The following is a 72089-nucleotide window of genomic DNA, read 5'->3' on the forward strand; positions in this document are numbered from 1 at the left end:
CCATTGCCCAGGATACGCTTCAGTGAGGTACAAGGGGCATTTGAAAAGTCTGTGCAAAAATAAAAACTACTTACATGTTTGGGGTAAACCTTTTTTATTTTTCGACATAGTCTCCTTTTAGACTTATACACTTCGTCCAATGCTGTTCTAATTTATCGATCCCATCCAAATAATAGGAATTGTCCAAGTCTGCAAAATAGCTATTAGTTGCTGCAATCATCTCCTTGTTTGAATAAAATCTTTGTCCGGCCAGCCCTTTCTTCAAACTGGGGAACAAATATTAGTCCGAGGGAGCCAAGTCTGGAGAATAGGGGGGATGTGAAACGAGTTGGAATCCTATTTCCATTAATTTTGCGACCACAACTGATGAGGTGTGTGCGGGTGCATTGTCGTGATGGAAAAGGACTGTTTTGTGGTCCAATCGCCGGCGTTTTTCTTGCAGCTTGGTTTTCAAACGGTCCAGTAACGATGAATAATATGCACCTGTGATAGTTTTACCCTTTTTCAGATAGTCAATCAGGATTAGCCCTTGCGAATCGCAAAAGACAGTCGCTATAACCTTTCCGGCCGAAGGAATGGTCTTCGCATTTTTTGGTGCAGATTCTCTCTTGGTAACACATTGTTTAGATTGTTGATTGGTTTCAGGAGTATAGCAATGTATCAATGTTGCATCCACAGTGACGAAACGACACTGAAAGTCTTGCAGATTCTTCCTGAAAAGCTGCAACCCATCCTTGCAACAACAGTTCACACGGTTCCGTTTTTGGTCAAGTGTAAGCAATGGACGGAACCCATATTGCGGGTAGTTTTCTCATGTCCAAATGATTATGCAAGATATTATGTACCCGTTCATTCGAGATGCCTACAGCACTAGCAATCTGACTCAACTCTTCTGTCATTCATCACCATTTCATGGTTTTTGTCAATGATTGCTGGAGTCGTAACCTCCACAGGGCGTCCAGAACGTTCAGCATCACTTGTGCCCATATGGCCACTCCGAAATTTTGAAACCACTTATAAACTGTTCTAATCGAAGGTGCAGAGTCACCGTAATATTTATCAAGCTTCTCTTTAGTTTCCTGAGGCGTTTTGCCTTTCATAAAGTAATGTTTAATCACCACACGAAATTCTTTTTCGTCCATTTTTTGACAATCACTCGGACTTCCTTGATTCACAAGAATGCCAAACACAAAGAAATAGACCAATATGGTTGAAACTTGGTGTGCGTTCTTTTCAAAGGTGCTACGTCTCGTCTCGTCTCGCTAAAATCACGGACATCCTCTGTCCGGAGATGGGGGAGGCTAAGCAGCAGTGCTGCTATTTTCTTCCTTTATCTCGGACTTTGCGCGGACTTTTCAAACACCCCTTGTACTGTGTCACTGGCCGTATGGAATGAGCAGGAGCTCCGTCATGCTGGAAATACGTTCGACGTCGTGCTGGCAAAGACATATCCTTCAAGTATTTTGGTAACACGTTTTGAAGGAATTCAAGGTACCATATTCCATTACAACCGTTATCTAAAACAACTGAACCGGTGAGCTGGTCATCAGTAATACCGTACCACACGTTCACTGGGAATCGTTGTTGAAAATTTGTTCCCATAGTAGTGTGCTGATTTCCATCTGTCCACGGTTGAGAGTTGCTCGTGTTATTGATGCCTTTGCGGGTGATCTTCAAACATCCTTATGTCTGATACTATTAATAAAACGGCATTATTGAAGTTGTTTGTTCAGTATCACCAGTACTATCACCCGTCGAAGCATGCACACATCCTTCTAACTCATCCTGTGTTGCAGACAAGAAGCTGATAGCTCCAATGTTTTTTATCTGACTTTTGTCTCCTTTTTTATTAAGTAGATTAATTACAGTCCTGTTCCAGTTTTCGTAGAATAGGTTTCGTCTGGAGACTTTCTAATAATATTTATTGTAAGTTCATTTTTTATCGCTTTGCCTTCAATTTTAACCATTTGACGTTTATTAATATTGCCAGAGATGTACTGTACCAAATTACAAAACCGTTTGCCACCATTTCACGTCTTATCACTTAATTTCAGGAGAAACTATGGTCTAATAAGTCTACTTTTAATTTAATTCTGTAACAGCAGCTTTTGTTCTCTGCTGCGTTAAAAAATTCTGTTGTGAACTACAACGTAGGGCAGTTATTCAGGAGCAAATCTCAATTTTGTGTCCAGTTTGTTTTATGAGTTTGCTGAGTTCTGCACAATGGCCGTGGCGCTGCGAGCCGGGGCGTGTTATTACAGCAAAGGGAGCCAATATATTTCCCTGCCGACACCCGTCCGTATAACTGCCCTGCTGCAACCGAGTTTCCATTCATGGTAACGAGCGAAACGAACTGCTGCGCCGAAATATATATTTCAGGGACTTCTACTGACGGGTTAGAACCAACAGCTGCGTTAAGTCCAGATATGTGCAAATGTTTGCCTCAGCAACTATATACATAGTCCGCAAGCCACTGTTTTGTGCGTGACGGAAGTTACCCTGTTTTACTACAAGTCATTTCCTTTCCTGTTCCACTCGTAAATTGAACGAGGGGAAAGAGACTGTTTATACGTCTCCGCCCGAGCCGCAATCTCTCAAGATATCTTCCTTACGTGAAACGTACGTTGGCGGCAGTAAAATCGCTCTGCAGTCAGTCTCATATGCCGGTCCTCTAAATTTTCTCAATAGTGTTCCTCAAAAAGAACGTCGCCTTCCGTCCATTGATTGCCATTTGAGTTACCGAAGAATCTCCGTAGTACTGGCCTGTTGTCCGAACCTACCGGTGACAAATCTATCAGCCCGCCTCTGCATTGCTTCGATGTCTTCCTTTAATCCGACCTGATATGGACCCCAAACACTCGAACAGTTCTCAACAATGGGTCCACTATTGCCCTATATGCGGTCTTCTTTACAGATGAACCACACTTTTCTAAAATTCTCCCAGTAAACCAAATTCGATCATTCGCCTTCCCTACTACAGTCCTTACATGCTCATATCGCTTTGCAACGTTATTCCCAGATGAAGATGGTACTGTTACCGAAAAAGCAGATAATGAAATGATAATTAAATCGAAACCCTTATTTGCCGACAGGTGTTGTTGATATACATCAACGGGGACAGCTGAAAATGTGTGCCCCGACCGGGACTCGAACCCGGAATCTCCTGCTTACATGCAGACGGTCTATCTCTCTCTCTCTCTCTCTTTTTTCTCATTTTGTTCGCTTTCGTTCGTTGCATGTGCTCGGGGCGGACGTCGTAAGACATCCGTTTTAAGTTCGTTGTTGATAGATTATCTCAGTTTTTTTTATTACAGAGGGCTGCTAACCCTCTGACCGAACACGCTGAGCCACCGAGGGCACAGAGGATAGTGCGACTGCAGGGACCTATCCCCTGCACGCTTCCCATCGGGGCACACATTTTCAGCTGTCCCCATTGAAGTATATCAACAACACCTGTCGGCAGCTAAGAGTTTCGATTTAATTATCATTTCGTTCTAGAGAAGCTGCATGGTCATCAATGGTATCTGTTCTTTCGGGAGCAGATACCATCTTCATATAGTTAAAGGTTGCCCGGCCATTGACCTTCTTCTGTGCGAATGCGCACCCTTTGCCCGAACTCTTACGGGACTCGTCAGCTTAGTCTGGCGCGAGTAATGAGTGAATGGGCAAATATCTATTAGGAACACTACGAATGTAGGTTTTGGAGAGTTGGGAATGTGGGTCGCACGGGAAGCGTGCAAGGGATAAGTCCCTGCAGTCGCACTATCCTCTGTGCCCTCGGTGACTCAGATGGGGGCCGACGCGGTAGCTCAGCGTGTTCGGTCAGAGGGTTAGCTGCCCTCTGCAAGAAAAACAAGCTGAGATAATGGATCAACGACGAACTTAAACGGAACGCAAAAGAACAAAATGAGACTTTAAAAAAATGGATAGAGTGTCTGCCATGTAAGCAGGAGATTCCGGGTTCGAGTCCCGGTCGGGGCACACATTTTCAGCTATTCCCATTGATGTATATCAACAACACCTGTCGGCAGCTAGGGTTTTCGATTTAATTATCATTTTATTCCCAGATATTTAATCGACGTGACTCTGTCAAGCAGTACAGTAATAATGCTGTATTCGAACATTATGGGTTTGTTTTTCCTATTCGTCTGCATTAACTTAACTTACATTTTTCTACATGTAAAGCCAGCTGCAGTTTATCACACCAACTAGAAATTTTTTCTAAGTCAACTTGTATCCTTCTACAGTCACTCAACGACTGCACCATGAAGTTAGTTAGATAGTTATGATGTGGAACGTGTCAAGTGCATAAGAAATGCACAATTGAATCAAGATCTTTTTTTTTAAAAAGAAAAAGGTTAACATTTTTATTACATACCCCATCCCCATAAACAGCACAAAATGCATATATTATACCTATAGAAAACATCATAAGCAAACAGCCACAGACTGCTGCTTACCCTGTCAGCCAGATTATTTATGTATATACAGGGTGACAATTATTGAACTATATGAAAAAAAACGTAAATTAGTTACAAACTACGACGTACACACACTTGATTCAACATGTAAACGTCACTAATGATATTCGGACTTAGGTTATGACATGTCCGATGTGCCTGCCATCATTGGCGATGATGTGGTGCAAACGAATACAAACGAATAGGGAAATTCTGCGTGACCTGCTGGAGTGTCGGAAAAGTGATGCTGTCGATGACCTCCTGAATGACTGTTTTCAGCTGAGCAGTGGTTTTGGGGTTATTGCTGTACATCTTGTCTTTAATATAGAGTCACAAAAAGGAGTCGCATTTGTCCAGATCCGGAGAATATGGTGGCCAATTGATGCCCATGCCAGCGGTCTCCGGGTACTCCAGAGCCAGAATCTAGTCCCAAAAGTGCTCCTCCAGGACATCAAACAGTCTCCTGCTTTGATGGGGTAGAGCTCCATCTTGCATGAACCACACCTTGCCGAAATCTTGATCACATTGGATAATGGAGATAATATCATCTTCCAAACCCTTCGTGTACCGTTCGGTAGTCACCATGCCATCAAGGAACATCGCACCAATTGTTCCGTGACTGGACATTGCATACCACACAGTCACCCGTTGAGGGTTCTCACTTACTGACGAACCCATCCAAATGAAAGTAGGCTTCATCGCTAAACCAAGCCATATGGCGCATACTAATTCCCATCATGCCCCACGCCAACCGTATAGTTTGAATGTCCTAACGCCAACCTTTCAGAAATTATGAAGATTTTATTTCGTGTAGTTCAATAATTGTCACCCTATACAAAATAACTGCGGTCCTATTGTAAGTAGGCTGTTTATGTTTTCTTATTGGCAACGTTACGTAGCGCTCTGTATGAAAATCACTGGCTGTGCTGTGTGCAGTCTGTGGCTAGTTTGCATTGTTGTCTGCCATTGTAGTATTGGGCAGCTGGATGTTAACAGCGCGTAGCGTTGCGCAGTTGGAGGTGAGCCGCCAGCAGTGGTGGATGTGGGGAGAGAGATAGCGGAGTTTTGAAATTTGTAAGACTGGATGTCATGAACTGCTATGTATATTAAGATTTTTCAACACTATTAAGGTAAATACATTGTTCGTTCTCTATTAAAATCTTTCATTTGCTAACTATGCCTATCAGTAGTTAGTGCCTTCTGTAGCTGAATCTTTTATTTAGCTGGCAGTAGTGGCGCTCGCTGTATTGCAGTAGTTCGAGTAACGAAGATTTTTGTGAGGTAAGTGATTTGTGAGACAGGGTTGTAGCCTCTCCCCGAAGATATTCAATCTGTATATTGAGCAAGCAGTAAAAGAAACAAAAGAAAAATTCGGAGTAGGTATTAAAATCCATGGAGAAGAAATAAAAACTTTGAGGTTCGCCGATGACATTGTAATTCTGTCAGAGACAGCAAAGGACTTGGAAGAGCAGTTGAACGGAATGGACAGTGTCTTGAAAGGAGGACATAAGATGAACATCAACAAAAGCAAAACGAGGATAATGGAATGTAGTCAAATTAAATCGGGTGATGCTGAGGGGATTAGATTAGGAAATGAGACACTTAAAGTAGTAAAGGAGTTTTGCTATTTGGGGAGTAAAATAACCGATGATGGTCGAAGTAGAGAGGATATAAAATTTAGACTGGCAATGGCAAGGAAATCGTTTCTGAAGAAGAGAAATTTGTTAACATCGAGTATAGATTTACGTTGTTTGGAGGGAAGAGACCAAACAGCGAGGTCATCGGTCTCATCGGATAAGGGAAGGATGTGGAAGGAAGTCGGCCGTGCCCTTTCAAAGGTACAATCCCAGCATTTGCTTGGATCGATTTAGGAAAATCACAGAAAACCTAAATCAGGATGGCCGGACGCGGGATTGAACCGTCGTCCTCCCGAATGCGAGTCCAGTGTGCTAACCACTGCGCCACCTCGCTCGGTATAGATTTAAGTGTCAGGAAGTCGTTTCTGAAAGTATTTGTATGGAGTGTAGCCATCTATGGAAGTGAAACATGGACGATAACCAGTTTGGACAAGAAGAGAATAGAAGCTTTCGAAATGTGGTGCTACAGAAGAATGCTGAAGATAAGGTGTGTAGATCACGTAACTAATGAGGAGGTATTGAATAGGATTGGGGAGAAGACAAGTTTGTGGCACAACTTGACTAGAAGAAGAGATCGGTTGGTAGGACATGTTTTGAGGCATCAAGGGATCACAAATTTAGCATTGGAGGGCAGCGTGGAGGGTAAAAATCGTAGAGGGAGACCAAGAGATCAATACACTAAGCAGATTCAGAAGGATGTAGGTTGCAGTAGGTACTGGGAGATGAAGAAGCTGGCACAGGATAGAGTAGCATGGAGAGCTGCATCAAACCAGTCTCAGGACTAAAGACCACAACAACAAGAAGTGATTTGTGAAAGGTATAGGTTAATGTTAGTCAGGGCCATTCTTTTGTAGGGATTGTTGAAAGTCAGATTGCGTTGCGCTAAAAATATTGTGTCAGTTTAAGCACAGTCATGCATAATTTTTCAAAGGGGACGTTTCATATGGGACCGACAAGAAAGAAACTATGGAATCTACCGACATGACGACAGACGATATAATCATAACAACAGACCAGTATTTAACCAAAATTGGCGTGGTTCAAACAGAGCAGGGCACTCTCGACAAGGTGAATTTGTAGAAGTTAGATCTCCAAATCCCAATAACGACGCGCGCCAACAAAGAGACAGACAATAACTTGCACCGCAGGCAGCCACGTGCGCTGGCTGGCTCAGGGAAAAATTACATAGACGCTAACCTTGAGAAAAATTTTAGCATTATTTACCGATGTACCATATATCACATGATAATTCCACTGAAGCTGAAACTCTGCGTACTAGGAAGAATAAAGGTTTACACCACGTTTCACATGTAAAACGGTTTATTGAAAGATAATCTGCTTTTTAACTTTGTCTTTGCCATATAACTTTTCACTTTACATTACCAGTACGCTTTGTCAGACTTAGAATCTGTTAACATGCAACAATGTTTGTAGTTACATATCCAGTCAAGAACCAAGGGAACATTTGTAAACCGAAATTACGAATGCATTGTTATAGTGAACAGACGACACAGTGTTGTTATTTGTACATTCTTGCTTGTTAGTTGCACGATCACGTAACGACTATAAGGCTCTCATACATAGAACATATACCGGCACTGCTAATGAGATTTTCATGCAACATTTTGGTTTACTTGAAAATACATTCTGGATTTAAAGTACTTTCAGTGAGATATCAGATGACACAGTGGTTAGTTTATGTGACACCTACACGATTTTATCACAACGCTACTAATGAGTGACAATTTACAATGTTACTTTTGCAGTGTTTCTGTTTTATATCTGCACAGATTTCTGTTTTATTCTGGAAAGTAAAACATGTTTTAGTAGTAGCTTTTGTGGTATAGCTACAATGAGACAGCCTTTTCCGTAGTACAACAATACGTTACAGTACAGTACTTTCTTCATCACAACAATATGCATAATAACTACGATATCTATACACAAAGCATTTCACTTTTGTTTATCATGAGGTAAGTACATTGACTTCTGCAGAACTTAGCTTTCGGAGGACGATAACTACGAGACTTCCACAGAGATTATCTTACAACATGACGCACAGTTTAGCACTACAGTACACGTATTTGAGTGATTAATTTCGCACTTAAAACATTTATTTTTTTAAGATATTTGAAGTACAATGATAGAAGGGTTTTCTGTGATACATTGCATTCCATTGCTGTAATCTGTAACACCTGAGGGTATAATTACATTAATCCTCAGGAGGGTACATGCCTACTTTGTGTACCATGTGTTTGGCAAGCACAAGGACCCCTAGCTAATATGGTATTTGCTTATACAACTTTACACATCGGTACCATATTTCTCTAACACACAAATTACACAGCTATCTGATCATTTAACTGAGAGAGGCAAATATTTATTTTACTACATCAGTGACAAATGTTTATGTAATTACACAATTGGATAACTTCACACTTATGAAATTGTATTTTGTCTGTATTTTGTGAACTGTTTATATTTTTTTGGAACCATTGTGATACTATGAGAGATTTGAATGATGTATTTGGTATGGGATCACGATTTTTAAAGTATGTTTGAGGCAGATGACACTTTTGACATGAGAAGAGGTTTTTTTTTAGGTTTTGAAATTATTGGAGGAAGCTATGACGATTTTGAAAGTTGAGTGAGGTGTTATGGTGTTATTATTACGATGACTATGTGTATTATGCTGTTGCGGTATGTTTATGATCAATAAGCTGATGCTATATGAGTTATTTGAGTATGCTACGTATCTGTTATGATGAAATATTGAAGAAGTGTCGACGAATAAGGTAAGGAATAATGAGTAGTGGTTAGGGACTCTGGTTTGTGAAAAAGGTTGTTAGAAACCAAGAATCGTACTTTAAGAGTTATGAAATGTGTGTAAATGCGTGAATGTATCACAATCCCGGCGAAAATTTTTTGGACACTGTTATATTTATAGGATTTTGTTTCTACAGATTTGTAACGCATTTTCTTGACGTGTGAAATATTTTTATATGAGACTGTCACTGTAGCGAAAACTGCTGATAAATATTTCCGTAAGAAAGTTAAGTGACCACCTGCATGTAATGCGTCGTGGGCAGCTGCACGACAGTCGCCTGGAAAAAAGCCATCAGTGTGTGCCTTTCAGAGGCACAGGTGAAAAAAAAAAGAGGCCATTATCCTCGCTATTGACATTCCTTTGTAGAAAGCATCGCAAATACGACACCCTCAAACTTGAAAACATATGATTATACTGTGGAGCTCTTAATTTATGATATTTACTAAAATGCCTAATGAAACGATGAGAAACATTTCACAGCTATTGTCTTGCTAGTTGAGAGAAATGCCATATGGCTTGCTTTATGTATTTATTTACTCATTTTGTTTAATATCTAGTTTCTAGCTGCACTGCAGCATTGATTAACATAAAATTTAATAGAAGTACTAATATAAATATTTTATGCCTACAGACCCAGTAAATAATTTTATGATCTATTCAAAAAAAAACGAAGGAGCATAAAAAGACATTTCCCTTCACAGGAATTGCATACGGAATTTTCTTTTCAAGTACTTGGTAATTTCTTTTGTAAAATAAGTTGTGGTGCACCACTTTAATTACATAGATAGTAAGATGTGAATATACATTTCCCTTGTCTGCATTGATGTCTTTAGTGTAATATTTTTTCTGCTTGAGCTATGTCATGTTTAGATATAAGTTATTGCATTTGCTGCTGCTGTTTGCTGGGCATAGTGCTACAAAATTTCACTTTGTATTACTCTGTTAAGCTAGTTTTACTACTGATTTATTTTTCTTGTTGCTGCACATTGGCTCATATTAGTTGTAATGCTGCATTGCTTGGTAATTTAGATTTACTGTAGATTGCTTTGCAAATTTCCATTTTTTTTGTCATTGCTGTTTGTGTTAATTGTTTTGTGCTGCTGCATTGCCTCGTCCCCTAGTTTAGCATCTGAGCTCAGTAGATTTAAGTTAGCTTACGAGGGGGTAGACTATATAAGAGAATAAGTTATGATGAATTGGAAGAAATGCATTGAGAAGCTTTAGGAAAATGGTTTGGCCAAAAAAGTAGTGTACAGTGGAGAAAAACTATTTTTGAAAGAGGATGTGAACAGAATACAGAAAGCAAACTTGGATAGAATTTTTTTGGTGGAAACAAATGTTGAAATAAGAGGAAAGATATATGGAATTAAGTTTTGGGGTGGACTGCAGTACCAAATGTCACACTGAAAACAAACCCTGTCCTGTATTTTTGTGTTATTACACTATGTGAATTTGTGTTTTTCCTGTCTTAATGTGCTTAGCTAATAAGAGTTATGTTGTAGAATTTTTCTGATAATATGTTATTTTCTTTGTAAAGATGTTTAGACATTATTTATTCTGTTCTGTTTTAATGCTCATGTTCGAAGTTGATGTTTCAAAAGTTATTCTGATCTTTTATGTATTTACTTATGTCATAATTCCCGTAACACTGATGTATATGCTATTTCGATTATTCTGTAAACCCTGCATGACCACAAATGTTATCTGTATTGTTATGTTCTTTAATGACGTATTTTGTACCGTTGTTATTGTATTCTTATGTTATAAGATTGTAATTGACACCAGTTCATCAAATTAAGTAACTTGTAAGTTCCATTTCACTGCACAAGTTTCTGTTGGTCATAGTATATGGGCAATATGTGAGAAGTATGGACTGTTAGTGTTTGCATGTGTGTTAATAATTCAGCAGGGGACTGGATAACAGCATTGCTGGTTCTAAGGACAATTCCAAAAACTTTGTGAGTGCACAAGTGGTGGTTATGGACTTACTATATTATCCACAAGACTCTTCAATGGTGATTGTGCACCTGCACAGTCACAACAGATGGCTGCTGGCCATCTCTACAAGGACTATAGTGGGTCTGCATCTTTGATGACCCACCAATACCATTATTTCTACAAGGACTATAGTGGGTCCGCATCTTTGATGGCCCACCAATACCGTAATCTCTACCAGGACTACAGTGGGTCTATTCTGTGATGACCTACCTACCAATATTCTTCAAAACTTCGACTGACTCTGCGGTGGGTTTGCTCTGTTGTGGCCCATTACCTGTCTGCGTGTCAAGAGTCAGCACTGTCTTTCCGTTGGAAGGACAACACTACTTCTTCAAAACTGCAAGGAAATCCACTACGTCCATGTGCATTTTCTTCTACTGCTCAGTCTTTGAGAAAAACACTGCAATTTTACTGTGATGAACAATCTGGACTGTCTTTATGGACTGTGAGAAAATTTTAGCTTTTGACCAACATTGTATCAATAAGTGTGTTCATTTGATTTCTTTGTTATTGTAATTATGAAAAATTTTATCAAATCATTATTGGCCACTGCCCAAAACAATTTGTAAAATTTTTTGTGGGGAGCATGGGGGCTATGTAAGTAGGCTGTTTATGTTTTCTTATTGGCAACGTTACGTAGCGCTCTGTATGAAAATCACTGGCTGTGCTGTGTGCAGTCTGTGGCTAGTTTGCATTGTTGTCTGCCATTGTAGTGTTGGGCAGCTGGATGTTAACAGCGCGTAGCGTTGCGCAGTTGGAGGTGAGCCCCCAGGAGTGGTGGATGTGGGGAGAGAGATAGCGGAGTTTTGAAATTTGTAAGACTGGATGTCATGAACTGCTATGTATATTATGATTTTTCAACACTATTAAGGTAAATACATTGTTTGTTCTCTATTAAAATCTTTCATTTGCTGACTATGCCTATCAGTAGTTAGTGCCTTCTGTAGTTGAATCTTTTATTTAGCTGGCAGTAGTGGCGCTCGCTGTATTGCAGTAGTTCGAGTAACGAAGATTTTTGTGAGGTAAGTGATTTGTGAAAGGTATAGGTTAATGTTAGTCAGGGCCATTCTTTCGTAGGGATTATTGAAAGTCAGATTGCGTTGCGCTAAAAATATTGTGTGTCAGTTTAAGCACAGTCATGTGTAATTTTTCAAAAGGGACGTTTCACTGTCACACTTCGCTGGGGCACTCCGGACTTGTCTCAGTTAGCGGCTTATAGTCGAGAAGTAGTTACTACGGTCGAAAGAATCTTGGTAAAAAACGTAAATTTAGAAAATGTAAATATGTTTTTGGATAGGATCTGCTTTGAGCAAACAAAATTTTTTCTTCTTTTTACCAAGACATTTATCATCGAAATTACAGCACGTCGGTGGTTTCTTTTTGTTACTTTATTTCTATGAAATAACGGGATAATTTCCCTGTGTTGTCTACTGTTCAAAGCGGGCCCAGTCTAAAATTTATTTATGAGCAGAGATGGACATAAGAATGAGCTTCGACCTCAAAATGAATCTTAGTACGTTTTGTATCCCGCCTGGGAGGCGACACGTGGGTAGGAACGGGGAAAGGTAATACAAGTCGGTACCGCAAGAACGTGGTTTACTGGTGCAAAAACAAGGTGATAAACGATTACATAACTTTGTACGTAGGTGCGATGCTGAAGTGAAGTGTCCTGGCTGGCTACACCTTATCAAATGGGGTGAAGCAGTCGCGGAGCTCGTAGACCTCGACCGCATCGGCTAGAGGGTGCTGTCGTCGGTGTCTCTTGTAGTGTCAACCTAGCAGAGCGAACCTACGTTGTGGCATCGTAGCTATCGATACCACAGCACGAGTAATGTTGTGTTTGATATTTTGCTCAGACATACACATAATTATGAGCTTCGACCTCAAGATGTATCTTCGTACGAGTAATGTGTTTGATATTTTGCTATCTGGCTGACCACCACGGTAGGAGCCTCATAGATTAAGATATTGAAAGGATGCCCAGTGAAATGTTTGATACTATTCTTATTATTAAGGGAGATAAAAATTCCATTGTGGTGCGGGACTGAAATTCGGTAGTAGGAGAAGGAAGAGATGGAAAAATGGTAGAAGAACATGGACTGGGGGAAAGGAAGGGAAGCGAAAGAGCCCTGGTAGAGTTTCGCACACAGCACAGTTTTATCATTCCGGATACTTCGTTGAAGCATCGTGAAAGAAGGTTGTGTTTGTGTACGTGGATGAGAGCTCGAGGCACCAAAAGGTTTCAGACTGTACCTACTAGCTTCGCAGATCAGTTATGGGGAAAAAAATACAGGGAATCAAGGTTTATTTACGACTTGTAAAGAAACCAGAGTGCAGCTACACAAAGTGGAAGGACATGAAAGGAAGGCAGTAGTTAAGAATGGGGTGCGACAGGTTTGTATCGACTTCTCATGTTATTCAATATGTACATTGAGGAAGCAGTAAAAGAAACCAAAGTTCAAATGGTTCTGAGCACTATGGGACTTAACTTCTGAGGTCATCGGTCCCCTAGAAAACTACTTAAACCTAACTAATCTAAGGAGATCACACACATCCATGCCCGAGGCAGGATTCGAACCTGCGACCGCAGCGGTAGCGCGGTTCCAGACTGTAGCGCCTAGAACCGCTCGGCCACTCCGGCGGGCGAAACCAAAGTGAAATGCGGTTAAGGAATTAAAGAACAGGAGCAGACTTTATGGTTTGTCGAAGACATTGTAATTCTTTCAGAGACGGAAGAACAGCTGAAAGGAATTGATAGTGTCTTGAAGAGATGCCATGAGAGGAACATCAACAAAAGTGAAAGACACATATGAGAATGTAGTTCAAATAAATCAGGCGACGCTGAGCGAACTGAACTAAGGAAGTAGTATCGTGTTGCTGTTTGGGCGTCAAAATAACTGGTAACAGCCGAACCAGAGAGGATATAAGACACGTGTGCCATGCGCCTGCGTAATTCCCGCGGATTTGGAATCCCTCTGTGCGCAAGAGCGCATGGAGCGCCGGTAGAGGGCAGGTCGGTGGAGAAAAGGGCTGCGACGAACTGGAGGAGGGAGAGTCTGACACGGACGGTGAAGGGCGCAAGTGAGATGGTGTGTTGTGGCCAAGCGCCTGCCGTGGCCCGTTGGCAAGATTGGTGCCTCTGCTCACTGCGGGTTTGGCGGGGCCAAATGTTGGTCGAATCCGTGAACATGGCTCGTTAGAAGCTACTTCGGCAGGACGACAGTATTCGGCTTGTGCTTTGCTATTGAAGTTGCAAGCAGTTTGTGTCTATTGTGGCCGGCAGGGTTGGCCGAGCGGTTCTAGGCGCTACAGTCTGGAACCGCGCAACCGCTACGGTCAGAGTTTCGAATCCTGCCTCGGGCATGGATGTGTGTGATGTCCTTAGGTTAGTTAGGTTTAAGTAGTTCTAAGTTATAGGGGACTGATGACTTCAGAAGTCCTCTAGTGCTCAGAGCCATTTGAACCATTTTTGTCCATTGTGATGCCGCATTGGAGTCCGGTGTGACCTTTGCAAATACTGGACAAGGTGGCATTTGCTGGATGATTCCAATGGGTTTCCCACTACGAGTAATCTTCGTTACATCCTTCTCTCGGCGCTCTCTAAGCAAGCGTTTGTCAATGGGGGCTGGATTTTTCGAGAAATCACAGTGAGCATCCTATTACTCTGGATGTCACTTGATGTCACCTGGTGGCTGTTTTGATTCCGAATCCTGGTTGCCCGTTGTTGTATACATAAATGTGTTCTTTATTAAGGTTTTGTCTGGTACTACACTCATGCTCACACATTAAGGATAATGCTGATACATGGTGAAACAACGCTCTGATGGGCGGTTTGCGGGTTTAAATCACCTCAGGGTATGACCATGCGGTGCATTTGACCTGCGATCGTCGCACGGTGGCGCTGGCAGCAGTCCACATACGCAGAGGTGTGTTGGTGCATGTCAGAGTACGGTGCAGCGAGTAAGTGTGCAGACGTTTTCAGACGTGCTGATGGTAACTGTGTGTTGAAAATGGCTCAAAGAACGCATATTGATGACGTTATGAGGGGCAGAATACTAGGGCGACTGGAGGCTGGTCAAACACAGCAGGTCGTATTACGGGACCTCCATCTGCCACAAAGTGTGATCTCAAGGTTATGGCAACGATCCAGCAGACAGGAAACGTGTCCAGGCGCTACAGTACGGGACGTCCACAGTGTACAACACCACAAGAAGACCGATATCTCACCATCAGTGCCCACAGACGGCCACGGAGTACTGCAGGTGGCTTTGCTCGGGACCTTACCGCAGCCACTGGAACAGTTGTCTCCAGACACACAGTCTACAGACGACTGAACAGACATGGTTTATTCGCGCGGAGACCTGTAAGGTGCATTCCACTAACCCCTGGTCACAGGAGAGCCCGTAAAGTCTGGTGTCAAGAACACAGTACATGATCATTGGAACAGTGGTTTCAAGTTCACAGACATAGCCTGAACAGTGATTCTCGCGGGGTTTTATCTGGCGTGAACCAGGAACCAGATACCAACCCCTTAATGTCCTTGAAAGGGACCTGTATGGAAGTCGTGGTTTGATGGTGTGAGATGGGATTATGAGTGGTGCACTTACACCCCGGCATGTCTTTCACAGAGGAACTGTAACAGGCCAGGTGTATTGGGACGTCATTTTGCACCAGTATGTCCGCCTTTTCAGGGGTGCAGTGGGTCCCACCTTCCTACTGATGGACGAAAACACACGGCCCCACCGTGCTGCCATTGTGGAGGAGTATCTTGAAACAGAAGCTACCAGGCGAATGGAATGGCCTGCCTGTTCTTCAGACCTAAACCCCATCGAGCACGTTTGGGATGCTCTCGGTCAACGTATCGCTGCACATCTTCAAACCCCAAGGACACTTCGGGAGCTCTGATAGGCACTGGTGCAAGAATGGGAGGCTATACCCCAGTAGCTGCTCGACCACCTGATCCAGAGTATGCCAACCCATTGTGCGGCCTGTGTACGTGTGCACGGTGATCATATCACATATTTATGTCGGGGTGTATGCGCAGGAAACAGTGGCGTTTTGTAGCACATGTGTTTCGGGACGGTTTTCTCGACTTATCACCAATACCGTGGACTTACAGATCTGTGTCGTGTGTGTTCCCTATGTGGTTATGCTACTAGCGCCAGCTTTGTGTAGTGCCACCTTGTGTGGCACCACATTCTGCAATTATCCTTAATTTATGAGCATGAGTGTACTTGAGTCCAGCCGGCCGATGTGACTGAGCGGTTCTAGGCGCTTCCGTTCGAACCCGCGCTGCTGCTACGCTCGCAGGTTCGAATCCTGCCTCGGGCATGGATGTGTGTGCTGTCCTTAGGTTAGTTAGGTTTAAGTAGTTTTAAGTCTAGGGGGCTGATGACCTCAGATGTTAAGTCCCATAGTGCTTAGAGCCATTTTAACCATTTTTACTATTTGAGTCCAGTTCTGTCAATATGTGTGGGCTTGTGGCTGTCACTATTCAAAACTGATTTTACAATCTAAGGGTATAGAATGCAGATGTAATTCTTCTGATTTACGAATTGTTCTTTATAGTCAGTGAAAATTGTTGTAACTAGCTACCTTATTTCTGAGGCATGTCTATAGTTTTACCAGTTGGCTAGCATCACGAGCTTGAGCTGTTTACTAAATTGTTTGTATCTACGAAAAGAAACCTAAATAATAATTTCTGCGTTTGTAGTATGTTAGTTTTTATTAAATGATTAACGAGTTTTCTCTGTGTTACAGGATAGCTGATTGTAACTTTTGGTCAGCTGTGATCTTGCTGAAGATGCCCGAGTAACATGATTGAAATTTTTAATGAAGGTTTCTAGTACTGTGGTAGCGGCATCCGCCGTTCTATGTTAGTAGAGAAAGAGGAATTATTGCTACTGGTGTCCTACCATCGTCTCTATCATCATAAATGGCGTTTTGATAATTATTGGCAATAGCCGATCGTTGATATTTGTGACCTAATCATTTGATCATATGTTTGCTGTTTGTAATGCAAATGTATTTCTTTTACTTCATTTTATATTCTTTATTAAAATGAAGTGATTTTATACTGTTGTCCTTGTGAGGTGTTTGCCATCAGTTGGTTATTGAAACTTAATCTTTTCAGTTGATGTTATTCTTTGATGTTGGCTTTTAAAAATAATTTCATTAGTGTTTTTAGAAACGTTAGTAAATTCATGATGGCTCAGTACCTTTCCAATCAACACCAGCTCCATACCGCATTTCATAGCGGACTACAGCGAGAAAAGCGCTTCTGAAAAGCCGAAATATTTTAATATCTGATATAAATTTGTGATCGAAATTCTTTTCTGAAAGTTTTTCTCTGGAATGTAACCATGTGCGGTAGCGAACCGTGTACAATAGCGCAGGCGAGAAGACGATAGAAACTTCTGATATCTAGTGCGATAGAGAATTCTAAAAATTAGATGTAGATCTGACAACCGGTGAAGAGGTACTGAATCGCATTTGGGAGAGAAGAACCACAGTCATAACTTAGTAGAAAGATAAGACACAATGTGAGGCATCAAGGAATAATCAGTTTGCCAATGGATGGAAATGTGGAGGTCAAAGATGGAAATGAAGACCAGGGCTTCACTATAATTGGCAGCTGTTTCAAGTCTACAGTAAGCTGCTTACTGGCAGCAAATGACAAATGGCTGATAAGTGTGATGAATTGTGATATGTTTCAAAACATAACATTGTTTTCGTTCTTGTGTGAGGGTACTTTCCTTTATCTCGTAAAAAGAATAGCATTTCACAATACCGTGTACGATATTTTTAGAGCTACCAAACGCGAAATATATCTACTACTAGAGTGACTTCCACCGCTAAAGGTTTGAACACCCTATTTGCTCGATAAATGTTAAAGGTATTCAGCACTCTTCTTTTTCTGGGCTGAGAGATTAGCTCTGAAATATTAGTTGTTGTCCAGTAGACCGTAGAGAATGTTAAGAGAGAGGAACAAGACATAAAATTACATGAGATTTTTTCCTATCTGAAACTGTCTTTAGAAGTAATACTGCCTCTTCTGTCAGAATGAAGAAATCTGGCGCCGAACATTTCTTCTCGGTGGAGCATTGTTGATTATTTCAAGACCAACTTTTGTATAGATTATTGCAGAAGTCCTTGAGTGAAACTATTGCAAACTCGAAAATGAATTGATATGTTTGATAAAGAACATAACGAATAAGTATTTTACCATGGCGCAAATTTATTTATGAGAATAAGGTATAACACGTTAGGCAATAAGAAGTTTTTAGCCTCTCAAGAAATAAAATTGTTTGCAGTTCTGCATCATACTCTTTTACAGCATCTATAAGCTCTCCATTCATGCCAAAGCAACTTGTGAGGTTAGGAATGAGAGAAAGTAACAAACAGCCAAATCTGTAGAAGGGGTGAGAGCGAGGGGCCACTTCGACGTCTGGCTTTTGCACTTTTGATATCACAGTGACCGATATGTTAACATATACCTTTGCATATATTCATAGTCATTTTTACTTTCAGTGGATCTTGCTACAAAAATGCATCCGGGTTCGTACCTTTGTTGTATCTGCTGCAGCTTACGAAGTAAAGGGTCCAATAAAGTTATGCAACGGGAGTTAGCCACTGTTTTACTCTTTCTGTGTATTCACGGTAATGATCAGTAGCTAGTAAATACAGGGTGTCTCAGAAGTCTTAATGAATACGAACACGCAGAATTCAGAAAGACACATAGACGCGTATCTTTTTATGTTGAAGTGCAGGTAACGTATTCAAGTTTTTGTCCACGCACACACAATTAATTAATTCCGACGTGTGCTCCTTTCGTTGCCCGAAGGATATCCAGGCGATATTCCACTTTCATCCGCATGTTGGTCAGCATTTCGTGAGGAATGTATCTTATGACGCCAGTGATTCTGCACTGTTAGCGCTGCGACGTCATTCACTGATGTTTAGTAAACTGGTGCTTGACATAACCCCAATGTAAGAAATCCAGTGATGTCATGTCCTGTGATAGCGGAGGCTAGCTGATGGGACCACCACACCTGATCCACATTCCAGGAAACGTTGCTTCCAAATAGGCACAAACATCTAAAACCCAATGAGGTGGCGCATCACCTTGTTGAAAAATTAAGTCCGTAATGTCTTGAATCTGTGGCGCAACAAATAAATACACTACTGGCCATTAAAATTGCTACACCACGAAGATGACGTGCTATAGACGCGAAATTTAACCGACAGGAAAAAGATGCTGTGATATGCAAATGACTACCTTTTCAGAGCATTCACACAAGGTTGGCGCCGGTGGCGACACCTACAACGTGCTGACCTGAGGAAAATTTCCAACCGATTTCTCGTACACAAACAGCAATTGACCGGCGTTGCCTGGTGAAACGTTGTTGTGATGCCTCGTGTAAGGAGGAGAAATGGATACCACCACATTTCCGACTTTGATAAAGGTCAGATTGTAGCTTATCGCGATTGCGGTTTATCGTATCGCGACATTGCTGCTCGCGTAGATCGAGATCCAATGACTTTTAGCAGAGTACGGAATCGGTGGGTTCATGAGGGTAACACGGAACACCGTGCTGGATCCCAACGGCCTCGTATCACTCGCAGTCAAAATGACAGGCTTCTTAACGCCATGGCTGTAATAGATGGTGCAGCCACGTCTCGATCCTTGAGTGAACAGATGGGGACGTTTGCAAGACAATAACCACGAACAGTTCGACGACCTTTCCACCAGCACGGACTATCAGCTCGGAGAACATGGCTGCGGTTACCTTTGGCGCTGCATCACAGACAGGAGCGCCTGCGATGGTGTACTCAACGACGAACCTGGGTGCACGAATGGCAAAACGTCATTTTTTCGGATGAATCCAGGTTCTGTTTACAGCATCACGATGGTCGCATCCGTGTTTGGCAACATCGCGGTGAACGCGCATTGGAAGCGTGTATTCGTCATCGCCATACTGGCGTATCAGCCAGCGTGATGGTATGGGGTGCCTTTGGTTACACGTCTCGGTCACCTCTTGTTCGCACTAACGGCACTTTGAACAGTGGGCGTTACATTTAAGATGTGTTACGACCCATGGCTCTACCCTTCATTCGATCCCTGCGAAACCCTACATTTCAGCAGGATAATGCACGACCGCATGTTGCAGGTCCTGTACGGGCCTTTCTGGATACAGAAAATGTTCGACTGCTGCCCTGGCCAGCACATTCTCCAGATCTCTCACCAATTGAAAACGTCTGGTCAATGGTAGCCAAGCAACTGGCTCGTCACACTACGCCAGTCACTAATCTTGATGAACTGTGGTATCGTGTTGAAGCTCCATGGGCAGCTGTACCTGTACACGCCATCCAAGCTCTGTTTGACTCAATGCCCAGGCGTACGAAGGCCGTTATTACGGCCAGAGGTGGTTATTCTGGGTACTGATTTCTCAGGATCTATGCACCCAAATTGCGTGAAAATGTAATCACATGTCAGTTCTAGTACAATATATTTGTCCAGTGAATACCCGTTTATCATCTGCATTTCTTCGTGGTGTAGCAATTTTAATGGCCAGTAGCGTATAACATATCAATGTAGCTATTTGCTGTGATTGTCTCTGACTTTCTCAAATACAGCGTGGGGATTCTCGGACCCCAGCCCTGGCATTGCGTCTTTTGACAACACCGTTCGAATGAAATGTGGCCTCATCTCAGACAAAGACACGTTTCACATAGTCATCGTGATCTTCAGTCTCTGCCAGCGTGGCAACAGCAGAGTCGTAACGAGGACTGTAATCCTTTGGTTGTAGGGATTGAACGATCTGGAGTTCGCGCTCATTGAAAAGAAGTTGTTTTATGTAGGATGCGGTGCACTGATGTCTTTGGAATCTACAACTCACGTGAGGCGTTGCGGACTGACTTCTTAGGATCTCTCACTACGGCGTTTTCCAGCCAGAACTGTTTGCGCACTGGGTCCAGGTCTGCTTGTTCCAGAGAGATGACAGACGCTCTCTTTTTCCTTAAACTTCGCAAAGCACATCAAGATGCTTTTTTCTCTGAACTGTTTTGGTGACTGTGTCTCATGATACCAGAAGAAACATTGGGCTTTATCCTGGTCTCAGTACATGTTGTTTGCGGTTCCGCTGTTATTACGTCACTCGGCCCTGTAACAAACAAAGTAACAGTAAGTATGTGTGTACACAAAAACCTGAACATATAACATGCAATTCAAGATAAGAAATATATGCATACGTGCCATATTTTATGCCTTGTAAACGTTTGTAATCAGGGAATTACTTCTGGGTTCTTCTAATAAGGTTTGGAAAAGAATCCAAGAAATGACAGAGGAGATCGAAATACTGGAACAGATTACAGAATGAAAGTAACCGAAAATGTTGATAACAGGCAGACATGAAATGGTATAAATAATGTTGAATGGAGAAAAATTGGATTATGTGCAAAGATTTCAGTTGTAGGGAGCAGAATAGAAAACAATTGCAGTTGCAACACAGGCACTATATTCAGCACAGCAATTGCAAAATTGGCTCTACTGGAGGATATTAAATACCGTGGTATGGAAATGGTACTAAAAAAATTGTCAGTAAAGTGCTTTGTCTGCAGTGACCTAGTGTGCAGCTTAGAAACTGGGAGAGTGGAGAAGACCAACAGAAAAGGATGGGGCTTTCGAAATATTGACGTAGCAGTGAAGCGCAAACATAACGAAACGAAAAGATGCTGAGGATAGATGGTGAAGAAAGGGATTTAGCGGAAGTAATTGAACGTACAAAAAACATTGGACTGACTGCTGAGAAAGCACGAAGGATTTTGTAAAGGAAAAGAGAAAGTGAGAATGGGAGAGGGCTCATATCCTGCGCGCTATCCTCAGTAGATGCAAATATAATAAACTGAAGAAGGAAGCGCCTGCCAGGAAAAGTGGAAATAATTTGCACCCGGTCACAGTGCAGACATCAGATGACTATTAAAAGGTCATGAAGGTCCCCTTCCTAAAAAACAGTAGCCCTCACTTTTCCTGATTGCAAAATGATTTTTTTTCACTTTCACGTTTGCCAGACCACTGTTTTTACTGCAGTTTTGACTATGGGATAAGACTCAATCTTCGTTTACAACAGCAGAATGACGGCAGAAATAATTCATATTATGCTTGAAGTTTTCCAAACACTATTTTGAAATGTTTTAGTGTGTACGTCGGATGAAGTCAACAAAAGCAGAACCAGTCACACGCTCATCTTTCTCATATTTTAATAAACAATGAGCTAAGGCCCATGGCCACGAGCTATTTTTTGTGGTCTTCGATTCATCCTGTTATCTAAGTTTGGAAGCTGCTCATATTAATTTCATGTGCTACTTATCACACAGGACTTGTATGTTTCATTTGCAATCAGTAAAAAAACGAACTGATTACGTGTAAACAAAGCATATCATAATTTGTTTTTATTTTCAGGAAGTTGTTCTCCTTTCAACCTCAGCAAAACTAAATGTATTTACCCTCACAACACTGCTGAATATCGCCTTTCTAATGGTCATCAATAACTCCCGGAAGAAAGGTTACTGCAGAAACATGGCTTACCCACAGCCTGGAGGATTTTTTCCAGAAAGAATTCAGGCTGTGGCTAAGCCAGGTAATTTTACGGAGAATACAATCCCCCAGGCTGTGGCTAAGCCACGATTCCGCAGTATCTTTTCTTCCGGGAGTGTTAGTACCGCGGAGGCGGATTTCTGTGAAGATAGAAAGGTAGGAGACGGTGTGGTTGTAAATACTAGTCGCTGATTCCTTCACTAGTATCACATGAAATTCCATAAACGATATAAATAACTAATGTGAGATTGGTTTCTTTTGTTTTGATCTCTGGATACAGTAGTATCCCGAAATAAGCACTGACTCACAAGTGGAACATTATGTACTACCCATATTACACAAATACAAAAGAAATCACGGGGAAGAGAATGAAATATACCTTGCTTATTTTTTTCATTGGACATAATAATTCTTCAGTCAATTCGACAGCAATATTTGCAAAGACAATGCCGAACGACGGTCCTAAAAATATTCTTGTTTATGAACCATCACGTACTGCCTACATTAAGTATTATAAGAGTTCTACATAGTCAAGTTGCACCTATTTTCCAGAGCTCAAAATACATAAATTTACCAAATCACTAATGTGACCGGTTGTTGCCAAGTAAACTAATTGTCAACAATACTATAATCGTTTAGAAATGATTTACTTCGTTTAAAAATATTTACTGCCGAAATATTATGTTCAAATTATCAGCGACGGAATGTAGGCAGTAGAGCTACAGCTACTGTATTCTGAACTGCCAGAGGGCCATTTAAACATGCCTCTTCAATTTTGTCAATGGTCAGATTTCTCTCGAATTAATTTTAAAATAACAGACAACTCGTTTTAAAGGCCCACAAAAATCATATTCATTAATGATGGTTTATTAAGCCAGTGCGAGAACTAGGGTGGGGATTGGGGGAGGGGGAGGGGCTGTGAGACCGACCACAGCCTTGTTAACGCAACCACGGCATTCGCCTGGAGTGATTTACAAGAACGTCAAAAAATGTATGATGTACGCAGAGGAATTTAAATCATTTTTCTTCACAATATAATGTGGAGTTTTACTGGTACGAATATAACAAATACACACTGTTAGTATCGAATGCATCCTGCTGGAAAATTACCGAAAAACTTTGCGTGGGTCGTATGGTTATTACACCTAAAAATTAAATTGAACGTAAATGCTAGATTTGTTAATACACTTTTGTAAATAATTTAGCAGTAATCCCTTAATTTTTCCTCAGGAAATCTAGGGTGTTTGCCTTCGACATCTCCAATATATCGTGTATGGTATTTCTTCTCTTCCAAGAATATCATGTTCGACGCTTCTTATAAACGTGTCCCGCGATGCCACATGTTATTGTTCTTTAGCTTCTAATGATTTGTTCTGTAAGTATTCATTATATGCTTTCTTTTTATCATTTATGCTTTTTGCATCTCTTCGTTCCAAATTTTTAACTTCTTTCTCGATTGGTTCTATGTTTTTCACCTGGTACTTGACTTGCTATCTGTTTTCTGGGTTTTTTAATGTTAGATCATTCTTCCTTTATGGCTTTACTAGCTGGTATATCACTGAGTACTTATGTAAGTTGGTTCTGATATAGGTTTCTTAAGCTCACTTCTTGCAACATATGGACCTTAAATCTTTGCCTTCGTATTGTACAATAACGAAATGACTGATAATGTCAACAATAACATCACACTTTTCGCAGATGATGCTGTTAACTATAATGAAGCAATATTTGAAGAAAAGGCTGCACAAATGTCCATTCAGATCTTGATAAGCTTTCAAAGTGGGGCAATGACTGGTAAAGTGCCTTAAATGTTCATAAATGTAAAAATTTGCGCTTCACAAAAAGTGAAAACGTAGAGTCGACAGTATCAATGAACGACATATGAAATCTGTCACGTTGGGGTTACAGTATGTAGAGATGTGGGAGGGAATGATCACATAAGCTCAGTTGCAGGTGAAGCAAGTGTTAATACTTTGGCTCGTCTGTGGGATACTGTGATAATTCAAAGAGTCTTTAAAGAAGATTACTAAGAAACTACACGTGAGACACATCCTTGAATATTACCCAAGTGTGTGGGACAAATAAAAAATAGGACTAATAGAGGAAGGGCATTGAGTATAGTTTTTGTTGTTGTTGTTGCGGTCTTCAGTCCTGAGACTGGTTTGATGAAGCTCTCCATGCTACTCTATCCTGTGCCAGCTTCTTCATCTCCCAGTACCTACTGCAACCTACATCCTTCTGAATCTGCTTAGTATATTCATCTCTTGCTCTCCCTCTACGATTTTTACCCTCCACGCTGCCCTCCAATACTAAATTGGTGATCCCTTGATGACTCAGAACATGTCCTACCAACCGATTCCTTCTTCTTGTCAAGTTGTTCCACAAATTCCTCTTCTCCCCAATTCTATTCAATACCACCTCATTAGTTATGTGATCTACCCATCTAATCTTCAGCATTCTTCTGTAGCGCCACATTTCGAAAGCTTCTATTCTCTTCTTGTCCAAACTTTTTATCGTCCATGTTTCATTTCCATACATGGCTACTCTACATACAAATACTTTCAGGAACGACTTCTTGACACTTAAATCTATACTCGATGTTAACAAATTTCTCTTCTTCAGAAACGCTTTCCTTGCCATTGCCATTCTACATTTTATAGCATCTCTAGTTCGACCATCATCAGTTATTTTGCTCCCCAAATAGCAAAACTCCTTTACCACTTTAAGTGTCTCACTTCCTAGTTTAATTCCCTCAGCATCACCCGACTTAATTGACCACATTCCATTATCCTCGTTCTGCTTTTGTTGATGTTCATCTTATATCCTTTTTTCAAGACACTTTCCATTCCGTTCAACTGCTCTTCCAAGTCCTTTGCTGTCTCTGACAGAATTACAATGTCACCGGCGAACCTCAAAGTTTTTATTTCTTCTCCATGGATTTTAATACCTACTCCGAATTTTTCTTTTGTTTCCTTTACTGCTTCCTCAATGTAGAGATTGAATAACATCGGGGAGAGGCTACAACCCTGTCTCACTCCCTTCCCAGCCACTGCTTCCCTTTCATGTACTTCGACTCTTACAACTGCGATCTGGTTTCTGTACAAATTGTAAATAGCCTTTCGCTGCCGGTATTTTATCACTGTCACCTTCAGAATTTGAAAGAGAGTATTCCAGTCAGCATTGTCAAAAGCTTTCTCTAAGTCTACAAATGCTAGAAACGTATGGTTACAGGTCTGTTTGACCCGATGTCTAAAATTTGAGCAGGCAGACGCCCGAATATTCCGCGAAGGCCTTCTTACAAAGTTTCGATAACCAGTATCATGTGAGGTCATTTTTCCCACGCTCGAAATGTGAACTGGATGGGAAGAAACGTAAACGCAAATATAAACTCCGTCCACAGGGCCTGGAGAGCCAATCGACACCGGCCGAGCGCCGTGTCATCCTCCGCTTGTGGGGTCATTGAATGTGGTACAAAGAGGAGTGGTTCAAAAATGTGTGTGAAATCTTATGGGACTTAACTGCTAAGGTTGCGAGGTGTCAGGGCTAGCAGTGTATTCAACACTAAATTCTTCTAGAATCTACATATGTAAATGATGCTCTAAGCCCCCCCTATTCTAACTCCGACTTTTGCTGTTGCACAAGGATTAAAAAAAAAAAAAATACGCGAACTGACTCTAATCAACCCTGCCAGTGGAGTAGAAGAGAGTTTGGCACCTGTAATAATTTAATTTGATAAATAAGTTAAGTAAACGAAGGTTTCATTAACATAATGAGGAATGATAGGGTTGCTCTACCTATTAACAGAATGAAAGTTCTGTCCAAAATAACAATATGATTTATTAAGACTAAACACAAAATAATAAACAAAAACACATGAAACATTTACAATACATCAAATTGGCTCAAATTGGATACTCAAACAAACGCTGTGAATGTGAAGTTGTCCCTAAACTAGATTGTGAGGATTATGACGAAGTGGTATGTGGAGCCAATTCCTTGCAACTCAAATCTTTAGAGGAAACACATAGCCAACCCAACATTAATTGCAGCTACCCAAGACAGAACAAAGAAAAAGACGAACAGGCGTGCTCTGCTGACCTCTGGTTATCACCTAGGAAAATCCCTGTCTGCCGGTGCTGCGGACATACCTTACCAATCTGTCTCTTAACTGCAAGAACACGATTTGGCGTACCGGAGGCGATGGCTGGTTGCTTCAACGTCCTCAACCGAAAGGGGAGAGCCAACTACCTAGAGCACCCGTACAGGCCGAACACACAACATTCCCGCCCCCACGACAGTGGCCATGGTTAAACGTTCCAATCAGCAACTCGAAAACCGGCGGAAAATTCCACTCTATTGCCGGAGCACTACCATTCCACCAATGGAGATTCTTGGCGCCAATTTCTGCGCTGATTTTGCTACGTCACGGAGCTATGCCCTGAGCAAGCCAATCACAGTTACTATTTTGCAGAAAGCGCGGGAATTTTCCCGCCACAACTGCCTGGGTACACAAGTCATTCCCACGCCTCGCTGGTAGCCCGCCAGAAAGAGTTTTCGCAAAGTTTCTGCGAAGTAACGGAACCTCTAGCCCAGCCGCTACTTCAGACCCCTCCAGGCGTGTCTTTTGACAATGTCGGCGTCTGCAAAGCATTCACTCGACTTCCTCACACCCGTCGGCTTAACCCTTTCGAGATCAGAATAGCCCACCTGTCACCGGTGGTGGTGGTGGTGGTTTTTGGGGGAAGGAGACCAGACAGAGAGGTCATCGGTCTCATCGGATTAGGGAAGGACGGGGAAGGAAGTCGGTCGTGTCCTTTGAAAGGAACCATCCCGGCATTTGCCTGGAGCGATTTAGGGAAATCACACAAAACCTAAATCAGGATGGCCGGACACGGGATTGAACTGTCGTCCTCCCGAATGCGAGTCCAGTGTCTAACCACTGTGCCCTGTCACCGGACCACCCGGGTGACGAGAGACGCTGCGTGGGAAGTCCGCGTGTGAAGGAATAGCGACTTTTCACTGCATGCAATTAGAGAGGAAAATCGTAAGATAGAAATATGAGAGGGGGCTCATGCCACCTCTCAAGGTCATCAGTCCCTAAGCTTACACACCACTTAACCTAAATTATCCTAAGGACGAACACACAAACTCATGCCTGAGGGAGGACTCGAACCTCCGCCAGGACCAGCCGCACAGGCCATGACTGCAGCGCCTCAGACCGCTCAACTAATCCCGCGCGGCAAAGAGGAGTGGTGCCAGCACGTCTCCAAGTCATTGTCAGGTTTCGTAACCCGGAGTCAATGGTACTCGGTCAAGTAGCTCCTCAACTGGCGCCACGAGGCTGACTGCATCCTTCTCCCAAAGAAGTTCCATGGCGGTACCGGGAATCAAACCCGGGTCTTCTGCATGACGTCGCAGGTTCGAATCCTGCCTCGGGCATTGATGTGTGTAATGTCCTTAGGTTAGTTAGGTGTAAGTAGTTCTAAGTTCTAGGGGACTGATGACCTCAGCTGTTAAGTCCCATAGTGCTCAGAGCCATTTGAACCACTTTTTCTGCATGACAGCCACCTACGCTAACCACTCAGCTACGGAGACGGACATATTGTAAGAAATCTTGAAACACGGTACAATGATAAGTACCCTCTGATACGCATTTCATGATGATTTTTTAGGCTTCAGATGCAGTGACAGATAAAGAAAAACCTCAAGGAGTGGGCACTAAAGATATCTTGAGCTACCTTCACTTTTACATCTACATCTTCATCTACATTTGTACTCCGCAAGCCACCCAGCGGTGCGTGGCGGAGGGCACTTTACGTGCCACTGCATGACCTCCCTTTCCTGTTCCAGTCGCGTATGGTTCGCGGGAAGAACGACTGCCGGAAAGCCTCTGTCTCTCGAATCTCTCTAATTTTACATTCGTGATCTCCTCGGGAGGTATAAATAGGGGGAAGCAATATATTTGATACCTCATCCAGAAACACACCCTCTCGAAACCTGGACAGCAAGCTACACCGCGATGCAGAGCGCCTCTCTTGTAGAGTCTGCCACTTGAGGTTGCTAAACATCTCCGTAACATTATCACGCTTACCAAATAACCCTGTGACGAAACGCGCCGCTCTTCTTTGGATCTTCTCTATCTCCTCCGTCAACCCGACCTGGTACGGATCCCACACTGATGAGCAATACTCAAGTATAGGTCGAACGAGTGTTTTGTGAGCCACCTCATTTGTTGATGGACTACATTTTCTAAGGACTCTCCCAATGAATCTCAACCTGGTACCCGCCTTACCAACAATTAACTTTATATGATCATTCCACTGCAGATCGTTCCGTACGCACACTCCCAGATACTTTACAGAAGTGTTTCTTCCGCTGTTCATACAGTATAGGATCCTTCTTTCTATGTATTCGCAATACATTACATTTGTCTATGTTAAGGGTCAGCCGGCTGGAGTGGTCGAGCGGTTCTAGGCGCTACAGTCTGGAACCGCGAGACGGCTACGGTCGCAGGTTCGAATCCTGCCTCGGGTATGGATGTGTGTGATGTCCTTAGGTTAGTTAGGTTTGAGTAGTTGTTCTAACTTCTAGGGGACTGATGACGTCAGAAGTTGAGTCCCATAGTGCTCAGAGCCATTTGAACAATTTTTTTTTTTTTTTTTTTTTTGTTAAGGGTCAGTTGCCATTCCCTGCACCAAGTGCCTATCCGCTGCAGATCTTCCTGCATTGCGCCGCAATTTTCTAATCTGCAACTTCTCTGTATACTACAGCATCAGCCGCGAAAAGTCGCATGGAATGTCCGATCTTATCTACTAGGTCATTTACATATATTGTGAAAAGGAATGGTCCCATAACACTCCCCTGTGCCACGCCAGAGGTTACTTTAACGCCTGTAGACGTCTTTCCATTGAGAACGACATGCTGTGTTCTGTTTGCCAAAAACACTTCAATCCAGCCACACAGCTGGTCTGATATTCTGTAGGCTCTTCCTTTGTTTATCAGGCGACAGTGCGGAACTCTATCGAACGCCTTCCGGAAGTCAAGGAAAATGGCATCTACCTGGGAGCCTGTATCTAATATTTTCTGGGTCTCATGAACAAATAAAGCGAGTTGGGTCTCACACGATCGCAGTTTCCGGAATCCATATTGATTCCTATAGAGTAGATTCTGGGTTTCCAGAAATGACATGATACGCGAGCAATAAACATGTTCTAAAATTCTACAACAGGTCGATGTCAGAGATATAGGCTTATAGTTTTGCGCATCTGCTCGACGACCCTTCTTGAAAACTGGAACTACCTGTGCTCTTTTCCAATCATCTGGAACCTTCCGTTAATCTAGAGACTTGCGGTACACGGCTGTCAGAAGGGGGGCAAGTTCTTTCGCGTACTCTGTGTAGAATCGAATTGGTATCCCGTCAGGTGCAGTGGACTTTCCTCTGTCGAGTAATTTCAGTTGCTTTTCTATTCCTTGGATACTTATTTCGATGTCAACCATTTTTTCGTTCGTGCGAGGATTTACCGTAATAAAAAATAATCAAGTAACATGCAAAGTTTAAGAAAGTTTTATTTAAACTGATTATACAAGATAATTCCATCTTATGACATAAAAAAGTTACAATTGTCGTTCTCTACCTTAAATGATGAATTCTATTCGCCTATTCTTCTTGGTAAAATACGCAAGGGGGAAGGGAGGGCGGGGGGGGGGGGGGGCCGCGGGCCCCAGTATCTATCCGCCACTCTACAGATGTAAATATAGATGAAAATGAATTACCGTATTTTTACTACTAGTAATGTATTAGTAGTTTTTTTGCAGTTGGTAGTGCAAAACTGAGGTCAGTATAGAGAAGTACCAGTTTTCAGTTTTAGGATCTTTCCCATTTAAACCTCATCGCAAAGAGCAAAGACTTCCATATCAGAACCCCGAAAGAGAAAATATGAAAAAGCTCTACATACAACCAGCAATGGCTACACCTGTTCTAGCGATTCTCACACATCTCGAGAAGTTTACTCTTCCGAAATTCAGTGGCAATATTCCTTTATGTTCCATTGTTTTTGTGTCAACGTTGAGAAAAACGTTTCTGCGTTGCTCCGAATTTTGTGAAGAAACAATGCGTAGTGTCTATCAGATTCCGCTGCTATTCTAGGCGCATGAATGAGCTGCTCTGTAAGTGGTCAGAAAACTAGCGCGGCGCCGTACTGTGTGATACACAGCCAAGCTAGGAGAGCCCTGCGCCATCTACGCTGGTGGCACAACGCTCCAATATTTCACGCCACACGTAGTTCCGTCTTCAAAGCCGTGCCTGGGAACAAATGATCTGCAAGTAGTTTTGTTGCAAACTTGCAGACTGCGGTGAGGATTTACATGATAAGTTGCAGAGGAGATCGTCGTGGAAGGAGCTGCAGCCTTATACAATGGCCAAGTTTTCTGAAACATTTTTGCTAGTGCTTTCGCGATTGTATCGGCATGCACCGATGCTTCCGGGAAGAACGAGTCGAGAAAAATTTAGTTCACGTTGGACTGTGCGAAGTCTGAGAGAATGAAACCTTTGTCAGCGGTAGTATTGATTATTGCCCGCAGCTCGTGGTCGTGCGGTAGCGTTCTCTCTTCCCACTCATGGGTTCCCGGGTTCGATTCCCGGCGGGGTCAGGGATTTTCTCTGCCTCGTGATGGCTGGGTGTTGTGTGCTGTCGTTAGGTTAGTTAGGTTTCAGTAGTTCTAGGTTCTAGGTGACTGAGGGCCATAGATGTTAAGTCCCATAGTGCTCGGAGCCATTTTTTTGATTATCATTGCCTCGTCAACACGTGCTAAGTATTCTCGACCTTTCTGCCCCAGATGAACACAGGCTGTCCCAAATGTGTAAGGCTAATATTATACAATTCGCACAGGACCCTAAACAAAATACTGTGAGATAAGAAACTAATTTTCCAAACGAATAATTGCAGTGGAACCTCATTTATCAGATCGTGGGTATCTGCAGATGATTTTCTGTGGGGGTGGGGCAAAATTATGAAATTGGCGCTTTTGTCATAAATGAAGGATAGTTTCGAGAAGCGACCGTACTGCCTCTCTAAGATTAACTACCTAATACTACAAATGTCTAAACGACAGGTTAAGAGGAATCACGGAAAATCACTTCTAGAAGTGTATGCAAATTCTCTAATCAAACGAAGTGTGTACTTCCGGTTCCCAGGGGTGGCGGAATGGGGGGTGAGGGGATATCCTTACTTATGTTTTCTGTGATTTCCCTCAATTGCTTCAGGCAAATGCCGGGATTGTTATTTTGAAAGGGCACTGCCGACTTGCTGCCCCATCCTTCCCTAATACGATGGAACCGATAACCTCCCCCATATCAACCAACCAACCAGCTTCCCCCCAGCCCCGCCCGTCCCCACACACTGGGAACACGTTAGTATCTGACCCTCATTAACCCGCTAATTTTTTTCAGATGTAGTAACTGTATAGTACCCGAAACTCCTAAGTAATAACTTCAACAATCGACGACGAAAATTATGAAATTTGTATTCAATCTAGCGTCATAGCGTCATACACTGAATAGTACTGTTACTGTATTACCGAGTTTGTAGTGAGTGTAAAACGGCGTCGGAGAGAAAGAATGTGTGAAAGACGAGAGTTGTAATAAAAGGCAACGACTCTAAGTAGTGATAGTGAAGCACTGAAACCTTCAAGCAAAGTAAAAGATACACAGCGTGTCCCATTTACGTTGACTGCTTGTGGGAAATCCAAATACCAATGCTACCTCGTGGCGAGTTGCGGCATTGCGATCGTGTGACATTCGTCGCAAAGTGGCAGTGGAGCAGTGAGGCAACATCGTCTTTTTTTTTGAGTCCTCCACCTTTTGCGAGCGAGATTTCGTCGAATTCGACCCAAATGCCGAGAAGCAGGTTCTAGGTTGCTCCTCCATAACGACACCGCAACCCAAAAAGCGAAGATTATGGACAAGTTTTAGGCCAGCAAATGGATCACTGTCCTGGATCATCTACTGTATGGGCCGAATTTGGCCCCAGCCGACTTCTGATTGTTCCCCAAATTGCTGCTGGAAATGAAAGAACACCGATATAGCGCAGTTAAAGACGTCCGAGAAAACTGTACTGCAGTACTAAATGCAACTCCAAAAAAGGACTACATTAACTTTTTCAAAACACTTTTCAAACGATTTCAGCTGTTTTTCGGTTCGTGGGGGGGGGGGGGGGGGGGGGGAGGGGGGGGGACTATTTTGAATAAATACAGTGATCTTGTGAACATAATCCATGACTTTTATTTTTCATAGCCACAGACCTAACGGAATTTAACACAATGTGTGTAATTCTTACGCCCCAGAAAATAATTTGGAAACGTTATCTGACCAGTGAAGTTTAACAGAAATAGTGACACACGTAATTTCATAAGCCTACGCAACTAAGGAAACGGGGTTGCATAGCCAGTATTTGGATTATTACACAATGATTACTGATTCGCAAATACAGTGAATCACACCGAAGAAGCGTTAGCTTTCTGCTTATAGTGTCCAGCGGTGCAATCAGGATGACTCTTCAGTTTTGTAAGTACTGATCTTGAATATATAGAATCTGTAAACCATCGGAATGAACGTAAAAATCCTGAATAGCATCTTTATGTTATAAAAGTAATGTGCAACAGTCCAAAAAGCATCAGATGACCTGCCTTTCCGGGACCTGAAACCTAACAGCATGAAAAAAATAAATAAATAAAATAAAATAATATAAAATAAAAATATATCTTGTTACTAATGTCTTGTGATCGGAACTCAGTATTTGATATCCAGTACGTCAGAACATTCTTGGATCGAGAAGCGGGCCCGCGATGTTCAAGAGAAGACCATGACACGTGGCTCGATATTATACATTTACAACAAAGAATGGCATGGTTTGGATCTAAATAATTCCGGAAAAATTAGATCTGTAATCGTGTATATTCTTGCTAAAGGCAAAGAAATGATTTACAAGCCCACATGGGTGTTTGAAAAAACGTCTGCGCTCGGGATACGAATTCACGACAAGCAAGCCGGCCGGAGTGGCCGTGCGGTTCTAGGCGCTTCAGTCTGGAACCGCGTGACCGCTACGGTCGCAGGTTTGAATCCTGCCTCGGGCATGGTTGTTTGTGATGTCTTTAGGTTAGTTAGGTTTAAGTAGTTCTAAGTTCTAGGGGACTGATGACCACAGATATTACGTCCCATAGTGCTCAGAGCCATTTGAACCATTTTTGAACGACAAGCAATCATAAGATTACCTTACGCTCCTAGTTCACTATTTTGAACAAGCAGAAAGCGACGACGTTGAGTTTTCAGCACAACAAAGTGAAAAAATAATATAATGCGCTGTAACCAGCTTTCATTCAATCAAATATGAGTAACATATAAGTTTCCTTGTTACTATGCTCAAGCATACTGCCGTATTTCTACTCGCGAAATAATCACGATCAAACAATGCCGTATAACCGACGTCCGTTAATTACATGAGCTCAAAATGGGAAAAGGGGGGGGGGGGGTGAGGGATCCGGTAAAATCCCACCAAATCTCATTTAAAACGGGACAATGAAAATCTCACGTCAAGTTTTCAATTCAGAGAATATACATTATAAAACTAATTAATCCCGAGCGCAGACATTATTAAAGTTGCACCTTTATAGTGACTCTGAAATGAACTACATGATTTACAGATGTGCAAGCCAGGGATTCCACGATTTGAAACAAATGCAGTACATGTATCAGCTACCATTCGGCGAGTTCTCTGCTGCGCCGGTCGAAATCACTGTGTGTCAGTCAGCGGGTCAGTTGTGATGTTCTGCAACGCATGTAAAGCCCATGTTATTGTGGTCAACATGAATTTGTGTCAAAATTTCTACATTGCGCATGTCAAACGACATGCCGACAAGTTGAAACACACGTGCAAGCAAGTGTTAATCGTTTGTGGAAGAAACCTAGGCTGAAGTACACTGACAAGTATTTTCTTACTGGTGACGTAAATATACTGAAAAGCTACGTAATCACAAGGCTGAAAGGAAGGTACAAACAAGTTTGTCTTTCATCTGCAAAATATGTAAATCTTGAATGTGTATGTTATATCAGTAAAAGGTCCATTTTTTAGGGATCCTTCAAAACGCTTAATACCATTTTCGTGAAGCCTTTGTGTCCATGTACCTGCGTACTACTCAGGTTTGCTATGTTTAAAATAAAGTGTTTTTAATCATGTGTTTAAAATACTGCATACTCCACTTCATAAATAAAATACAGTTTTATTAAAATGTTTTAATCAATGTTTAAAACAAAATTTAAAAATCATTTTATGTATTTTTGCGTGACTTTGGAGTAAAGCTCACGTGTGGTGGGTGGGCGTCCCCCATCATGTCTCACAAAATCTGACCAAGAGGGGGGGGGGGGAGGGGGGGGGGAGGAGCTGCAGATTTTATAGAAAACGCCTCATGCAATTAATGGACATCCCCTAACCACTTTCACTAAACTCAGCCATGGCAAATAAGCGAAATGGCCTCATCCAATTCCTTATTCATTGTATCATTTCCACAACAGCACAGATCGCCCTGACAAAGGTAGTCTACTTTCCAAACACGCTCCACGAACTAGTGTCCAATAGCACTCTAGTATCCAACAGTACCTGGAACTGAACATAGAACTAGAACGGCGAATACTCTTTCAGACAGCGAGTTTAAATTTGTTACTTTGATACCAGGCCAGACTCGTGGTTTGCATCTCGCGCAAGTTCGCACTGGTCGAAAAGCAAACTGACACTCGAAGACGTAAAATCGCTACACCGAACATGCAGGGAGGTTTAAACTGACCCTCAAAGATGTGAAATCGCTATACCAAACATGCAGGGAGGTTGGGAGGTTGCAAACTGGCCCTCAAAGATGTGAAATCGCTACACCGAACATGCATGGAGGTTGCAAACTGACTCTCAAAGATGTGAAATCGCTACACCGAACATGCATGGAGGTTGCAAACTGACCCTCAAAGATGTGAAATCGCTACACTGAACATGCATGGAGGTTGCAAACTGACCCTCAAAGATGTGAAATCGCTACACTGAACATGCATGGAGGTTGCAAACTGACCCTCAATGATGTGAAATCGCTACACCGAACATGCATGGAGGTTGCAAACTGACCCTCAAAGATGTGAAGTCGCTACACCGAACATGCATGGAGGTTGCAAACTTACCCTCAAAGGTTTGAAATCGCTACATTGAACATGCATGGAGGTTGCAAACTTACCCTCAAAGATGTGAAATCACTACACCGAACATGCATGGAGGTTGCAAACTGACCGTAAATATGTGAAATCGTCACACCGAACATGTAGACAGGTTTCTCACAGTGCTGATATCGATTAATCGAAACTGAACTCCTGCATACGGGTAAATTACTGCAAAGATAAATTTCGCTACGTGTGAACAGCAAAATATAATGGAAAGAAATGATAATTCCACATGAACAAGCATCCCTCAGGTGGTAGGTCTCATAGATTAAAGGATGCAGTGCACATGATGGATAAAGAACAAAAATGTTGGAAAACATCGTTGCTGAATTTTGTGTTGCAGCTTCAGCGGTGTCAGACACGAAGAGTAATGTATGACAAGTCACAAGCGAGTCTAGTGACTGAAGAAACCGATTACAACGTCGACCCGTTGGAGCTCCTTCAAGCATCTACAAACATCCCAGAATGCTCAGACTTGGGTGTTAATGACGTAAATGACTAACTGTGAAGTGACAATTACTGTCGTATGTTCGTTTGCATACAGTGACGGCAGTGATGGTGGATTAGCTGACGAAGATGACTCTCAGTCTGTGGAAATTATGGCACATGCAGAGCCACCAACGCAGTTGGACAGTAAGTGGTTTTAATGGAACGGCAGGAGGAAGCAACTTCGGACGACTAAAGCAAATGAAATCCACGCACGACCGTGCTGCAAGTAAACGGCGTACGAATTTTCCTCAAAAGAAAGTTAGTGTTTATTTCACTGTGCAAAACTGTTTTTTTTAATATCTTCGTAGAATGCATAAGAAAATAATGTATAATGTGATTCTTGAGTTTCTCCTGGCGTATTTGATGATCAAAATAACCACGTGTGTACTGCCGGTCTACAGTGTCCAATGGGCACATACATGTCGCCATCATCACGTGAACTGACGGACTGAGCTCCTGTGAACGTGCCAGCACGGAGATCCGTACGCTATGGCTACTCAGAGGGAACTGGATTCGGTCGCGACGGCGGCCGATTTAAATACCCTCCGCCTGCGGCGCCCTCCCTCCGCTGACCGCGCCCCGCGCCACGGTCGCGCGGTGGAACAGATTGCGACGGCGTCTGAGACGACATCGGTGTGATGGCTCTGTACGCCGTGGTCGTCACAACTATACGTTTGCTCGATTTACTCTTGATCAACCCAATCGCTGGTTCCCACGCCTTGCTAAGATTATAGCCACAGTCACGGTTTATGATGTCGTCATTGGCGCGAATTTCGATGGCCTCTCTAACAACGCTGTCCCAGTATCTCGACGTCTGTACCAGAATCCTCGTGCGTTCATACCCCATAGCGTGATTTTCCGACAAACAATGTTCAGCGACCGCCGACTTGCTCGGATACATCAGTCGAGTGTGCCTCTGGTGTACACGTAATCGATCTTCAACTGTACGCATCGTCTGACCAATATACGACTTGCCACATTGCCACGGAATCTGGTACACGCCGGCCTTCCTCAGACCGAGGTCATCTTTGGCGCTCCCCACCAGTGCACGAGTTTTATTCGGAGGACAAAACACAGTTCCGACCCGATGTTTCTTCAAAATGCGGGCGATTTTCCCCGAGAGTGCGCCTGTATGTGGAATAAACGCAGTGCCTACCTCCTCCCTCGTGATTTCATCCATCTCCACAGGTTGTGCTGTAGTGGTTGGGCGGAGGTAACGTTGAATCTGCCACTCTGAGTACCCATTTTTTCGAAATACAGTTCTCAGATGTTCCAATTCCTGGGGTAGACTCTCTGCGTCAGAGATAGTGCGCGCCCTATGTACTAGAGTTTTATGTACCCTATTCCTCTGTGAAGGGTGGTGGCAGCTGTCTGCGTGCAAATACAGATCAGTGTGCGTTCTCTTCCGATACACCCCATGACCTAGGGTGCCGTCAGCCCTTCTCTTGACCAAGACGTCAAGGAAAGGTAATTTACCCTCCGTTTCAGTCTCCAAAGTGAAATTGATGTTGGGGTGTATGGAGTTTAGATGTGGAAGGAAGTCAAGTCATGGATAAACTCCTTGACTTCCTTACACATCTAAACTCCATACACCCCAACATCAATTTCACTATGAAGACTGAAACGGAGGGTAAATTACCTTTCCTTGACGTCTTGGTCAAGAGCAGGGCTGACGGCACCCTAGGTCATGGGGTGTATCGGAAGAGAACACACACTGATCTGTATTTGCACGCAGACAGCTGCCACCACCTTTCACAGAGGAATAGGGTACATAAAACTCTAGTACATAGGGCGCGCACTATCTCTGACGCAGAGAGTCTACCCCAGGAATTGGAACATCTGAGAACTGTATTTCGAAAAAATGGGTACTCAGAGTGGCAGATTCAACGTTACCTCCGCCCAACCACTACAGCACAACCTGTGGAGATGGATGAAATCACGAGGGAGGAGGTAGGCACTGCGTTTATTCCATATACAGGCGCACTCTCGGGGAAAATCGCCCGCATTTTGAAGAAACATCGGGTCGGAACTGTGTTTTGTCCTCCGAATAAAACTCGTGCACTGGTGGGGAGCGCCAAAGATGACCTCGGTCTGAGGAAGGCCGGCGTGTACCAGATTCCGTGGCAATGTGGCAAGTCGTATATTGGTCAGACGATGCGTACAGTCGAAGATCGATTACGTGTACACCAGAGGCACACTCGACTGATGTATCCGAGCAAGTCGGCGGTCGCTGAACATTGTTTGTCGGAAAATCACGCTATGGAGTATGAACGCACGAGGATTCTGGTACAGACGTCGAGATACTGGGACAGCGTTGTTAGAGAGGCCATCGAAATTCGCACGAATGGCGACCTCATAAACCGTGACTGTGGCTATAATCTTAGCAAGGTTTGGGAACCAACGGTTGGGTTAATCAAGAGTAAATCGAGCAAACGCATAGTTGTGACGACCACAGCGGACAGAGCCATCACACCGATGTCATCTCAGACGCCGCGCAATCTGTTCCACTGTGCGGGGCGCGGACGCGCGGAAGGAGCGCGCCGCGGACGGAGGGTATTTAAATCGGCCGTCGCCGCGACCGAATCCAGTTCCCTATGAGCAGCCATAGCGTACGGATCTCCGTGCCGGCACGTTCACAGGAGGTCAGTCCGTCAGTTCACGTGATGATGGCGACATGTATGAACGCCGAAATATAGTGCCCGTTGGACACTGTAGACCGGCAGTATACCCGTGGAAATTTTGATAATGTATAATTTTTGTGTGAAAATAAATTTGACGTGTATGTTTATGGCATTTAACTAATGTCATTCTAAGTTTTCTGAATTTTCGAATTATCCTGATTTCGAATTACTTACTACGATCTCACCTAATTCGGATAAACGAGATTCCACTATACAGTAATTTTTTTTCGACATTCAGAACTTACACATTGTAACAATAATTTAAGCACATGGGACCTGTCCACTGTGATGAATGTCTTCTCAAAACATGGGTTATAACTACAGTCTGAGTCATGGACGAATGCGGTCGAGTTTAGGCTCATTCTGTGCACCTGACGTCACGCATTCTCCGAGAGCTAATGAGCGTTCAGTAGTTTTCCGAGCGCTCTGCTGTGAAAGTCGTAACCAGTGCGACTGTTAAACGTGATCGTAGTGACTTAGTCTGGGAAGTTTTATTCTATCTGTTGCAAGTTGACATCGATGATGATGGTGTTCAACGACGAATTCTTCATAAACAAATGAGAGATATGATTTAGAGGATACATGCTTACTTCAAGTATGAAGCAGGAAACGGTGGACCTATCACAAATGCTGTCAGATCTCAGGAACGCAATGCAGAAGCGAGTGACACCAGCTTGAGAGCTGATCAACGGAATACCAGAGAAAGTAATTTACCTGTCCGTGCCTGTGGAAGCCCAGTTTTCAAATCTCCAGGAGAACATCCGTCCTGAGGAGCTTGCCACGAATTTACACGATTTTGACAAAGATGTTCTAGGACATGTTGAGATCAAAGTGTAGAATACTTGTCTACCGACAAAAGAAATTACGTTGCAGGTGCACAAAACTATAAATCTGAAAGACGGTGTTACCTCAATGCAAAGAACACTTAAGAACTGTGCCGCGTGTTTTAATTAGTGCAAGGCCTTATTTCTTGCCGTGCCCAGCCAGCTGCTTTGTCGTATTTGTGTCTCGTGGCGAGAACCCTGGCCAATGAGACGCGACATGGTTTTACGTCAAAAGCAGAACATAGGAGCCTCCATATTCTATGGCGTTAAACATCGTATTTGCTACGTTTTCTTCCTCACAGAGTACGTGGTATAATTACAAGCTGTTCTGAAACAACAGCAAAATGAGGATCTCTCGAAAACGCATCGGTTTAGCGTCGATTAGTTATAATATAATGACAGGAAACCACATACCTACATACCTGTAGGTAAAAACTTCATGTAGTTGATGGTTTTAGTGTTATAACTTATGTGCTACAAAAGTATACTGCGGAAAAATGACGATCCATCAAAAGCGCGTCGTTTTGGTACAGTTTGCAAATTAAATATAAAACAATGACATTTGTAGGTCACTCGTTACGCAGTGTATACTATTTACGGAATAATGATTCCTCGTGGAAGCTGTAACGTAGTTAATAGCGTTCTGAGCAGCTGTGTTCTTCAGTAAAAGGTAGCTGTTTCGCGTCCACCTCCTTAGAAATGCTTGTTTCCACCATTTATTAGCTAAAAGATTCTGGATCTTTCTAAATTCATTTAATAGAAGTGTTATCTAAAAGTTTGTGTTATTTATAATAAACACTTTTTTTGCTGCAATTCTTGTTGCAAAGGTCAAGGACTGGAATGTTTCCCCAGTGGCCAGAAATCTTAACGTGACTGCCAGTCTATGCTAGAAGGTAAACACAGGCATTTTGCTATTGTGAGACTAGGAGGGAAATATATATGCCTATCTCTTGGTTTTGTGGACTGCCTCATTTTTGTATCTTGCTGGTAAATACGTTCAGTTATGATGAGCAGTTTCGAAACAAATCTCTTCTCGAATGAAATTACGAAACGAATCTCCATCTTGAAACCTATCTAATAAAGTACGTTATTTCAGAGTGCAACAAAATTGATTCTGAAAATGCTTGTTGGTTACTGACAAATCTCAACTTTTTGGAGATTTTTTTTCCACATTCACAACATGTTTCAGGCCCACCCCTTCGTCTGGCGACTTGTAAGCAATTATAATTTGCGATTACATATTCTTCCCATTATAGAAGTGAAAGTACACACAATTGAAAGGTTCGCGAACGTACAAAAGTAATAAAAAATGTAAAGTTTCAAAATAGGCCTTACCTATAACCCACTCTATCCAAATCCTACACTACAAAACATAAGATTGAAATATGTACATACAAAAGATGGAAGAAAATTTTTAATGTGCCATTAGTGGTATCGCTGCCCACTGTTTCACAAAGTATTCTTGAAATACGAAAATCTGAGAAAGACCATTTTGACTTGAACGAAACATGGAAAAACCAGAATCATACGAGGAAAGCGTTGGGAAAATGAGTAATAGCTCAAGTGGCACAATAATTATGTTTCACGCTGGTTCTGTTTCCGGATTCATTTCAGGAATCAAATTAATATTCTGGGCAAAAAAGAGCAATTTGGGGAAAGTATCATACTGAAATGAACTCAAAGGCATTCAAATTATAGTTTAGGAAACAGTTTAACAATTTCTTGCCCGCAAACTCAGAGATCGTTATGGACAATGCTAATTATCACTTATTATTAGTTGTTGACAAGGCATCCTTAACAGTACAAAAACTGTTAGCTCTTGTGCCATTGAAATCATTTTTACGCATTCAATGTCCAGATTATATCATGCCAATCCTTCCTTTCGCTCCTTCCACTTTCCTTCAACTGTCTGATCTTAACAATGGCATTTGCTCACCAGGTATCCTACAATAGAAAATATACATGTACAATACTTGCATAAATATAAATTTACATATTTCAGATAACACAAAAAATATTACTTTAAGAAAAAAGAGAAAAAAAGAGTAAGGAAACTTCTCATGAAAAATTCCGCCTCAACTTCAGCCCCAGAGGACTTACGGTAATCCTCTTACACGTACGAGAGCAATTCGCTGACACTTCGATTCTGCAAGCTCCGAGCAACGTCAATAACTGTTTAAGCACTGAAGCAATTCAACGAATCAGCGACAATTTCATTGTCTTGCCTTTTGAATCAAATGCGAAATCTCTCACTGGTTATCCGCTCTCTCCCACTGTCAATGATCCTCTGGAAAGAGGTGCCTCTTCAAAAAAACTTCTCTCATTATTAGTTCCAACTTAATGATAACGGAAGAAGACGTGACGTTATCGAAAAGCCTCCGACTGTTAAGCTAGCTGCCTGTAAGTAGGAAAGCTAGCTGGGTTCGGGCCACAACAATCAGCAATGTGAAAATGTGGATGGGTCCCCCCTACGGATCGGTTTATGAGGATTATGAAAAACCAACCCACTAGATCGAGGTTGGCATGCAGAGCGAAAACGAAACCCATTGCCCTTGGGGCCCACGAAAACGTGGCCAAATTCGTCATCAACAGGACTTGTGCAGGATCATCTCGGACGTCAGTTCAGTACCAGTGTCAATATCTGTAAGATAGAGGACCATTCAGAACAATTATGAGCCAAGTTGTCACAGAGGAGGGTACAAGCATTGCATTGTATCTCACCTAACTAGTGCATGCATTTAAGCCCAATGGGGCGAAACATCTTATTGACAAGAGACCTGCAAAGTGCTAACTGCTGGTTTTGTTTTTCGTTGAACTTGATCTTGTGATCACTAAATTAAAGCCATGGCGTTTCAACTAACGCAGTTTGGTTTCACTTTTTCTTATCCTTCTAGAATCTTAACTTTGTCAATGAGAGTAGACTGTGAAAGTCTTACAGGTATGTATCGTATCGCCAATGTTATTTACCCGTACATTGTCAATCAGTAAACGAAACCGAAAAACATTTGGAAAGGGACCTGAAGTTCGGAGAGAAGAAAGAAAAACTTTTATGTTTGCCAGTGACATTGTGTTTCTCTCAGAGATGGCAAAGAACTTGAAAGATTAATAGAACGGAAGGAATATTATCTTGAAAAGAAGTTATTTGACGGACGTCAACAAAAGTAAAACAAGGATAAAGGAATGTAGTCGAACTGAATCAGCTGATGCCGACAGAATTAGATTAGGAAATGAGGTACTAAAAGCAGTCGTGCTTTGCTGTTTATTCCGCAAAATAACTGACGATGGCAGATGTAAAGAAGATATGATATGGTAAACAGGCAATAGCAAGAAAATTTTTTCTGGAGAACACTCGTATGTTAACTTGTATTACAGAGGTAATTGTTAGAAAGTATTCTTTAAAACAATTTGTCTGGGGTGTTCCCTTGTTTGGGCCTGACAGCTGGTCAGTAAACAGTTCACAGAATAGGAGGATGGTCTGATAAGTGTGGTAAAAAAAACGAAGAAAAATCTTTGTTTCGTAAAAACAACTCACCTTACTCCTAGATATAGTCTCCATGGAGGCAGTGGCGGATACACATGGGGGGGCGCGCGTGCCCCCGCCGTCATTAGCGGGGCCACCCGTATTGCCATCTGGCACATGGATGGCTAACATATACCTACGAGAAAAGTTGTGGTCATTCTAGTCATCTCGATACGTTATTCTGTCTAGCATTTGTTCGAGAAAAGTCGCAAATATTCTACTGTTTTCTTGTATAGAGAACCTTCGATACGCAGCTTTATAAATACGGACTATTCGCCGAAATGGAAGCTAGTTTACATTCAGAAGCAGACGTGTTAAGACTGAAGAATGAATAAGTAAAAATTCCTAGTTGTAGTAAGTGCAAGTGTGAGGGTGCATGAGTGAGAGTGACCAGTTGCTTGTGAAGTATCAATAATAGCAATTCGTAGTAATTTCTCACTAAAATATTGTTACGAGACTCGCAACAATATTTTTATTAATAACGTAACAATACTATTGATGCTTATATCACCGGTAATAGTGACTTTCGCGAAGATTCCTAAAAGCGCATTGTTACTATGTAGGCACTCTTGTATATGTGTATAATCAGTTTAAATAAAGCTTACTTAAACTTTTTCTCTCCCTGGAGGCACCACCTTATCGTAGCACTGTCCGTGCGGGTGGGAGAGTTTGCGTGTTCCTGTGATGCTGAGAGCTGTACCGGTGGTAGCGTAGCTACTGGCAGGTTCAACCTAGCAGGTCAGGTCTCAGCAGAGGAGCCAGACGAAGTGTGCCTCACAACGACCTACCGTCCTTTCCTCCCTTTCCCTTCCAGTCCCTTCCCTTTCCTTCTTCCCTTCTGTCAGTCTCTTTATCGGTGTAGGAGGCGGGTAATATCGATAGGTAAACACTCACGGCTTCTGTACCGACGAAGCAAGGCACCTGTGATGTGCCTTAAGGGCGTATCTCAGGATACTTCCAGTGGCATATGGCCATTCACTGCATCCCCTGCCTCTTGCCAGTCGTATCGGCCCTACGATCCACTGCCAACCAGAGGCAGAGGACGAGAGAGTGGATCTGCATCTGCGCAACTGCTTGTCCACTTTAAATACCTTCACGCGCAGATGACTCCGGCAAAGTTTCAATGGACTATGACCTTTGAAAGTCCTGCGGCGATGGAGTACTGATGGTGAGGCAAGGGTTTGGTGTACCTGAACCTTAGTTGGTGCTCTGCACGTCAGGCGGTCAGACGGTGATGGTCGTTCTGGTACTCGTGAGAGACGGGAGGACTGGTTCGGCAGCTCGTCAGACGACAAAGCAGCCCTATTTAGGATCGCTCTGATTTCGCTAATACAGGGAGGGGCCTAGAAAAGGTGGCCTAAACATAGCCCGTCTCAACCCAGCACAAGTGACAAACTGCGGTCACTTGTTCACTAACATATGCGGTCAAAAAAATAATAAAATAAACAGTTACCTTAAATATCTAATGATTGGAGTCTGGAACGTCCGTACTTTACAGGATAACGACCATAATCAGTGCCCAGAGAGAAAGACAGGACTTATTGCAAGGGAATTGGCTAGATATAACATCGACATTACCGCCATAAGTGAAACACATCTTAGTGACTCTGGACAGTTATGTGAACCGCTCGGAGGTTATACCTACTACTGGAGTGGAAAATCATCCACTGAAAGGGCGGAAAGTGGGGTAGGCTTTGCCATACGCAATAAATTGGCATGTTCACTAACAGAACTCCCAAAAGGTATCAGTGACAGATTAATAACACTCAGACTCCACCTGGCATCTAAGAAATATCTTCATTTGATCAATGTATACGCACCTACATTGCCATCTCCGAATGAAGAGAAGAACAAGTTCTACCAAGACCTCCGACATGTCCTTAGGGATATTCCTTCTGCAGATAAACTTCTGTTACTTGGTGATTTTAATGCTCGTGTTGGGAATGATTTCAGTGCTTGGAATGGAGTCCTCGGTCGCCATGGGATTGGAAAATGCAACTCGAATGGTTTGGATCTTCTAACTCTATGTGCCGAGTTTGAACTCTGTCTGACAAATACATATTTTCGTCTGCCTGAAAAATATAAAACGACATGGATGCATCCGCGATCGAAACACTGGCACCTTCTGGATTATGTGATAGTACGGAAAAAAGATCTTGGTGACGTACTGGTCACACGTGCAATGAGAGGCGCTCAGGGATGGACAGACCATCGACTCGTGAGGTCCAAATTAAAGATAACTTTGAAGGCACCACGCCGAGCTTCACACAAAATACCAACAAAATTGTCCTGCAAAATCTTGGCCAATGATCAGACTATGAGAGCAAAATTGGATGAAAAATTTTGTGTCGATGGCCTTTTGATATCTGAATCTGCCCCTGTAGATGAACAGTGGAGTGCATACGCTAGCAGACTGCGTGGCTGTGCTTCAGAAGTCTTGGGAAAGCCTCAGAAGAAGCACCAGGACTGGTTTGACGACTCAGATCCAGAGATCAGAAACCTAATTAATGATTTCAGAACCTCTCCTCGCACCCCTGATGATAACAAGCGTAGAGCAGCGCATTACAATCTGAAAGTGAAGGTACGTGCTCTCAAAGACAGTTGGTGGGCAAATAAAGCAAATGAAATACAGTTATATGCCGACACACACCAAACGGGCAGATTCTTTGAGTCCCTGAAAACTATCTTTGGTCCAAGAGTTGGGAAGATAGCACCAGTCTATAACAAAGATAAAAGTTGTCGGCTGATGCAACAGAGTGACATCCTGTCTCGGTGGGCGGAACATTTTAATGACGTTCTTAATCCCGACCATCAGACAACCGATATTCCATACATAGAAGCACTTGAAGACCTGCCAGTTGAGGAACAACTTGCGGATGCCCCTTCCTACGATGAATTCATTTCAGCACTGGCTAAGCTGAAAAACGACAAAACAGCAGGATTAGATAATTTGCCATCAGAGCTATATAAATATGGGGGGCCAAACTGTGGTGTCACCGCCAGATACCACACTTGCTAGGTGGTAGCTTTAAATCGGCCGCGGTCCATTAGTACGTGTCGGACCCGCGTGTCGCCACTGTCAGGGATCGCAGACCGAGCGCCACCACAAGGCAGGTCTCGAGATACGGACTAGCACTCGCCCCAGTTGTACGGACGACTTTGCTAGCGACTACACTGACGAAGCCTCTCTCCGTTGCCGAGCAGATAGTTAGAATAGCCTTCAGCTAAGTCAATGGCTACGACCTAGCAAGGCGCCATTAGTAACATTGCATGTATCTATAGAGTCTCACTTGTATCGCCACAATCTCCAGATGTACCAAAAGGATGGATTAAAGTTAAGTGTTCCAGAAGCTACGTACTTTTCTTTATAGCATTCATTACGTATCCTGTTTCAGACCTCACGCCATCCTTCTTTAGGTTAGCGCGAGCCTTTCAGCTTCCTCTCATTGTGTCTAGGCTGTCTTGTCTAGACACAACACAAACATCAAGAAACCATTGTTTGCTCTGATCTTAAGGATTTGGGAGTATGAAATGATTCCACAAGACTGGAAAGATGCTTGTATTTCCAAGATCTATAAAGGCAAGGGTGACATATCAGACTGCAGCTCCCACAGGGGCATTTCTCTTCTCTCAGCAGCGGGAAAAGTCCTTGCCCACATAATTAACACCCGGTTAACACACTTTGCAGAAAAACTGCTACCAGAGACCCAGTGTGGCTTTCGCCCAAACAGAGGCACAGTGGATGCCATATTTGTTGTCAAACAAATGCAAGAGAAAAGTTTAGAGCAACATCGGCCTTTGTTCATGTGCTTTGTAGACCTGGAAAAAGCATTTGATCGTGTCCCACGGGAAGCTCTCTGGATCATACTAAAGAAAACTGGGTGCCCTGACAAAATTGTCAGTTTGATTCGGCAGTTTCATGAAAACATGATGGCAAAAATCCGCCATGAGGGCAAGTTCTCAGAACAGTTTCCCGTGACATGTGGTGTAAAAAAAGGCTGTGTTCTGGCTCCCACACTCTTCTCACTTTACTTCGCAGTTGTTATGAGAGACGCGACCAAAGCCTGTAGTAATCAAATTAGTCTCGACACAAGGACAGACAAAATTGTCTTCAACATCTCTCGCCTCAGAACAAAAAGCCGCGTAACCAAACTATCCATCTTAGAGATTCTCTACGCGGATGATGTATGCATGATGGCTAATTCTTGCGAAACTCTTCAGACTTACATAAATCTGCTAAATGCCTCCTGCAGAAGATTTGGCTTAGCCATTAGCATCACTAAGACGCGAGTTCTCAAACAGCCACTTAGAGGTCTTAATGCAGATGACTCCAGTATTGAGATAAATAACAAACCCTTGCAAAATGTGTCAAATTTCAAATACCTGGGAAGCCAAATTAGAAGTGACAACAGCCTGACAACGGAAATCGCAGCGCGTATAGCCAGCGCAGCCTCAGTCTTCCGTAAGCTTAATGACCGAGTATGGAAATCACATGATCTCAAACTGCAAACAAAAATTGCAGTCTACAAAGCAGTAGTATTATCCACCTTACTCTATGCCTCGGAAACCTGGTGCTGTTACAAAGCTGACATTAAGAAGCTAGATAAATTTCATCTTCGATGTCTGAGATCAATTCTGTGCATCAAATGGGAAGACCGTGTCCCAAACACGGAGATTTTGCGCCGCGTGAAACTGGCTGGTATTGAAGCTTTAATAATGAAACATCAACTGAGATGGAGTAGTCACATAGAACGCATAGATGACAGTAGGCTACCTAAAGCGGTGTTCTACTCGCAGCTCTCGTGCGGGAAGAGGAGGAAAGGTGGTCAACACCTGCGATATAAAGACACCATTAAACGCCACATTGCAGCCTGTGGCATTCCAAGCAACCGTTGGGAGGAGCTAGCATTGCGCCGATCGGAGTGGCGATCAACTGTACATAAGAGCATCGAACAATTCGAGCAAAAGCGTCTAATGAACCTGGATGCTAAAAGAGAGCTCCGAAAATCTCAGCTCAAGCCTGTCTACACGTATACTTACAACTCTGCTGGTCAACTTCACTGTGCTTCATGCAACAGGATATTCAAAGCGAAATTCGGATTCGCGAGCCACATCCGAGCCTACCACAACAAGGACAGAGAAGACTGACGGAGTCGCTGTCGCCGGACACGGCGAGGAGGACATCATCATCACTTAAACTTTTCATGTGACTTGATTATTTTTCATTACGGCAAAAGTAAAGGTTTCTCAAAATATCTTTAGCGCCCGCTCCTTGAGCTTTTTCTGTATCCGCCATTTCGTGGAGGGATAGACACTTGGCCGAGCGATCCTCCAGCTTTTTCATTCCATCGGAAAAATAGGTTTAATTCTGCAAAATACGTTCTCGTTGAGAGCAACTGCCACTTGCTCATTTGATGAAAATCTCTTCCCAGCAAACAAACAGTTTCGAGTTAGGGAACAGGAAGAACTCACTTGAGCCTAAGTCTGGTGAATAGGGTGAACGAGGAACCTACCAAAGCCCAATTCATGCACCTTTGCCATCGTTATCGCTGATACGTGGGATGGTGCATTATCCTAGTGAAAGAGCACTTTTTTGGGTGCCAACCTTATTCTTTTTTCTGCCAGCGTGGATCCAACAATGAAGCATAAGAGGGCCCAGTTATGGTTCAGCCATTTTCCAAGTGATGTACGAGTATTATTCTTTGAGAATCCCAAAAAACAGTGGCCATCACCTTAACAGCTGACAAAATGCTATTTGTCTCCTTTGGTGCACTTTCAGTAGCTTTTGTCTATTTTTTTCACTGACGATTTGACCCTAGTGTGTGGCGATGCATCCAGACTTCATCGAAAGTCACAAGAAGACTTGCGGATTGTGATTAAACATAGCCATTATGTTAAAATGTTGTGCCGGATGCGCTTTTGGTCGACTGTGAGTAATAGCGGCACCAACGTCGCACACAGCTTCTTCAAAGCCAGTTCTCCTTGCAGGATATTGTGCACTTTCTCAGTGAGATGACTACAGTCTCAGAAATCTCATGAATTTTTATTCGACGGTCTTGCACTGCCATATCACGAAGTTTGTCAATGGTTTCCTTTGTGGTGATACTAATTGGACGGCCGGAGCGCTCTTCGTTTTCGCTCCTTTCCGGGCACGTTTAAATTCTTTAATCCAAATGGAAATGGTCTCCATTAATCGTGCAGGTTCCGTGTTAATTTCATCCAGTCCTATCTTCATTTATGTAGCAGTCCAACCCTTCATATGGAAAGGTTTTAATAACAGCAAGAAACTCGGTTTTATCCACTGCAGTCGACACACTGACTAATTCAGACGGCTGTAACAATGATCTGCACGCTGTACATTGTTGAAATTGTTTCCACTCTTATCAGACCACCTTCGTAGATGTTTTTGAAACATGGCTCCACAGGAGAATGCTGAAGATTTGATGGACAGATAGAATAACTAATGAGAAGATACTGAATCGAACTGAGAAAAAATGAAGCATCAAAGAATCGTCAGTTTATTAATGGAAGTGTATGTATGTGTGTGTGTGGGGGGGGGGGGGGGGCAGCCCAAAATATTGGAGGGAGAACACTAAAATAGTGGAGGGAACACTAACATTGATGTCGGTTGTGGCCGTTACGCAGATATGAAGAGGCTTGGTCCAATAGAACAGCGTGGAGAGTTCCATACATGTACTGGCCTTCGGACTGAAGATCGAAACAACACAAACACAGTGTGGTTTGATAATTCTAGTAAATTTCCATGAAGGAATGAAACACTTTTGTTGCGCCTCCATAGCTGGTAAGCTTGATTATTCCAATATTCATATACAGAATTTCAACAACGCACAGCGTACAGTTCATTGTTGACAGCCGTCTGAATTCGTCAGTGTGTCGACTTCGATTGAATATGGAGAAATGTGCTGTTATTAAGCATCTTCATTTGAAGGGTTGGACTACCGTACAAATAGAAAACAGAACTGAACGAAGTTCACGCGGACTCTGCAGCATCATAGCATTTACATTTGGATTAATGAATTTAAATACGGTCCGACAAGCACCGAAGGCGAAGCGCTATCCAGCAGTACAACTGAGGAAACCGTTGACAGAATCCGTGATATGGTAATGCAAGACCGCTGTATAAAAATTCGAGTGATTGCTGAGACAGTAGGCATCTCAATAGAGAAGTTTACAGAGAACTGGCTATAAAGAACCTGCGTGCGAGGTTGGCGCCGCAATCACTCACAGTCGACCAAAAGCGCATCCAGCTCAACATCTCAACAAAATGGCGATGTTTAATCTCAAGCTGCAAGTTTTTTTGTGCCGATTTGTGACTCTTTATGAAATCTGAATTTATCAGCATACGCCATAGTCAAAACGGCAGTCAAAACATCTAACAAGGTTGGTGAAAGTGCACTGAGGAAGGAAAAGACCATTCTGTCTGCTGGCAAGGTGATAGCCAGGTTTTTTGAGATTCCCAAGGAATGATTCTGATAGATTACTTGGAAAAAGGTAGAACCGTAACTGGTTCCTATTGTACTTCAACGTCAGATCGTTTGAAACTCGCTTTGGTTGAAAAAAAACAAGGTTGACACGCAAAAAAAAGCTTCTTTAGCACGAAAATGCACCATCCACCACACCAGTGATAAAAATGGCAAAATTGCATTAACTGGACTTTGAATTGGTTTCTTATCCACCATATATAGCACACTTAGCCGCAAGGCACGTCTTCTTGTTCCGTAACTTGAAACTTTGGCTTGCTGGTAAGAAATTCTCATCAATTGAGTGATTCCTGTCGTCAACGAGTATATTGCAGAGTTTGACAGAACTATTTTTCCGATGGGATGGAATGCTGGAGGATCGCTGGACCAAGTGTATATTCCTCAACAGAGACTATATCGTGAAATAAGAAGAGTTTTTTACGAATCAAACTTTTTTCCTTGCTTTCTTATACCAGACATATCAAACCACCCACATATTCAATTTGTTGAACTAGGTCGCACACTCAGTACATGTCAGGATGATTTCTTTGAGAAGTCCACAGCCAATTCCGTCGGCATTCTTCTCAAAGTGAGACCTCGATGTTCGCAAGACTTGAAACATCATTTCGTTCTGTCATTGCCTCCTGACTGCAATAAATAAATTATTTTTACTACGCTTTTAAGTGCGCGATGTTTTACTGCAAATAATGCGCGGCCTTGCCCCAGAGCGAACGAATGTGACGACACTTATGGAAGTATGCTGTTTCCAGCAGAGACGAAGACTGCCGCCTTATTTATGTCCGCGTGGCGGTAGTTCCCTCCAATTGAAGTATTGCCGCACAGTTTTGTAGAGTACTCCTGCAGCGCACTCTGGTAGCCGGTGAATGGACTGCAACAGTGCCGGATTTAGTACTCGCGCAGCGCCCAGCCCAGCCGTCTCCGGGTCGGCAACTTGTTTACGTAGTGAGGGCACTGCATCACCGCGAGACGCGTTTACGACCTCTAGAGCGCCGGCGACACAGGACGCGGCGGCATCAGCCGTGCCGCTGTGGTACTGGCGCAGGGCAGTGGGGAAAGAGATTAGCGACAAGGTGTGTGTCACCTGGTGCACCAGCCAACAGCGTCATACCGTCGATTCTACATAATCGTCGTTGCAGAAACAGTGCCTCACTAAAACTAATAACCGGCCAAATACTGTCCTTCACATGTACAAATCCCTGATCCTCTGCTATGCAAACGTTACATGGATATCCGCCCCTCCTAAGTTCTATAAGAACCTCCATATCCTAGAACGCCATGATCTACGCCTCGCTTTCCGTATCTGCTTACTTCCCCCACAAGGATCGTTTTTCAACTCGTCTAATTCCCACCTCTCCTCACTCACATTGAACACCTCCGAATAATCTACACCATCCGTAAACTCTAGCGATTCTATTGTGTCCCCTCTCCTTTCTAATCCTAGTGCGCTGCCACTCCTCTACCTACACATCCCACCAACCTTCCACCTACCCACGCTCCATGTCCTCTTCCAAAGAAATTTCAACAGTCTCCTCCTGCCGGACCATGAACAACGCCCGGACATATACTCATCCCACAAACTCTGAATCCACCCCACCATATCCCCCCCCCCCCCCCGGGAAGGGCGCCCTCATCCTCCTCTCCCCATGCTACACCTCCTCCTCTTCTCCTTCCTTGTGCCCCCCTCCCCAGCCCCTGTCCTCTCCATAGGTACCAATACCAGTTACCCCTCTTTCCTTGTACGCCACAGCCACACCTGTCTTGTCGCTACCTGTTGACAGTCCTCAGTTCTCACCACCACCATCACTTTCGTATCTCCGTCCATACCCACCTTTCTTTTCATCTACAGTCTAACGTCCCAGGCAGGTTTTTTTCCAGCTTTGGTGACAGTGCGTGGTGCTCTGTTTTTAATGCTCAGCTCACCTTCTGTCGTATTCAGCGTCTTTCAAGTGCGAAAATGGGATGAAATGCTATTGAGTTAAGGAATAACTTCTACTTGTATATAACTCAGATCGATGTACAGCATTATGAAATGTTCCTCTACCACGAATTTGCCGTTCAACTCATGACGAAGCCAGAATTATCTTCGCGATTTTCCGCTCTTCTTCGACAATCGCTAACAGAACTGACGCAGCTATTTTACGCGCGTCCGCTTTCGTAAAGAAACTGTGTAGTTTGCGATCGAAATAAAGGGAGCAATGGCCGCTGGAGAATGCTGATAGTGTAAATCACGTTAACCAGTTCGTCCCCTGTGCTGACGGCGCTGTCTCCTGTGAGGTCGGATGTCCCGTCCACGTCCACGTCAACGTTAGCTACCTCGTCCCGTGGGACGACGGATTAATGCTAGTTGCGTATCTGTCCGTGCTGGAAAGCACTTTTTAGTTGAAGCACCGCTTGGTGGAAATGGACAGGGTTTCACAAGACGATGTCTTCATTGAGAAAGAAATTGTTTCTCACCTTAAAGTAGGGGAGTTCTCTTTGAGATAGCTACCAGCCATTGCATCAGTCATCGATCATCTGCAGGCCTTCCTGCGCTTGGCTACATTCTTCTGGAGTTGCAGTCTGCTTTACTGCCTGTTTACTACATTCCTCTTAGCGCACTAGAGTCCACGGAGGTCTGCATACTGCTGAAACTCACAGTCCTCCGTGCTGCTATGTTACACGGAAATGAAAGGCAATTCTCGTATAGCCGTGCGTTGCGTGAAAGCGCATAAGATGTTATAACGAATGCTGCCGACAGGTGCCGAAGCGTTCAGTCACGTGTTCATTGGAGCAGTGAGGATGGACTGCAGCTGTACACTCCACAGCTCCCGCGGCGCGATGCAATGTGATTTCAAGAGGAGAGAACTTGCTGCAAAAACACGTGATTTTTTAACAATATGTATCAGGTTTTTGTAAAGTGCAGCTACCCACAGAGGTTCAATGTGGGCGGGAATTGTCGTATGGCAACAAAACTTGGTGCATATTCTAATGTGACAGTGCAGAACCGATTTACGCTGGGTAAATATTACTACCAGTTTTGGCCACCAGGTGCAAATCTGGCGCTGCGAATACAGGAAAGACATATAGAAATTGTCTCGAATGGAAAACAGCCCACAGTCGCACTAAATTACGTTTATTTTAAACCTTGACCATGGTTTCAGCTATAATAATATAGCCTTCTTCAGAAGTCATACACACTAATAAATGAATAATGTCTTATACCAGCGGCTGCGTCAAGACCAATAAAATAACTTCAACAGACATAAGCCGCTCTCCTAAGTCATTTTTTATTTATTAGTGTGTATGACGTCTGAAAAAGGTTATATTATTATAGCTGAAACCATGACCAAAGTTTAAAATAAACATAATGTAGTGCAACTGTGGGCTGTTTTTCATTCGAGACAATTTCGTAACGTTTGCCGTTGTCGCTGCCATGATGAAAATAATGACATATAGAAATGTTTATGTAATGGGTTAGGTAAGGGACGCGGGCAGAAAAGGTCAAACAAGTGAGAAAGGCATAATGTTGATTTTATTATCAACTGACGCTTAAGCAATTTGTTCAGTAAGTGCAGTGGAAAAGCCGACGAGATGCTGCATCCGTGAGCAACAGTTGCTTGCAGCATTTTCGGTGGAACCTGAGCAACGTGTTCCAGTATCCTTCAGATTCCTGGTAAAAGGGTTCTTTTAGATATCCCCAGAGCCAAATGCCACATGGATTCATACCAGGTGATCTCATAGGCCATGCATCTGGAAAGACTCTGGTGATAACACGATTGTGAAAGTTTGCACAGAACAGTTCTTCTACTGGGTGAGCGACATGAGGTATTGCCCCATCTAGCTTGAAAACAGTGGATACCACACAGCTGCCCTCTTCAAGGCAGGACTCGCGTGCTGTGCAAGGAGGGCTCGATCTTATAGTACACTTGACAGGCCCTCTGCGTGCGTTCTCTTCAAAGAACAACGAATCAAGAAAAACAGGTGCTTATGATTCCCTACCATAGTCACTTACGGCGATTGGAGTGGCTGTAGTGCACAACACGCGGGTTAACAGCACGCTCAGTTCGGCAGTTCTGCGTGTAAGTAGGCTGTTTAGGTTTTTATGTTGGTAACGCCATGTGGCGCTCTATATGAAAAACACTGACTGTTCTGTGTGCAGCCTGTGGCTGGTTTGCATTGTTGGAATTTGCTATTGTAGTGTTGGGCAGTTGGCTGTTAACAGCGCGTAGCAGTTGGAGGTGAGCCGCCAGCAATGGTGGATGTGAGGAGAGAGATGGCGGAGTTTTGAGAGCGGATGATCTGGACGTGTGTCCATCAGAGACAGTAAATTTGTAAGACTGGATGTCATGAACTAATATACATATTATGACTTTTGAACACTATTAAGGTAAATACATTGTTTGTTCTCTATCAAAATCTTTCATTTGCTAACTATGCCTATCAGTAGTTAGTGCCTTCAGTAGTTAGAATCTTTTATTTAGTTGGCAGTATTGGCGCTCGCTGTATTGCAGTAGTTCGAGTAACGAAGATTTTTGTGAGGTAAGTAATTCATGAAAGGTATAGGTTATTGTTAGTCAGGGCCATTCTTTTGTAGGGACTATTGAAAGTCAGATTGCGTTGCACTAAAAATATTGTGTGTCAGTTTAGTGATGATCAGAATAAGTAAAGAGAGAGATGTCTGAGTACGTTCAGTTTTGCTCAGCTGTTTCAAAATCAAATAACGTAAGGGGTTTATCAGCACTGTAATTCACAAATTTTTCTAAGGGGACGTTTCATATGTCGACCCTTAGCCTTGGATACCTCACCGGAATCTTCTAATTTTTTCTTGTAGTTTGTGTAATTAGTGTAGCTTTTGTTTATTGCTAGCGCGTAATTGTAGAGAGAATTTCCTTTGTAGTTACAGTCTTTCAATGTTGTACAGTAAAACAGTTGTGGCATGCATGTAGATTTGCACCGAGTATTTCGCAGCTGCGCTTGCAATTATCGAGATATTATTTTCAGTGCTATGTTAATGTGTTTTCTTATTTTTGCTCTTCAAATTGTGCTTTTCCGTGTTATCGTGTGAAATATTGTGACAATTATGGCGTGTGAAAAACGTAATACTAGGCTCCAAAGTAAACTGAGACATGACAGTGAAGACGAAAGCTGTGTGTTAGCGCCACCGTGTAATGAATTAACTAATGTTCAACATAGTAATTTGTAATTGTGCATAGGGAAATGGAGCGGGCGTCAAATAATGGTGTAGACAGTGAAACAATTAGTGAACAGGGAAGCATTATCGATCGATCGGTCGGCAACAGCTCGCCTCAGTAATCCGCAATGACAGGACACAATCTTGCAAATACTGCAGATTCAGGTTTTGGGTTCTCGCCGTTTTCTCAAATAAGTCAAGACACATTTTCTGCTTGTCAAAATGTGAATGTTGCCGGTGAAAATGCACTACCAAAAACCATAGAGTAACTGAATCCAGACACTAATACCATATTATTGCAATTAATGCAACAAATGAAACAAAGTCAGAGACAAACACAGCAAAAGTTAGATACAATGGAACAAAATCTTCGAAACTTGGACACGATGGAACAACGCCAGAGACAAACACAGCAACAGCTTCAAAAGTTAGCCTCAATGGAACAAACGCTTGAACAAACACGTGAAGATTTAACTGCATAGTTACTTAAAATCGAATATAAATGTCAAAAAGACTGTAATGACGTAAAAACACAAATTTGTGAGCATTTTCAACCTATTTTTTCGCGTCACGATTATGCATTACAGAATCACGAAACAGCCATAAAAGAACTGCAAACTATTGTTCATGAAAATCACGATATCTTGCAAGCTAAAATTGACTCAGTTGCATCTACCGATTCTATTACGCAATTTGCAAAAACTCAGGAAAACTTAAAGGACACAGTAGATATGATTTCAACACAAATGGACACTCTGAAACTTGGTTCAGAAAAACACTCTGAGGAAATCAGTTCACTATCGGGGAAAGTAGCCGAACTTTCGGATCAGTTCACTAACTTATCTACAAAGGTAGATGATGATCTGAATGACACAAGACCCGTAGCCTTCACTGAAACAAGAGTGTGAACAAATTAGAAAATTCAAACAAAATCAAATCAATACACAGTACAAAAGAGAAATCCGGGAAGTACAAGATCAGTTGACACAGGTAATACAAGAATTACATATTTCAGAGGAGACTCGCGCTCCAACACGGGAAGAGGGACATAGAAATACGGAACAGCCACAAAATAATAACACAGGGAACTTCGGAAATTATGAAAGAAATTGGCAAGGTACACCGAATTTTGAGATGGTACCGCCGAAAAGAAGTAACAATGACCGATGTGCGAATTGCCGACATGATGATTTTGACTATAAGCTGCTCATTACTACACGTAAATTCAAAACATTTAAGAATTCTAGGAACGACATTCATCCACAACCATGGCTCCATCAATTCTCTCATTGTTTTCCTCCCAACTGGTCATTGGAGCACGAGTTAGAATTTATGTGTGGCTACTTAGAGAATGAACCAGCTGTAAGAATGCGATCGGTCATTCACGATTGTCACAGTGAAGGAGAATTTTATCATGCCTTCCTCTCAGCATACTGGTCTCAAGCTACTCAAGACCGAGTAAAACATAGCTTCATAAAGATGAAACATTTCGAACAATCTGAGTTTTCCAGTCTTGTCAAATATTTCGAAGACATGTTACATAAGAATCAGTATCTTTCAAACCCATACAGCCCCTCAGAACTCAACCGCATTTGCTTAATCAAATTTCCTGAACATTTACGACATATTATTCTGACAGGACGTTGCAAAGACGATATTGAAGCTTTTCAGGGACTGTTACAAGAATTGGAAATTGACACTGACAATCGCGGATCGCGAAATCAGGAGCACAACAATTACAGGTCACATCCGTCACAATTATGCGATGACAGAAATAATAACTGGACACGACAAGGCTATTCTTACAACGTAAATCGTGACCAAAACAGACACCACCCGTATGACAAACGTTGGCACAGTAGTAAGAATTACAGGGAAAAGATCACCTCTCCGCAGTAATGACTATCACAGAGACAATCAGAGAAACAGACAATATGGGAACCAAAATAATTATTATCAAGGGAGACAGAATAACTTCAGACGCAACGGTCCACCGTGCAGTTACGATTCCGGGAGAAATTCTCCACCACATGACCGACAAAAAACAAACTATGTAAACTACCGACAAAACGACAGACCTGAATTTCATCAGAACTGGCGGGATTCAAACAGGGCAGGGCCGTCTCGACAAGGTGAATTTGTAGAAGTTAGGTCTCCAAATCCCAATAACGACGCGCGCCAATGAAGAGACAATAGGCAATGACTCACACCGCTGGCAGCTACAAAACGTACTTATGAAGCTGACGACGTAGCTGCCGTGGCTAGTAATTACGTAATAATTGAAGACATTAGGGACATCTTACTCCAGGAACACGACGTAAAACATAACAACATTGCATATCCTGTAATTCACATTACAGTAAATGACGTAAAATTTACGGCAGTACTTGACTCTGGCAGTCCCATTTCAGTAATTAGTGAAACAGCCTTTAGCAAATGCAACAAATCGAACGATTGCCCCACACTTCCGCTACTTAAGATTAAATTACAAGGTGAAATCGTTGGAAAAAGCGTAGATGTACGCCAACAAACTAACTTCTCTATGAACTTTCTTATTATTCCGTTATTGTCGACGGAAATTATTGTGGGAGTAGACTTTTGGAATGAATACAAAACAATCTTAAACTTTCACGATTCTGAAATAAGTTTAGAGGAAGAAGGTAAGTCAATAGCTTTGAAATTTGAAGATTGGCTCTCAAACCATGACGAGGAAATTAATCGGACTCGCTGCATTGCAGTAGCTCGAGTAACGAAGATTTTTGTGAGATAAGTGATTCATGAAAGGTATAGGTTATTGTTAGTCAGGGCCATTCTTTTGTAGGGATTATTGAAAGTCAGATTGCGTTGCGCTAAAAATATTGTGTGTCAGTTTAGTTATGATCAGAATAAGTTAAGAGAGAGATGTCTGAGTACGTTCAGTTTTGCTCAGCTGTTTCAAAATCAAATAACGTAAGGGGTTTATCAGCACTGTAATTCACAAATTTTTCTAAAGGGACGTTTCATGCGTATTCATTGCACCCTGCAGTGTAAAATATGCACCGTCACTCCGCAGAACACTGGCCAGCCACATGTCATCACTTCGACCCTTACCAGAAACCGAAAAGCAAATTTAGAACGTTGCTGCACCGTCTGGGTCTTGTACGGGTACGAGAGTAATATAGACCGCAGAGCTTGTCATGCTGGTGACCATGGGATGGACAATTCCCGTGACACTCCACGGTCACTAGCACTACCTGGGGCACGTGCTGCGTAGTCAGTTACAGCAACACAGCAGCATTTTCAGTAACTTCGACCAGGATAGGAAGCCTTCCTATTCCTTGCGGCACACCACGCTTACGTGTGTTTTACAATTTCATTATCATCTTCTTTTGATCTTCATCTTCCGAGCTTTCAGTCGGCGATACTCTCTCATTGCAGCACAGTAATCATTGCCGTTCGCTTAGTTTCACTAACAGCGCACGGTCTCTCCTATCGATAGCCATACTATTCATGCAAGTTATGGCTCCTCAAATGGCAGCATGGATGCCATACCCTCATACAATCCGAAACTAATTTGCTTCTGCGTAAATGGGATCAGCATTAACGCATTAATATAACTATCGAATTTCGCTGCCATACGATAATTACAGCCCACACTGGTCCTCCGTGAGTAACTGCAATTTAATTACAACCACTCAGTAGTCAAGCCGCGTCCTTTGACATAAGAACTTACGCTTATCACGACGGGATCAAACGTGATATAGGACTCCGTCTTCAGACCACAAGTGGCCCATCGGGACCATTCGACCGCCGTGTCATCCTCAGAGGAGGGGGCGGTTAGGAGGGGCGTGTGGTCAGCACACCGCTATCCCGGTCGTTATGATGGTTTTCTGTAACCGGAGCAGCTATTATTCGGACGAGTAGCTCCTCAATTGGCATCACGAGGCTGAGTGCACCCCAAAAAATGGCAACAGCGCATGGCGGCCCGGATGGCCACCCATCCAAGTGCCGGCCACGCTCGACAGCGCTTAACTTCGGTGATCTGATGGGAACCGGTGTATCCAGTACAGCAAGGTGTCGCGAATGGGTCGCGGCTGTGAGTATAAATGCGTAAGGCGAACCTGTAGGAAAGCAACCTAACGTCAGCCAGGGTGCTGGGAAGCAGGAGAGGTTGGGTTTTTGTGGTAAGGGACGCTGGAGCTACGCGACCAGCTCCGACAGAATGTGATCGCGCGGGATTGCATCAGACGAGCCTATATAAGCAGGGCCGCTGGTGTTGCTGGGGGAATTCCTTCGACAGTTGCCTCAGACGCTCGACCTGTGTTACTCTGCCCTCTGGACGGGACTTAGTTTCTCGTGGCACTTAGCTGCACAGGGTACATGCAGGATTGCACAACTTACATTCAATGTGTTTGTGCTCCTTAGGATTCGACAGTGGTCTTATCCTACCTCGTGTTCCGTCTCAGTTATTTCATCAGAAGTATACGTCCTCTATCCCACCTAGTTCCCTTATCTGCAAAGAATTTCCAGCTTGTTTTCCAGCACCAGGAATTCGAGTTGGACGAGCCACCTCATTACTGGATTTAACGTCTAGCTCCCATCCTGATCCGCTCGCAGGACACTACAGACGCTACAAAGGCCGTTGCCCAGAAACGTGATATACTGATGAGTTAAAATATTATGAGTCACCTACGCGAGATTGAATGTCGCCGGGTGGTGATACAGGCACGTGACACTTAAGGACAGCGGATAAACTGAGCAATGACCAGTGTGCCGCAAATGGGGAAATCCACTGACAAGCGACTTTGAGTTTCGCGTGATACTATCGTGAGCATCTAGGGAAACTGTCTGAAGGACGATGAAATCACATGTAGGCGACGCCACGCCCCATCACGGACTGTAAAGGTCTGAGGTTCAGTCGCTCTCCAAAGCAGGATAGGCGGTGATGTGGTGCTGGCACAACTGTTTCGGGGCACACCATTCGGTACGCACTGCTGAAGATGTGGTTCCGCACTAGATGACAGTATGTTGACCCAACGATATCGTCAATTACGATTGCGGTGTGCACGGAAACTGGGTCATGGATCAGTGGGAGTGAATCACCTGGTCGGATGAATCACCAGGAGGATGGTCTCGCCCAGGAACGCCGTCATCCAGGTCAATAGCTGCTCAATACTTGAACCACATCACAGACGCTGATAAGCCGGCAGAAGTGGCCGAGCGGTTGTAGGCGCTTCAGTCTCGGGCATGGATGTGTGTGATGTCCTTAGGTTAGTTAGGTTTAAATAGTTCTAGGTTTTAGGGGACTGATGACCTCAGCTGTTAAGTCCCGCAGTGCTCAGAGCCATTTGAATCAAGCCAGAGACCCTGATAGACTGGGGCAGTATAATGCTATGGTCGACTATCACCCGGGCTGCCATGGGACTTGAACTAGCAATAGAAGGCCCCTTGACAGCTGTGGACTATGTGAATATGACTGTGAATCATCTGCATCCCTTCATGCAAGATGTCTTCCCTGGCGATGTCGGTATCTTCTAGCAAGGTAACTGTCTGTGTCACAAGGCTAGAATGGTGGTAAAATGGTTTGAATACTTGCCGCGCAGAATCACATTCGTCAGCAGTCCATGCTTCCTGATCACGGCACCTCTCCAAACACAGCCGTTTGTGTTCTGGTGCATAGGATAGTAATTTCCTAGTCCGGTTGCTGCTTGTCTCTGTCACAAAGTGTTGCAGGGAGTCCATTACTTGTTCTCGGATGCTAGGCGCTGATGGAAGAGCTTACGGTGTGTTTTGTTCATTACGACGATCCTTCTTTGTTATTGTCATATGTAGTCGTCAGCAATCTTGATGACGAGTTTGCCTGCCCTCACGCTCCCATGCATTCCAACATCGGGCCACTGTTACATCCGAATGTCTCACAAATTCGGACATTGGACGATTTGCCCACACTGAGGCCTCTTTCAAACTCCGAGACCGGTGCCCCTCATGTGTATGCGGCATGTCCGTCTTCTTCATAGTGACTCGCTTTGACTTGATTCCTTTATTAATATGTGAAACATTGTACACAGTGTGGATAATGTCATTCAAAAAATTGCCACATTAAGTGCTTAAAATTAATTTCATTCAGTTAAATTAACATGAGTGCTGCAAAATTGCTGAACTGGTAGCTAAATGAAATGTCACCAGTTAAGAAAGCGATGACTTAATTTGACGCGTTTAGGGAGATATCCAACATCAGATAGTCATGACCATCTAGGTATTCAGATGCACAAAGACACGTAGTTAATGATAGAGTCACATAGCTGTTTCAGTTACTACGTGTCTTTATGCATCTGAATACCTAGATTGTCGTGACTATCTGATGCTGGGTATCTCCAGAAACGCATCAAATAAAGTTACAGTTTCATAGCTAGTGGTATTTCATTTAGCGACCAATTCAGCAGTTTTGCAGCATTCACATTAATGTACAGTATGGTTGCATTCTTCCTGCGTGACTTTATGTCACAATTACTATGCACGAATATAATTCACAATGAATTTTCTTTTAATCTACAACTACATTTGCTTTTTAATCTCATGTAATTACCATTTCTACATATACGTTGTAGTATAGGACGTCTTAAATTAAGTAACTTTTTCTAACTCTGATATTCCGATAGCATATAAAAAATTTTATTTTGTAAATGTTGTTTTAATTTTGTTTGGAAGAGCAGATCCTATCTCTTTTACACGTTGTGGCAATTTATTATACACTCAAGAGCCAAAGAAACTGGTACACGTGCCTAATATCCCGTAGGGCCCCCGCGAGCACGCAGAAGTGCCGCAACACGACGTGGCATGGACTCGACCAATTAGTGCTGGAGGGAACTGACACCATGAATCCTGCAGGGCTATCCATAAATCCGAAAGAATACGAAGGGAAGGAGATCTCTTCTGAACAGCAAGTTGCAAGGCATCCCAGATACGTTCAATAATATTCATGTCTAATGAGTTTGGTGGCCAGCGGAAGTGTTTAATATGTAAAGGTTTTTTTTTTAAATTACCGCTACCGCTACCATTACTTATTTATTTAGTGACGTGTTTCGAGGTAAACCTCATCTTCAGGCATTTAGCAAAACAACTTTAAAATAAGGCCGCACTGATGTTACATAGGCTTTTCGTAAATTCTGTGGTCATCCTGTGGAAGAGGGTTTCTAGAGCCACTCTGGGCATGTGGGGTTTCGTATTGTTCTGCTGGAATTGCCCAAATCCGCTGGAAGGCACAATGGACACGAGTGGATGCAGGTGATCAGACAGGATGCTAACGTACGTGTCACCTATCATGGGTCCCATATCAATCCAACTGCATACGCCCAACACCATTACAGAGCCTTCACCTGCTTGAACAGTCCCCTGCTGACTTACAGGGTTCATAGATTCATGAGGTTGTTACCACCCACTCGATACAATTTGAAACGAAACTCGTCCTACGAGGCAACATATTTCCAATCATAAACAAAAAATGGTTCAAATGGCTCTGAGCACTATCGGACTCAACTGCTGAGGTCATTAGTCCCCTAGAGCTTAGAACTAGTTAAACCTAACTAACCTAAGGACATCACAAACATCGATGCCCGAGGCAGGATTCGAACCTGCGACCGTAGCGGTCTTGCGGTTCCAGACTGCAGCGCCTTTAACCGCACGGCCACTTCGGCCGGCCCAATCATAAACAGTTCAATGTCGGTGTTGACGGGCCCTGGCGAGGCGTAAAGCTTTGTGTTGTGCAGCCTTCAAGAGCACACGAGTGGGCCTTCGTCTCCGAAAGCCCATATCGATGATGTTTCGTTGATGATCCAGTACTGAAATCTGCAGCAATTTGCGGAAGGCTTGCACTTCTGTCACGTTGAACGATTCTCTTCAGTCATAGATGGTCCCGTTCTTGCAGGATCTTTTTCCGGCCGGAGCGATGTCGAGATTTGATATTTTACCGGATTTCTGATATTCACGGCACATTCGTGAAATCGTCGTACAGGAAAATCCCCACTTCATCGCTACCCCAGAAATGCTGTGTCGCATCGCTGGTGCACCGACTGTCACACCACTTTCAAACTCACTGACATCTTGATAACCTACTCTTGATAACCTACCGTTGCAGGAGCTTTAATCGATCTAACAACTGCACCAGGCACTTGTTGTCTTATACAGGCGTTGCCGACCGCAGCGCCATATTCTGCCTGTTTAGATATCTCTGTATTTGAATACGCATGCCTATACCAGTTTCTGTGGCGCTTCAGTGTACAATTTGATGGCATTATGCAATAAACTCTGCTGAGTTTTAACTATATTTTTGCGGTCCAGTTGCAAAATGTAGTTTTTCATATTTTCATAATCATGAATTACACAATTTTTAACATGGTAGTGAATATTTGTTTTGCGTTCATAAGACCTCAAAAATATATTGAAAGGAAGACTTTCGATTTTCAGGATCTTAAAAATTTTAGGGCAGTGAGCCGGGCTGCCACTCTTGTTTATTATAAGTATAGCTCTTTTCTGAAGTCTAAATATGGATTGGGCATTTTTCCAATACACTTCCGAAAAAACTATGCCATAACTGATGAGAGAATGAATACAAGCGTAATATACTGATCTGAAATATGAAACATTGCGTACTCATCTAGGAGTTCAGAGGGCAACGCATGCTGTAGGTGTTTTGTTACTGCCAGTCGGTGTGGCCGAGCAGTTCTAGGAGCTACAGTCTGGAACCGCGCGACCGCTACGGTCGCAGGTTCGAATCCTGTCTCGGGCATGGATGTGTGTGATGTACTTAGGTTAGTTAGGTTTAAGTAGTTCTAAGTTCTAGGGGACTGATGACCTCAGTAGTTAAGTCGCATAGTGCTCAGAGCCATTTGAACCAATTTGTTCTGTTACTATTCTTACATGTTCTTCCCACGTTAAGTGACAGTCAACATGCATTCCAAGGGCTTTTGTGATTTTCGCACATGGTATTGATTTATTGTTTATTTTAAGGTGATTATAATCTGGTTTTTGGTGTTCCGGACTTCTGTCGGTAAAAACGAAACCCTTATAGGATCATTTTGTTGTCGTCTTGAGTGTCTGCCTGTTAAAACCCCTTTTACCCAGGAATGTCAAGCACTGAGGTGTACCGTCCCTTGTCGGCGTAAAATAAATCAATAAAGCTTCCGAATCACTACAATCAAACGACACGGCCGGTTAAATATCATATTTTCATACTCGCAAAGTCACTTATCAAAAGCTACAGATGAACTGTGTATATAAGGAATTTAGTTTGTACAGAACGCTCAGGGTGAGAAACGACTTGCACTTGCTCTTGTTTTTTTCATTTTTGTGTATTTATTCATTTATTTCACACGATAATAGTGTTCATTTTCTTTGTACACTCCTGGAAATGGAAAAAAGAACACATTGACACCGGCGTGTCAGACCCACCATATTTGCTCCGGACACTGCGAGAGGGCTGTACAAGCAATGATCACACGCACGGCACAGCGGACACACCAGGAACCGCGGTGTTGGCCGTCGAATGGCGCTAGCTGCGCAGCATTTGTGCACCGCCGCCGTCAGTGTCAGCCAGTTTGCCGTGGCATACGGAGCTCCATCGCAGTCTTTAACACTGGTAGCATGCCGCGACAGCGTGGACGTGAACCGTATGTGCAGTTGACGGACTTTGAGCGAGGGCGTATAGTGGGCATGCGGGAGGCCGGGTGGACGTACCGTCGAATTGCTCAACACGTGGGGCGTGAGGTCTCCACAGTACATCGATGTTGTCGCCAGTGGTCGGCGGAAGGTGCACGTGCCCGTCGACCTGGGACCGGAGCGCAGCGACGCACGGATGCACGCCAAGACCGTAGGATCCTACGCAGTGCCGTAGGGGACCGCACCGCCACTTCCCAGCAAATTAGGGACACTGTTGCTCCTGGGGTATCGGCGAGGACCATTCGCAACCGTCTCCATGAAGCTGGGCTACGGTCCCGCACACCGTTAGGCCGTCTTCCGCTCACGCCCCAACATCGTGCAGCCCGCCTCCAGCGTTGTCGCGACAGGCGTGAATGGAGGGACGAATGGAGACGTGTCGTCTTCAGCGATGAGAGTCGCTTCTGCCTTGGTGCCAATGATGGTCGTATGCGTGTTTGGCGCCGTGCAGGTGAGCGCCACAATCAGGACTGCATACGACCGAGGCACACAGGGCCAACACCCGGCATCATGGTGTGGGGAGCGATCTCCTACACTGGCCGTACACCACTGGTGATCGTCGAGGGGACACTGAATAGTGCACGGTACATCCAAACCGTCATCGAACCCATCGTTCTACCATTCCTAGACCGGCAAGGGAACTTGCTGTTCCAACAGGACAATGCACGTCCGCATGTATCCCGTGCCACCCAACGTGCTCTAGAAGGTGTAAGTCAACTACCCTGGCCAGCAAGATCTCCGGATCTGTCCCACATTGAGCATGTTTGGGACTGGATGAAGCGTCGTCTCACGCGGTCTGCACGTCCAGCACGAACGCTGGTCCAACTGAGGCGCCAGGTGGAAATGGCATGGCAAGCCGTTCCACAGGACTACATCCAGCATCTCTACGATCGTGTCCATGGGAGAATAGCAGCCTGCATTGCTGCGAAAGGTGGATATACACTGTACTAGTGCCGACATTGTGCATGCTCTGTTGCCTGTGTCTATGTGCCTGTGGTTCTGTCAGTGTGATCATGTGATGTATCTGACCCCGGGAATGTGTCAATAAAGTTTCCCCTTCCTGGGACAATGAATTCACGGTGTTCTTATTATAATTTCCAGGAGTGTATTACGTGTTATCACCCAACAGCTGGCCAGGCTAAATAAGCTGAGCCGTGGCTGGCTCGCGTCATGCCTTGATTTTTTTTTTGTCATTGGTTGCAGTCAGGTGGTGTCTTATTTCTTCTTCGGTTACCGCCATAACGTTGCTGTCTTCCCTCTGTGAGTGGCAGCAGCAGTGTGTATCAATACTAGTACTGCTGTACTATCTTTGGTGTGGCGGACATATTTTCCGGGTATGCTCTGTGTGGCAGTTGGTCGGTTGGGGCAGAGCAGCGAGGAAGTCTCCTAGGTGCGTTGTCAGGCCGGAGCCGCTGGCAGCGTGCTCGCACGGTTGGAGTTGTGAGGCGCTTCTTGCGAGGGTTACGAAGTTCGTCGCCTACCGATCCTGGACACTAAAGTTGAGTGCTCACTTAACCTACTATCAAGCCTCAACTGCTATCACATCTCTTCGTTTGATCCTGGTTGTCGCTTTCTATGAGCTTCCCGCGAGCAACAATGTGTGTGCATTGAAGTTGGATAGAATTGCAGCCGTCTTCCGGTGTGGTGTTTAACTTAATTTAATTCATTCCTTTATTAATGAAGTGTATCAGTGGTATCTTCTGCCTTGTGGCCGTTGACGTTCTGGTGACCTGCCCTGGTCGTTGACGTAGTTTTTGGCAGTGTATTTTCCTCGTCGTGTTGATGGGGTCCGGCACGGCATGTAGTTCGACAGCTGAGGTGTTGTTGGTAGTTTTGGGCGTTTATTCTGACTTGGCTGGATTGGGCACCAGTATCCAGAACGTTGTGCTATTGACATCTTGTTGTCGTTTGGCTGGTCGGACGGAGCAGAACTGATCTTGTTGGTTGGTTCGTCGCCTGGCTTTCGGTTGGATTGCCTTCCGATTAAGAGGTTGTTGGTTGGCTGCCTGTGTCACCTAAACGTGAATTAGTGTTACCTTCTCAGGCCGATCCTTGGAACCTTCTGAGCGCCGCTCCTTGTGTTTTACAAAGTGATTTACCTTCGAGTCTTAAGTACTCTGTGTGGCCCTCAGCCGAGTTTTAGCTTATTAAAATTGGAAGGCTTTTCTTCTTGTGAACGCCGCTCCTTGTGTTTTACATAGTGATTTACCTTTGAGTCTTAAGTACTCTGTGTGGCCCTCAGCCGAGTTTTAGCTTATTAAAATTGCAAAATCTTAGGCCTTAAGCCGTAAACAAAATTATTTCTTGTTTGGTATGTGGCCTTCAGCCGAGTTTCAGCCTTTCAAAATTAAAACTGAAAATTCCTTGTGTCTAGGTCGTAAGCCATTGGTCTTCTACTGAATTTTCAGCCCTTTCAGATCAAAAGTTGAAAAATTTGGTCTAGCCCTTAAGCAGTAAGAAAAATTTTCTAATTTTTATGTGGCCTTCAGCCGAATTTTCCAGCTTAAATTTAAAATTGGAAATTTCTATATTTGGTCTTTAAGCCGTGAGATTGTTTGGGTTTTGTATGTGGCCTTCAGCCGAGAATTATGTGAAGCATTTTAGGATAAAGCCTTTAGCTATTGTAGCTGAAATCTAGAAGCTCTTCCCTTTAGGCCTTAAGCCGTAAAATTGTTTTCTGCATGATGTGTAGCCTTCAGCCGAGTTTTAATCTCTCTTAAATTAAAAATTCAAAATCGTTGTCTTTCCCTTTCGTCATAAGGTTGTTATTCTTTAGTATGAGGCCTTCAGCCGAGTTTTACACGAAATATTTTAAGATAAGGCCTTCAGCCTTTTCAAGTTGAACGCTCTTCTTCCTAGGCCTTAAGCCGTTAAATTGCTTTGTCGATATGCGACCTTCAGCCGAGTTTTCAGCCTATTTAGATTACACTTTGAAAATCTTTGTCTCGGCCTTAAGCTGTAGCACTGTTCTTGATTAATGTGAGGCCTTCAGCTAAGTTCTATGGGAAAAAATTTAACCTAAGGCTTTCAGCCTATTTATATTGAAGATACGAAATTTTTTTCTAAAGAAGTGAAACCTCCAGAAGAAGTCCTGTACCTCAGTTCCTTGCTAAGGCGTTGTGCCGTGGATTTTCGATGTGGCCTTCAGCCGATCTAAATTAAATCAAAGTAGGTCTTTCGTTAAAACCTTGAGAGTTTTGAGTCTTGCTTGTGTGATTGTGTGTTTAAGAAATGAAGTTTATTTTGCAATGAAATGAACACCCTTAGCTGCTTACTGGCGTTGACATACGTCAACGGGGACAGATGAAAATGTGTGCCCCGACCGGGACTCGAACCCGGGATCTCCTGCTTACATGGCAGACGATCCATGTGAGCCACCGAGGACACAGAGCATAGCACGACTGCAGGGATTTATCTCTGGCACGCCTTCCGCGAAACCCATATTCTCAACGTAGTGCCCCCGCCCATTATACTCAGTACTCGCGGCGCGTTGCCGATTCCCGAAAGAGTTCGGGCACTGTTTGTGCATTCGCACAGAAGAAGAAGATGGTCTAGTGGCCGGTGAGCCTTAACTGTATATATACTTAGGAAATATCCGAAAGAACAGATACCATCTTAGTATATATATAAAGTTTATATGTTGAGTTCAACTGACAGGAACTTATTTTGGCCCCTTTCCACAAATATAACCGCATCCGCTCTGTCCTGCTATCAAAAATGGTTCAAATGGCTCTGAGCACTATGGGACTCAACTGCTGAGGTCATTAGTCCCCTAGAACTTAGAACTAGTTAAACCTAACTAACCTAAGGACATCACAGACATCCATGCCCGAGGCAGGATTCGAACCTGCGACCGTAGCGGTCTTGCGGTTCCAGACTGCAGCGCCTTTAACCGCACGGCCACTTCGGCCGGCTGTCCTGCTATCCCAGGATTTCATAAGCAATAAATAAACGAATATCCGACGCCGTTCTCACCCCATTTATACTCTTCCAGGCCTGGTAAGAACACTAAACATGAACCACACAAATGGATCTGGGTGCCATTTTACCTGGCACAGAGAACTACTACTCTAGTCATTTACGTACCCGCCGAATGTGTGTACGTGTACAAAGCTAAAGTGACATGTAACCGTGTCTTTGGGTGCTTCACTATTTCTGTCAGTGTATTCAGGATGAGCTGCCTTGGCTAGCGCAAGTACTTGAGTCAGTCATTAAGCAGCGCAGCCCCACAGCGGTCTCAGTGAGTCGCTGCCCTGTGACAGCTGGCTTCCCTTCTTGGGCCGTTCCCCCCCCCCCCCCCCCCCCCCCTCCTGCTCAAGCAGCACGTGGCCTCGCAGGGGAGCGCTGCAGCCGCAGTATCGCTCCCTAGCGGCTCCTGAACCCCTCCCCCCTCCCCGCCATAGCACGTGGGCCCGTCCGCCCCTATTAACCTGCTCACTACTCCACTCTCCCCCACAGGCCCCTGGCGGGTGGGACTCCCCCTCTGCTACAGGGCGCTAGGAGCTCAGTTCCATTTAGACAGAGCAGCTCTTCATTCGCTTATGAGTCAGCGACCTGCACGCTGCGTGACGTACCGAAGTCGCCCTGCAATGTTCGTGAGGTGCTGTGAAACTATATCATTCCCATATACTTACACATTTTTCTACTTAGGACACGTTTCGAAGCTTTGTGCTATTATCAGGTGGCAGTTCTGGTGTTTAACTCACAAGGGAACCTCCCCATCGCACCCCCCTCAGATTTAGCTGCAAGTTGGCACAGTGGATAGGCCTTGAAAAACTGAACACAGATCACTCGAGAAAACAGGAAGAAGTTGTGTGGAACTACGAAAAAAATAAGCAAAATATACAAACTGGGTAGTCCATGTGCAAGATAGGCAACATCAAGGATAGTGTACGCGCAGGAGCGCCGTGGTCCCGTGGTTAGCGTGAGCGGCTGCCGAACGAGAGGACCGTGGTTCAAGGCTTCCCTCGGGTGAAGAGTTTACTTTCTTTATTTTCGCAAAGTTATGATCTGTCCGTTCGTTCATTGACGTCTCTGTTCACTTGGTCCCGCGGTTAGCGTGAGCAGCTGCCAACGAGAGGTCCATGGTTCAAGGCTTCCCTCGAGTGAAGAGTTTACTTTCTTTATTTTCGCAAAGTTATGATCTGTCCGTTCGTTCATTGACGTCTCTGTTCGCTGTAATAAGTTTAGTGTTTGTGTTTTGCGACCGCACCGCAAAACCGTGCGATTAGTAGATGTAAGGACGTGCCTCTCCAATGGGAACCGAAAACATTTGATCGCAAGATCATAGGTCAACCGATTCCTCCACCGGAAAACACGTCTGATATATTCAATACGACACTGGTGACGGCATGTGCGTCACATGTCAGGAATATGTTGTCGGCCCACCTAACTTGTACACTTGGCGAATAGGTAAAAAGATTCTTCTACCTTGCCCGATTTAGGTTTTCTTGTGGAAGTGATAATCACTCCCAAAAAAGTGATGGAAACATAAGAGTTTGTCACGTAAACTGCAGCAAATGAATGCAACAGTTTCACAGTCGCACAGTTTTCCCTGTGCTCTGTCAAAACATATGTTTTTAACGTTTTCAAATTTTTACGTGTGTAGACCGTCAAATCCTGCATATGTCCAAGCAGATCTGAACATGTCCTGGAATTTTGGAGAGCGAAGTTGATTATGTGTGAGTGCCTGAACTTTTATAATTGACACACGACCACGTAAACAATACTGCTCTGTGTACCTGTGCAGCTTCGCAAAACCATAGAATCTTTTCACAAAGTATTTCACTTGCCGAAAACCAAACACATCTAACGGTTGCACAAGAGGAGTACAACCTGGAGGAATGGTAATCACGTCTACTCCCACACTAAAATTGTCTGAAAATAAAAAATTAAACTTTTCATTCGAGGGAGGACTTGAACCAATGACCTGTCCTTCCACAGCTCTTCACGCTAACCACGGGACCACGGCGCTCCTGCGCGCGCATTATCCTTGATGTTGCCTATCTTGCGCATGGTTTACTCAGTTTTGCTTATTTTTTTCGTAGTTCCACACAACTTCTTCCTGTTTTCTCGAGTGATCTGTGTTCAGTTTTTCAAGGCCTATCCACTGTGCCAACTTATAACTAAATCTGACAGGGGTGCGATGGGGAGGTTGCCTTGTCAGTTACTTGTTCATGAGACACTAACAACTCTGAAATATACACAGCGACGGAGTGAAAAGTGTTGCACCATAAAAATCTTACCCTAACACTACCTGGGTCATTTTATTGACAAGTCAGGTTGCGAGGTGCCGGGGATAACAGTGCATTTAACACTAAATTCTTCTAGAATCTTCATATGGAAATGATGCTCTAAGCTCCCCCTTTTCTAACTCCGACTTTCGCTGTTGCACATGGATTAAGAAGAAACGCGAACTGACTGTAATCGACCCTGCAAGTGGAGTG

The sequence above is a fragment of the Schistocerca americana genome, chromosome 5, assembly GCF_021461395.2.
Source record: "Schistocerca americana isolate TAMUIC-IGC-003095 chromosome 5, iqSchAmer2.1, whole genome shotgun sequence".
NCBI lineage: Eukaryota > Metazoa > Arthropoda > Insecta > Orthoptera > Acrididae > Schistocerca > Schistocerca americana.